The sequence below is a fragment of the Mustela nigripes genome, chromosome 1 (genome assembly GCF_022355385.1).
Source record: "Mustela nigripes isolate SB6536 chromosome 1, MUSNIG.SB6536, whole genome shotgun sequence".
In the NCBI taxonomy this organism is placed as follows: domain Eukaryota; kingdom Metazoa; phylum Chordata; class Mammalia; order Carnivora; family Mustelidae; genus Mustela; species Mustela nigripes.
The window spans coordinates 75,844,738-75,916,826 of record NC_081557.1 but is presented as its reverse complement, the minus strand read 5'-3'; the positions used below and the strand labels follow the sequence as shown (position 1 = coordinate 75,916,826).

General features: G+C 40.6%; 1 protein-coding gene across 1 annotated transcript; it reads right to left on the bottom strand.

The window, feature by feature from the left end:
* Positions 1-62,065: 62,065 nt before the first annotated feature.
* Positions 62,066-63,423, bottom strand: LOC132012192 (keratin, type I cytoskeletal 18-like). The gene has a single exon (XM_059391870.1). It carries the CDS (start codon positions 63,403-63,405, stop codon positions 62,101-62,103), a length of 1,305 nt encoding a protein of 434 aa, XP_059247853.1. The 5' UTR covers positions 63,406-63,423; the 3' UTR covers positions 62,066-62,100.
* Positions 63,424-72,089: the final 8,666 nt, after the last annotated feature.

The window sequence follows — 72,089 nt, the reverse complement described above, 5'->3', positions numbered from 1 at the left end:
GCTGTGTCCCAAAGATTTTGAACAGTTTTGTTTTCATTTTGATTTTTTTCCATGAATTTTTAAAATTTCCTGGTTGACCCATTCATTCTTTAGTAGGATGCTACTAAGACTCCATGCCTTTGGGTTCTTTCCAAATTTCCTCTTGTGATTGTGTTCTAGTTTCAGAGCATTGTGGTCTGAAAATATGTGGGGAATGATCCCAATATTTTGGGACCAGTTGAGACCTGACTTGTGACCCAGGATGTAATCTGTTCTGGAGAATGTTCCATGTGCACTAGAGAAAAATGTGTGTTATATTGCTTTGGGATGGAATGTTCTGAATATATCTGTGATGTCCATCTGGTCCAGTGTGTCATTTAAGGCCTTTATTTGCTTGTTGATCTTTTGCTTAGATGATCTGTCCATTTCAGTGAGGGGAGTTTTAAAGTCCCCAACTATTATTATCTATATGTCTATATGTCTCTTTGATTTTGTTATTAATTGGTTTATATAAATGGCTGCACCCCTGTTAGAAGCATAGATATTTAAAATTGTTAGATTTTCTTGTTAGACAGACACTTTAAGTATGACATAGTGTCCTTCCTCATCTCTTATTATAGTCTTTGGCTTAAAATCTGATTTATCTGATATATGGATTGCCACCGTAGCTTTCTTTTGATGTCCATTTGCATAGTCACTGCCCCCGCCACTTTAAATCTGGAAGTGTCTTTGGGTCTAAAATGAGTTTCTTATAGACATCACATCAATGGGTTTTGTTTTTTAATCCATTCTGATACCCTGTGTCTTTGGGTGGGGACATTTAGCCCATTTACTTTTAGGATAACTATTGAAAGATATGAATTTAGTGCCATTGTATTACCTGTAAGGTGACTGTTACTGTATATTGTCTCTGTACTTTTCTGATCTATGTTACTTTTAGTCTTTCTCTTTGCTTAGAGAACCCCTTTCAATATTTCCTGTAATGGTTGGTTTGGTGTTTGCAAATTATTTTAGTTTTTGTTTGTCCTGGAAGCTTTTAATCTCTCTTTTTATTTTCAATCACAGTCTTGCTGTCATATTCTTGGCTGAATATTTTTCTCATTTAGTGCTCTGAATATATCATGCCAGTCCTTTCTGGCCTGCCAGGTCTCTGTGGATAGTCTGCTGCCAATCTAACATTTCTACCTGTTACAGACCTCTTGTCCTGAGCAGCTTTCACAATTTTCTCTTTGTCACTGAGACTTGTAAGTTTTCCTATTAGGTGATGGCATGTTGATCTATTTTTATTGATTGTGAGGGGGTTTCTCTATGCCTCCTGAATTTTTATGCTTGTTCCCTTTGCCAAATTAGGGAAATTCTCTGCTATAATTTGTTCCAATATACCTTCTGCTCCTCTCTTTCTTCTTCTTCTTCTGGGATTCCAATTATTCTAATATTGTTTTCTCTTATGGTATTGCTTATCTCTTGAATTCTCCCCTCATGGTCCAGTATTTATTTGTCTCTCTTTTTCTCAACTTCTTTATTCTCCATCATTTGTTCTTCTATATCACTAATTCTCTCTTCTGCCTCATTTATCCTAGCAGTAAGAGCCTCCATTTTGGATTGCACCTCACCAGTAGATTTTTAAATTTCAACTTGGTTATATTTTAGTTCTTTTATTTCTCCAGAAAGGGATTCTTTAGTATCTTCCATGCTTTTTTTCAAGCCCAGTTAGCACCTTGATAATCATCATTCTGAACTCTAGTTCTGACATCTTATTAAAGTCCATATTGATTAGGTCCCTAGCCATCAGTACTGCCTCTTGTCTTTTTTTTTTTTTTTTTTGAGGTGAGTTTTTCTGCCTTGTTATTTTATCCAGTTAAGAATAGATGAGTGAGAGAACAAAATACCAAAAGGGTAGCAATGACCCAATAAAAATATATACTAACCAAATCGGCAGAGACCCAAAAACGGGGGGAGAAAAAATGAGGATATGAGGATACACACACACACATACGTGAATAGAACAGAGCCACATACTTGATTTTGGTTATTTTTGGTCTGTTAGAAGAAGCTCCTTCCCAGAATTTTAAAGAAAGAAAGAAAAAAAATATATATGTTGATATATGATATATATATATATATACACACTATATATATATACACGATATATATACATATATATGTATATATGATATGTGTGTGTGTGTATACACGAAAATAAGGGTAAATGTGTTGAAGGGATAGAATATGACTGTAAAGATAAAAATTTTAAAAGATTCTAAAAAAGGAATTGATAAGTTGGTTGAGGAAAAAAAAAGAGGAAAGAATGGATCAGGCTGGAAACTAGAACAAAGCTGCGTGCCAGATTTAGGGTATATTTTGATATATTAGAAGAAGCTATCCGAAAATTTTAAAGAAAAAAAACCCTATATGTATACAAAAGATAAGTTTAAGTACAATGAGGTAATAGAATATGGCTATAACAATGAACATTTAAAAAGATTTTAAAAATGGTATTGATAAGATAAAAATATAAGGTAAGATAAGATAAAATAGGATAAAAGAGGAAAGAAGAAAAATTTAAAAATAGAATAAGAAAAAAAATTAACTTTGAAAGACTAAGGAATCATGGTAAAAAAAAAAAAAATCCATGAATTCTATGTGCTGTATTCCCATAGCTCTGAAGTTTTGCAGTTCTTATTTATCAGTGAACTTGGTCTTGGCTGGATGTTCTTGTTGATCTTCTGGGAGTAGGGCCTGTTGCATTATTTCTCAAATGCCTTTGCCCCAGGCAGAATTGCACCACCCTTCCCAGGGACTAGGCTAAGTAATCTGCTCTTGTAGCTTTTGTTTCCTGAACACTTTCTACACAGCTTTGGAGAATGGGGATGAAGATGGTAGCCTCCCAATCTCCAGCCCCATAGGAGCTGAGAGCTCAGGGCCCCACTCTTCAGTGCAACCTCAGAGAAAAGCAGTCAATCACTCCTATCTCCCTGGTCTCTGGCCGCACTTTGTGCTCACCCAGGCTGTGACCCAGCATTTCTATATGGAGTCTCCAAACCCAGCACATTCCTGCAGCGTGCTTCTGTGCTGCTCCTTCCAGAGGATGAAGGAGGGGTTCTTCCCCCATCTGCCACTTGTGGGGTCCCTGCTGAAACAGCAGTGGCCTCACTGTGCCTCGGGTCATGTGCCTAGGGTAACCCTGATCTGAGAGCCCACTCCTTGGCTCTGACTCTGCATCCAGCTTCCTTGCTCCAATACTTGGGAGCTCTGTCTGCCATACTCAGACACTCCTGGTCTTTCTGTGACCTCACAGGTCCTGAGACCACACAGTCTCCAAGAGGGCTCCACCCCCTGCTTAGCCTCTGGAGTGATGTCTCTTAGTGGAGCCCACTTCTAAAAGTTCTGATTTTGTGCTCCACTGCTCCACTTCTTGCCGAGAGCTGGCGCCTTCCCCCATGGTCCATCTTCCCATATATCACCTCAGATTCACTTCTCCGTACATCCTACCTTCCAGAAAGTGGTCTCTTTTCTATTCCTAGAATTACTGCTCTTTTTCTCTTTGATCTCCTATTGAGTTTGTAGGTGTTCAGAATGGTTTGATAACCATCTAGCTGAACTCTTGGGACCCAGTGATATTTAGGTTTTCTACTCCTCCATCATCTTGTCAATTATAAGCATTTTAAAATGTATTAAATGTGTCCAGCATGCCTCTTGATCTCTGGATGTATTCTCCATTCTTTTTCCTTTGTGTATATTTCTTTGACTTCTTTTACAGTTCACTAATCTTGTATTTGGCTATATCCAATATGATTTTAAATCTATCAGTTAAATATTAATAATCAATACCTAATAACTGATTAATACTCAGATATTGCATTTTTACTTATGTATAGGTTCCAATTACACATGTCAAAATAACTGTCTTCATCTAAATTGTTGAACTTTTCCACTATTCATAACTTTATTATCCAGAGTTTTATTTTTTATTTTATTTTTTTTTTTTTATTTTTTATTTTTATTTATTTGTTAGAGAGAGAGATACAGAGCGCAAGCACAGGCAGACAGAGTGGCAGGCTAGAGGCAGAGGGAGAAGCAGGCTCCCTGCCAAGCAAGGAGCCCGATGTGGGACTCGATCCCAGGACGCTGGGATCATGACCTGAGCCGAAGGCAGCCGCTTAACCAACTGAGCCACCCAGGCGTCCCCCAGAGTTTTAAAAGGTTTTGCTGCTAACTCTAATACCTGAATCATTGGGCTGTTTTTTCTGTTTATTAGGAGGTTTTTTTTCCCTTCTTTACTTGCCTAGTGATTTTTTGTTTTATCCTGTGCTACATATTGTACATAAAGAACTTTAAAGACTGTAGGTGATGTTTTGACTTTTTAAGTTGTTGTTTTCATTTTCCTTCATTATGCAGAAGGGGAAAAGACTCTCTCTTCAATAATGGAATAAGTTGAATTTGGGCTAGATTGTGGTTTAAATAAGACCCAGTTTTCAAAAGGTTGGAACAGAGACCTATATTGGGAGGTGGCAAAAATATGTGGGGACTTTTTCTGAGTTCTTTTCCAGTCTGGAAGGCTTATGGAGGCTGAGAAGTAGATGGAACTAAAGGGTATTATGCTAAGTGAAATAAGTCAATCAAAGAAAGACAATTATCCTATGATCTCTCTGATATGAGGAGTTTGAGAGGCAGGAAGGGAGGTCATGGGGGGGTAGGGAGGGAAAAAAATGAAACAAGATGGGGCCGGAGAGGGAGACAAACCATATGAAACTCTTTATCTCAGGAAACAAACTTAGGATTGCTGGGGGGTAGGGAGGTAGGGATGGGGTGCCTGGGTTATGGACATTGGGGAGGGTATGTGCTATGATGAGTGCTGTGAATTGTGTAAGCCTGATGAATCACAGACTTGTACCTCTGAAACAAATAATACGTTTCTATGTTAATAAAACAAAAAATCAGTTGGGGGAGGGGAGCAAATGTTGGCATGCGGAAAAGTATCCAATGGGTCAAAAATAAAGCAAAAAGGGAGCAACTGAGAAGCAAAACCCAGAGGGGAAAATGGAAAACAAGGGACAAAGTGGCATATGTAGGCCTGACCATACATTCAATGTCAACAGACTAACCATTTGATTACAAAGCAGAGATTGTTAGACCAGATAAAAAGACAAAACTCATACTATGTAGAAAGCAGAAACTCTAAATATAAAACAAATAGGTAGAAAGAAAAGGGAAGGAAAATGTACACTTAGCTTCCCTCTGCTTTGCTCTTGTCCATCTAGGGTGTCCAATGCTGCCTCTCAGTGTTCCAAAGCCTCTGATGCCAGCCTAGAAACCAAAGACTCAAAACCCACAAGTGTCTTAAGAGGGAGAATGGCAGTGTTCTCAGGTAGGCCTTGTTCCTTCTGGCATGCCTTCATTTCCTGAGTTTAGCAAGACTTCTTCAGGAGACTTCACTCTGATTTTTAGAAGATTTAGGTCTATTTCTGAAGGACTACAGTCTCCATCACTGACCTCAGCAAATGTCCAGGTGTGAGTTCATGGTATTTCAAATATCCAACTTGTTGCATCAGCCTTGGGAGCAGTTGAAAGACTTGCTAGATATTCTTTCTTCCAGCAGGGCTGGGCCAGGCCCTGCCACTAAGCCATGCCCATTGGGGAAAAGACCTTGTGATCTTGAGCTCACCTAGCAGTGTTCTTTTCTCTCTGGAATTTTGGTGCCTTAAAAATATATTTGTAATTTATCTTGTTCTTTATTTCTAGTATTCCTGCTTATTTCACTCATTGCAGAAGAAGTGTTTTCCCATGATGACCTGCTACAAGTGATCCCATTGGAGTTCACCACAATATTGAGGGTTGAGGGAACTGGATAGGTATGGATGAAGATGTGAGCTGAAGACCTTCACCTACAAGCACAGGGTGAGGTGGAAATATTTCAGCTCAGCGCATGGAATCCTTCCAGAATCTTCCAGGGCATGGCAGGTTGGTAACAGATTCCCATTTGCTAAAGTTCATGTTCCAACCACAATGCCATGCTGCCTGCCTCTTGGATGAGTCCCCAGGAGAGAGTTATCCTACTGCAGAAGAGAAGTTATTTCTGGTTGGTGTGATGTACACAGCCAAGATGAGATTTTGAATTGGAATGTGTTTAATCTGTGGCTCTGCCATTCACTAAGATGTAGTTTGGGATAAAGGATGTAAGCTTTTGCATCAGTTTTCCCAACTGTGAAATGGAGAAAATAGAGTTAGGTATCTATCAGGGTTGTTGTAAGAATGAAATGCAGAGTGTGGAGAAGGTATCCTGTCAGCTGCAGCCCTGGTCCAATGGGAGCTCTGTCCAGCTTTATAAAAGCACAGATATTGCTGTTCCTTAATCTGGTAACCATAGGAGTCTAAGTCTGGGAAAATGAGAGTATCATTCTTTTATATTCTAAATTAGTAATTCATTTACTGGTTCCAACAGTTTTCTTCTTGGATCAAAATGGCATTCAGAGGTTAGGTCTTTCAGACTTAAAAATTGTAAGGAAGACTGACAGGGGCTGATGGACCAGAAGCAGTATTTTGGACTTGGATCATTGGGAAAGTCTGAGAAGTCAAATTCAATCTCAGACTGGTTTGAAAAGCAAGGCATCTATCATGTTTGGCCATTTTCCTGGAAGGCATATCCTGAGGGGTCCCTGAGGAGCAGCAGAGGGAGAGGTCCTGCGGCCGCACCATCAGGCAAACCTCAGCAACTCCAGACCATGGTTAGAATTGCTGAAATGAGCCCTTTCCCTACTGGATCAACAGCCCAGTTATTTTGTCACTGAAATAAAGTGTCCAATTTCTCCTGCAGTTTTTAGGAAGCTGTTTTCAGCTGAGTTTCCAGCTGGATTTATTTTTAAAGCCTGTTCGTCAGGTCATGGCTGAAACATGCTGAAAGGCATCCTGGGCAATTTTCCCTCTGGCCCATGCTTATCCACTCTCCTCATCCCAAGGTACTGGGCTGCATGGGAGGCAATGGAGAACTTGGGGAGGCTGAGCAGGTCTCAGCCAGTCAGGCCAGGCCTTGCCAGATGTTCTGTGCCAAGACTGAGGCTCAGAGTGTGACCTGGGAACTGCTGATAGAGATGGAGCCAACACATCACCATTTCCTGCTTCAGTCACTAAAGTTGGCTGTGGGGAGGGCATAGACATGGCAGCCGCACTCGCATGGAATGCTTCTCCCACACCATTTGTCTGTCCCGTCTCCTCATATACCCAAGTGTGGCTCTTCTGGGAAACAGTCTGTGCCCTGGGTCCAAGTGTCCACCTGTCCACTGGCACCCATGCTGCCCAGGCCTCCAAAATCAAGGGGTAACGGCACAGTGCTGAGCACCTTGCTCCAGTCAAAGGCATGAGCTCTAAATGATGGCACTGTGTCACACCAGTGCTTTGATACTTTTCATCACTCCTGCCTGGGGCTGTCCTTATTCTCAGACTTGAGATAAGAGAGAAGAGGTAGTAAGGCTGCAACTGCTTAAAGTAGACAGTGGATTTCCTGCACCTCTTTCTGGGCCAGACTTAGCAAATTAAGGGCCGGATAGTAAATATTTTAGACTTTGTTGGCCATATGGTCTTTCTCACCACTACTAAATGCAGCTGTTGTAGAAAAATCAGCCATAGGCAGTCTACAAAAGCATGGGTGTGGCTATGTTCCTATAACACTCTTTACAACATAGACACTGGGATGGATTTGGTCTGAGGTGTGGTGTGTGGAGCCCTGCTCTGGGCCTGCACCAGCCCCCTCACACTGTTTGGTGCAGAGGTTCCCAGGAGGTGCCCACCCCATGCTACCAGTCAAAAGCCTGCAGCTCAGCCTGGGCCACCCACACTATCCTAGGGAGAGACATATTGCAGGATGGATGCCACTGTCTGGGAGGGTAAAGAACCCGTTTTCTGATCCTGGCTTGTATCTACCTTCCTGGTACGGAAGATTCTCTGAGACCTTCAGGGTTTATGGCCCTGAAATAGAAGGGCCCATGGCCAGAATCATTTTCACCATCTCTTCTTTCTACTTTGCTCTGGCTCTCTTCCTATCAACCCTGCTCTGTTCACATCCAGAAATTGGCTTCTTTAAATTTTGTTTCTTGTTTAATTGTTTATGGGAAATTTAACTTGATATGACATGCACTTATTAAACATCTGTCTTGTGCAATGCATCAAGCTGTATTCATGGACAAAAAGCAAAGCAACAGCAGTGAAGCAACAGTGTAAGGACAGTAGTGAGAGGCTGGCTGAAGACAAGAGAGTGCACACAGAAGGGTGCAGTAGGTAGATCCAGGCTAACCCTAACCCTCTCTCACCAGGTCTTGAGTCACTCTATCCAAACAGAGTGAGGCACCTGCAGGTGGATCAATGGGCAGCCAGGGCTCTCATGGGAGCACCCATCTGTGTGATCCTTGACCCTATGGTATTGGCGAGGACCTTCTGATGGGGATTTCCCATTTCCAATTACATCCACACACCTTGTTCTCTTGAGCCTGGCCTTGTTGCGTAACTTACTAGTGATGTGGCCTTGAAAATTCTATTCAGTCTCTCTCTGTGCCTTGGTTTCCTCCTCTGTACTGGGGACAATAACTCCTGCTTCATAGGTTGTTTTGAAGATTAAGTGAAATGATGCTGTGGAGTGCTTACATAGCTCAGTAGGATCCTCAGGGTGTGGTTACTGCGCTTTCAGCCCAACCAGTTATCCTGCGAGACAGGCAAAGCAGGTTTCACTTTCATCAGAAGAGAGAAGAATGATTCAAGACTCAAGAATAAAATGACTTGTACAAGTCAATTAGTAGGTGAGATTCTCCCCAAATCTGTTCCGTCAGTAGATAAACCATGTTATATCCATCAAATAACATACTCTTTAGCTATTAAAAAGAAGTGAGTTAATACTCTGCAGGTACTGATCTGGAACAATCTTTATGAAATTGCAGAGAACAAGCATCTAGGGAACTCATGCCATGCTCCAACCATATCTCCAGTGCGCCCAGCTGGATGCAGGCCTCCTCTATTGGTGTGGCTTAGGGATGATTTCAGGGGTTGCTTTTGGCACAGAGGATAAGAAGGGCAATGGTGGGGTGGTCAGCTCCGCTGGGAAGGAGGGAAACAGTCTTGAGGACAACCAATTAAACCTAATTTAATCTGTGGAAATATTTGATTACACCAATGTAATTTATTATGCAAAGTTGCCCTTTCTGACAAATGGAAGCTGCTTCGGTAAGTAGGATTATAACAGAAGGGGTTTCAGCAGGCAAACAAACGCAGCTGGGAGCCTGCCCACGGCTCTCTTCTCCACATCATGTGCATCAGGCAGACTCAGGGAGTATGTCCTAGAGGGAGTCAGAACTGCATCCTGTGTGACCTCGAGTACACCCCTCCTCATTGCCTTGTCTGTTGGCACGGCTTAATAAGAACAGGGCCTATAAATTTGCCCAACATTTTAACATTCACAGCAATCCTTCACATCCAGTCTTTTCCCGATTCTCACAATAATAAATCCCCTTAGAGTAACCAATCTTTCCATCGAATTGGTATTTTTATATTTTTAAAGCCTTTTCATATTTACGCTCCTGCTGGTGCCTCACAATACATCTGTGAAGTTAGTGAGACAGGTATTCTTATCCTTGTTTGAAGATGAGGACAGGAGGCAGGGAAGGGTTAAGTGTCTGCCAAATCACCCAATGAAGTCACCCAGTTGTGGAGTTGACTCTGGAACCGAGATTTGAGCCCCCAGTCCAGTGATCCTCCTTTTGCCTCATGCAAGTTCACATCACTGTTCTTTAAAACCATGGACTCCTATCCCAGGAGATGAGAGGGGCAAGGCCAGATCTGGTTAGATCAGTGGAGGAAGGCTGCCCTTCTCCTCCTCAAAGGAGGAGGACTTCACAAGGCATATGAGGTCCAAGTATCACCAGAAGCCCCTGCCAAAGCTGGTCCTTAGTAGTATCTAGCGGAGGGAGGAACGCTGTCTTTTTCAGAAGTAATGGATTGCAATAGGAAGAATATGAGTCTTGCAAGCAGGAAAACTGGCCTGGATGTGGTGTCTAAAATACCCATCACTTTGGGGTGCTCAGTTGGTTAAGCAACCAACTCTTGATTTTGGCTCAGGTTATGATCTCAGGGTCATGGGACTGAGACTCCCATTAGGGACAAGTCTGCTTGTCCCTCTCCCTCTGCTTCTCCCCTCCGCTGCCTCAAAAAATAACATCTTTAAAAAATAAAATACCCACCACTTTTTAAAAAAGATTTATTTGTTTTAGAGAGAGAGAACACAAGCTGAAAGGGCAGTGGAAGAGGGAAAGAGAATATCAAGTAGACTTGTACTGAGTGGGGAGCCTGATGTGAGGTTCAATCCCAGGACCCTAAGATCATGACCCGAGCTGAAACCGAGAATCAAGACTCAAGAATCAAGACTGTGTCCCCCAGACACCCAATACCTGCCACTTTTGAATATGTATTGTGTTCGGTGTGATATATATTTGTTAATTCTTCCTCACAAAACACCATGAATAAGTGGAACAAAGCCCATATTCAGGTAGGAAAACCAAGTCCCTGAATGGCAAATGGTGCGCTCAAAGCTCCCAAGCTCACAATTGTAAAAGCTGGGGTGAGTCATATCTCCTCTCTGGGCCAGTTTCCTCATCTGTTCTGAGGCTGGATGTGCTACTTTGCTCTGGGAGGACACCTGGAGCTTTAGTTGTTGTGCTCTGGACCTCATATTCCCCAAGAGGAAGCTGACAAAAGTGACCACAAAGGGCAGGCAACCTTCCACTTTATGTTGGGGGGATGGCAGTGAGGAAAGCAGGGATGGGGACCAACAATGGGGCAGGTCCTGTGACACTTGGACCCCATGTGGATTATTAAGTCCTTTGAGGAGGAGAGGGGCAGTCTTCCTCTCCTGGGGTTAGCCAGATTAGGCCTTGTCCACTGAGCAGACAAAGGACCTTTCTGCATTGCCTATCTCCTACTGTCAAAAAGATGAAGTCTTCACAGATTGCTTTGCAAAACTCTTCCTATTGATGAGGAAACTAAGGCCCGGAAAGATTAATTAACTTGCTCAAGGTCACACAGTAGGTTAATAACAGACCAACAGAACCAATTCCAGACTGAGGTGTCTTGATATCTGTCAAAAGATGTCTCTATGACTCAACTTTCCAGGATCCTCTCTGGTCGTCATTTTTCTGGGCAATTAAATTGCTGGTAGAAGAAGTGAAGCTATAAAAATATTGGGACAATTTCATTTAAGCAGAGGTTTTTGGTGTGGAATTTTTAGAGAAGGTCATGGATAGTGCTGTCCAAGGCTAACAACTTTATGCCAGCTTGGGGTTGTCAGTGTTCTCGAAGCATCCCCAAGTGCCCTCTTCTTCCAGGATCCAGAAAGCACTTCCAAGCCTGCAAAGCCTGCAGCAGGGACCAGGCCCTCATTGCCTCTAGGATAAAGAATGTCCCCTGTTGGGACAGCTGCAAACACCAGGTAGAGAGAAAAGAAAGCAGACCCCTAGGAACGGAACTGTATGAAACTTGCCGTAAACAGGAAGGAGGGGGAGGCTTCTGACAAGTTTGGGAACTAGTACAACCCACGGACTTAATTGTTTTCCTTTATCTCCATGTGTTGATGCTTATTTTTTGGCTTGTTATCTGATGGTTATTTAATCTATATTTTATAATTACTTCCTTTCTGTCTTCACTCGGCTGGTCATGCTGTTTTCTTGTTGCATTGAAGTACTGACCTACATTTTGCAGGCACAAAAGTCAGTTATGTTGCCAGCATTCCAGTGGTGTTTAGTGACATGGCTCAGTAGTGGTCTGGATGCCTAGACCCCCCGACCTCCCGCCTTGGTAACTCTCCTGTCCCTGAATTTTGCCCATTTCTTGTCTGCTAGGACCCGAGAAGCTGAGGAGTCCAGAGAAGAGGGAAAAGAAGCCTTCTTTAGGAGGTTTGTTTCCTAGGGAATGGAAGGTCTCTGGGGGGCGGGGGGAATGAGAGGTAAGGGATAAGGTGGGCCGTGTGTCTGGCATGGGGTGGAGAGTGGTGGGGCAGGGAATTGTATTGGGATAGTTTCAGGGGCTAGATTTCATGGCATGTTGGTACACAACATACCATGATTGCTTGAACTGTACCTTGGACAAGTAGAAACCACACTCTCCAAGTGGTAATTAATTGTGTAAGAGCCTGACAAGTTCTAGGGTGCACTTATAGGCAAAATGGGAAAAGTAGTTAAAATCAGGGCTTTTTCAGAAAATTCAGGCCATGCTGTTGCTATTCTTAGGCAGTCTCTTGGGTTTCTATAGCCAGCACAAAAGGAAAGAAAATTCTGTGACTGAGTTCCAAGTCTGGATTCGCTATTTCCATGCTGTGTATCATTTGGCAAACCACTTGACCTCTCTGAACCTAAATTGTTATTTATCATGGGGATCATAATGTCTGAGAGGATTATTATGAAGATCCTATCAGCTAAAGTGTAGATAACCTTTTCTATCTGAAATTAGGAACCAGAAAAATTATCTAAGAAGATAATTGTTGATCTACTTTAAAATCTGCACTGTCAGTAAGTGCTATGTCTAACTCGAGATGCAGCAGATTCAGATCACGCTGTCCCTTTTGCTGCTACAGCTGTTGCTGAACCTAGGAATCAAAGAGCTCTGGATGGTGAGGGACACTTGTCTGTGACTGTGTTTCGTAGACTCAAAGTGCTAACAAATACTAGCTCATCCATTCAGTCATGTAAATGCATGTTTATCAAGCTCCTGCTGTACAAGGAGCATTGTGGAGGAAACTGGGAATGTATTGGCCAATGAGCTCCCAGCAGTCCTGCTGTGTGAAGCCCCCGGCTGGCCCAAGATGGAACAGGGTAGGCTTGCTGCCAGAGCTGAGAGGACAGGACCAGCCTTGGTGCATGCTCAGAAGAGCACACCTAGTCCAGATCTGGGGTCAGAGAGTGCTTCCCAAAGAGAGTGACATCCACACTGGAAAAATGCGGGGAGGCAGAAGCAGCCTGTGAAAGTCTCCAGGGCAGATTCCTTCATCTTCTGGTTTGTCCATCCTCTCACTCATTCATTCAACAACTATTTATTGAAAGCCTGCTGTGTGCCGGATGCTGGATCTACAGGGTGGTATAAGGCAGGAACTTGTCTCTGCCGTCACCAAGCCTCACCCTGGCTGGAGGAATGCAGGAGTTCAGGGAATACTAGGTATTACTACAGATAAGCTCCAAACCTGGTACCATAATGATACATAACTTCATTATTATTCACGTTAAGTTCAAAATGTGTTCTTTGAGTTCATATGCATGAGGATGACAGAGAAGGGAGGGGAGCATGGAGGATGGTGCTGGGCCATGTCTCCCATCACTTCTGCTCTGCACATGAGCTGAGCACATTTACCTACCAGCCAGGAGCCAGGGAGGCCAGTTCATCTGAAGGTCCTGGAGGAAGACAAAAGAGATTTCCTGAACATGTCTGCCTTAGGAGAGTGATAAAAATCTAGACAATTAACATGATTTTGGCCTACTAACAACTGCTATGAAGAAAGAGTGATTGACAGGAAGGGACCATCCCTGTGTGCCCAGGTGACTGTGGGTGTCTTTGTGACATATGGCTGTAGGTCTGTGTCCTTGCTCCTCATGTGTCTCTGTGTGTTGTGACACTGCTGTTACCTGCTCAGGTCAATTCAGGAGGCAAAGCTCTGCTCCTGCAGGCCATACACAGCTGCACTGGAGATGTGCCCTGAGGTGTGACTGCCTGAGAGTGTAGGACAGGCATTGAGGGGTCTGGGAAATGCGGACTCTTGATTGAGTCTGATGGGCATTTGGCTCAATCAGGAATTGGGTCTCTACTACCCACTCCTAAACCTGTGCCATGTGGAAGCTACGTATTTCTCATTGGCCCCTCCATCCTTCTCCTAGAAATTCCGGTTACAGCCAGGAATTTGGCTGCTGCTGCCTCCTGCAGGGAGCTGGTCTGGATGTGCCTAGAGTGAGGGGAGGAATCAGTGGGGTCAGTGTCCCTGCCCCTACCCCATGGCAGGCCACAAAACTCTGAGCCAAACTGGCAAAGCGTGCCCTTTGCAGTCAGTACTGTGCAGAGATAATTGTGAAGGTCTCACTGAAATCATCCATTCTAAACATGAAGGAGATGAGACAAGCCTTGACAGGCTAGGGGTGGCGATGGCACCACGTGGAATCCAGTCTGTTTTAACATTCAGAGAGCTGGAAGCGATTTCAGTCTGAGATAAATGAAACGAGAGAAGCATATTCCTGATGCTGACTCACACAGCACTGTATTTGGAGCCTTAATGATGATAAATCAATGATCTAGAAAATACAATCCCTTTCCTGTTAACCAGACAGGCATACACATTCTCCCCAGACTGCAGAAGGTAAGCACCCAAATTTTCAATTAGGATTTCATATCCCACGACTTTATAATTGTGAATAATTAAACTGGAACACAGCACACATACGCATCAGTGCCTCAAACCGAAATGCTGGGCCGTGCAGAGACTTGGTGCCAAGCCCTCCTGGCGGATGGAACCCTTCCTGAAGCAGAGACTGCATGGGGTCAGGAGGAGGGGAATGGGTGCAACCCAGCTGAAGGCCACCTGGAAAATGGGGAGGAACCTTGGTGCAGGCCCCTGCAGCAGATGCTCATGTCTCCGGGCTCATCCCTCAAGCTTATGGGCACCCTGTGGAGACCCTGTGGGAGGTGGTCTGAGTTACAGCAGGGAGTCTGGGGGATTTCTACTCCTTCCTCACAGAGAGCATCCCCCAGCCCTCCGTGTCCTTCATCCTGTGATGCTGTTTGCCATCTAGTCTCTGGGGAGGGACATGTGGACACTGTCATTTTTTGCAGTGGCAGCTTGCTGGCAGGGAGGGTGTCAGGAGCAGCTGACTTGGTTCCTAAAGATTTGAGCCCATCCCTGGCGCCTTCATGCTCATTCCAGTATCCTTCTTTCTGTTTAAGTGCCAGGCTTATGTCTCTGAAATGGGCATGAATGTTCCTATTTTCCTGTCTGCAGTCCTGTGCATATCACATGAATTCATGGAAGTGGAAATGCCTTGTAAATGCCCACTTTGTGTTTCTGAAAGAAGGCTGCTTAGGCTACTCATCTGGGGCTTGTACTACATGTAGATCCATGGCCTGAGACTCTTCATACCAAGATTCTCAGGAAAGTCTCCTTGTGCGTGGTGGGCAGAAAAATAGCCCTGAGGATGTCCATGTCCTAACCCCCAGAATCTGTAAATATGTGACCTTATATAGCAACAGGACTTTACAGAAGTGCTTTATATTAAGGATAACTAGAGTGTCATGGATTAGGACAGACTCAGTGTAATCACAAAACTTATAAAGTCAGAGAATTAGTGTCATATGGGACAAAGAAAAAGTGTCACATTTGGGTAATAGATGTGAAACCTAATGAAATACGTTGTGTAAACTTGAATCTAATAAAGTGACTCTGTGGGGGCGCTGAGGATGTTCACAGGAGAAGTGAGAGAATGTTCTAGATTGAGTGTAAATTGCAAGTCAATATGAGGTTGGGGGTAGGAAGCCGGTAAGGATAAAGGGGAATGGCACATGCAAAGACTGCTGTGCTGGGGAACACGAGACACACTGGTAAGTGTTTTCTCAAATTATCTCTCCATCACCCCACAACTGCCTAAAGATATCAGAATTTCATTTTTCATGTTTCTTTTGTGCATAGTTCTTGGGACTAGGACCTAATCATATTCAAAGGGAGTTTGAGGGAAAGTCAGATGGAGAGCTTTGGAGAAGGTTTTCTTTCTTGATAAAATAGTTGTAAGGAAGAAAAGTCTCTTTTCTTTGTTTCTAAACAAGGTCCTCTCATATATCAAGCTGGGAACTGATGAAACCTTTCTGCAAACATGAACATCTCCGAAGATGGAGAGTAGAAATATGAAAGGTGGGCTGCCCCTTGATGTCATTGTTTAGCTGCTCCACTAATCCAGGTGGGCACTGCCTGGCATGCAGACTTGTGGTTAGAGTCTGAGAGAAGGACTGTCCTTATAATTATGTCTCTGTTAACAGATTTTCCTATTACAGCTGAAAACACACTAACTGTGGTGAGGGAAGAAAGGTATGATAATGGGAGGCAGGCTGTTAAGGAACTAATGCTACACTGTCCACCCCAGATTTGTGTGTAGGTACTCCACATCTGGGGACATGTTTGGAGCAAAGTTCCTGACCCGGCCTTCAGCCATCTCAGACTGCATTAATACCCTCTTTTGGATGGCAGATTTCATTCACAGTCCAGTGCATAATGTCTGAATCTAAGATAAGAGCTGCCTCTGCCATGGACTGTTCACTTATGCCCTATAACACCAGGTCAGAGTGGGCAAAAGCCGGCCCTTCTCAAAAGCTCAGGTGCCATGGATACGTTCCTACCATCTGTTTAGAAGTTGAAAAAAGTTACCTAAGCAAGCAAACATACACACAGTCTCATGCACACATAGGAACACACACATTCATGTATACATATACACACTCCCTGTATATACACACATGTAGAGGTACACACATACATGAAAACTACAGATATGCATACTCACACACATATGCATGTACACACTTTAAGGGATTTCCTGTCAAATTCATAACTGTGTCTTTGGTTGCTTGAAATAATTAAGAACCAGAGAGAGAAACAATTTGAAATTTGGTCTCAATTATTTGAAATCTGTTTCTTACAAAGTCCAAAACCTGTAGAGCAATATTTTTTTAAAAGATTTTATTTATTTATTTGAGAAAGAGACAATGAGAGAGAGCATGAGCGAGGAGAAGGTCAGAGGGAGAAGCAGACTCCCCATAGAGCTGGGAGCCCAATGCAGGACTCGATTTGGGAACTCCAGGATCATGACTTGAGCCGAAGGCAGTCGTCCAACCAACTGAGCCACCCAGGCGTCCCTGTAGAGCAATATTTTAAGGATTTATTTATTTTATTCGAGAGAGAGAGAGCAAGGAGAGGAGCAGAAGGAGGGAATCTTCAAGCAAATTCCTTGCTGAGCATGGAGCCTGACATGGGGCTTGATTTCATAACCCATGAGATCATGACTTAAGCTGAAACCAAGAGTCAGACATTTAAATAACTGAGCCACCCACGTTCTTGCATATTATATATATCCTTTTAATTAAAGAATAGTTGACATATATTAGCTTTAGGTGTAAAATACAGTGATTTGACAATTACATACATTATGAAATATTTACTATGATAAATTCAATTGTCAACTGTCATCATACAAAGTTATTGCAATATTACAGATCACATTTCCTAGGCTGTACCTATTTATTTTATAACTGGAAGTTTGTGCCTCTTAATCCCCTTTCATCTATTTTGCCCACCCACCTCCCCCAAAGCAGCCATCAATTTATTCTCTATATTTATGAGTTTCTTTATTTGTTTTGTTTTTTAGATTATACATATAAGTGAAATCTTGTGGTATTTATCTTTCTCCATCTGACTTAGTTCACTTAGTATTATATTCAATTCTTTGTTGTTGCAAATGGCAAGATTACATTCTTTTTTTATGGCTGAGTAATATTCCATTATGTATCCATACCACCTCTTCTTTAGCAGTTCATCTATGGATGGACACTTGGGTTGCTTCCATATCTTGGCTGTTGTAAATAATGTAGCAATAAATATAAGGGTGCATATATCCTTCTGAAATAGCTTTTTTTTCCTCATTCATAGTAAAACTTTATTGAACAGAAAATCCAGCAAAGGTTTTCACCTCTGCAAAGTTCCCCTTGGTTTAAAGTAAAGCACTGCATTTTTGAAATAGCTTTTTTTTTGTTTTGTTTTCTTTGAGTCAATATAAAGTAATAGAATTATTGGATTATGTGATGTTTCTATTTTTAATTTTTTGAGGAAGCTCCATACTGTTTTTCACAATGTTGCAGCAAATTATACTTCCACCAATAGATCATGAGTGCTCCTTCTTAACTATATCCTCACCAATGCTTGTTATTTCTTGTCTTTTTGATACTAGATAATCTGACAGGGTGTGAGGTAATATGTCTTTGCCATTTTTATTTGCATTTCCCTGACGATGAGTGATACTGGGCATCTTGTCATGTGTTTGTTGGCCATCTGTATGTCTTTTTTGGAAAAATGTCAATTTAGCTCCTCAGCTCATTTTTTAATTGAATGATGATGACGATGATGACTTGGTGTTGAGTAGTGTTAATTCTTTATATATTTTGGCTACTAACCCCGTATCAGATATATCATTGGCAGATATCTTCTCCCATTCAATCGATTGCCTTATTATTTTGTTGTTGGTTTCCTTTGCTGGACATAAGCTTTTTAGTTTGGTATAGTACCAATTGTTTATTTTTGCTTTTGTTTCTCTCACCTGGGGAGACATATCTAGAAAAATATTACTAAGACTGCTGTCCAAGAGTTTATAGCCTATAGTTTCTTTTAGGCATTTTAGGCATTTTTTATGGTTTCAAGTCTGTAATCTATTTTGAGATTACTTTTGTGCAGAGCACTTGTAACCCAGGTCACAGTGCAGAGACAATCCACACCATATTTCCTGTCCCCTAGCCTTCTTTGTGGCATGTTAATGCAGCATCATTACAAGGTGACACCACATGAGGCTGAATGGCATGCAGGCCCTGAGGTGGACTCAGTGTGGGGGAGAAGGCACAGGGCTGAAAGTGAAAGGATTCTCACCTTCACTGACATGTCCTTCACCTTGGCCCATGGTCTGGATGAATGATAAGGTAAGACTGTATCTGGGCCTGAGGTCTCTTCTTTCCCCATTTCCCGCTTTCTTCCTTTTTTCCTTACTCCTTCCCTCCCTTCTGTCTTCCCTCCCTTCCTCTTCCTTCCTTCCTTCCTTTCTTTCTTTCTTCTTCTTCTTTTTTAAGATTTTATTTGTCAAAGAGGGAGTGAGAGAGACAGAGGGCGCAAAAGTAGGGGGAGTGGCGGGCTCCTTGCAGAGCAAGGATCCTGTTGTGGAATTCTATCCCAGGACCTTGGGATCATGACCTGAGTTGAAAGCAGAGGTTTAACCAACTGAGCCACTTTGCTTTCCTGCTTTGTTTCTTAAAAGATCCTTATAAATCAGGTGACATTGACAACTTCCCATAAACAAGGACTCTGTATCTTACTGACTTTAATGGTTAAATAATGCAATTCTTCCCTCTAAGCCTCTAGAATTCCTATTCTATTGCCATCCATTTTTCTTTCTTTCTTGGATGTTTTTCTCTACCTTCCTTCTTTGCTAAATAGAATGTTTCTTTATGTAACCCATGCCTCACACCTGGTGAGGATGTATTTCTGTCCAGTGGCGGCATTTGGTTAGCTCTCCAGCAACACTGGCCAGGTCACAGCCCTTGCTGGGAGACAGACCTGGGGTCATAGCTCTTGCTGGTGGTCAGGCCTGGGAAACCAAGGGACATTACCTGTTTCTCTGCTTTTCTGGAGTTCTAGTCATTCTTTAGCTCTGTCATCTTACAAAGCCAACTTTGTGGTTCTTAGGACATACTTTAGATTTCACCATAGATCTTGCACAGGGGGAATCTTGTATCACAGGGTTTTTGTGTTGATTGAATACGATAATGTAAGAGAATGTGATGTAACATGTAGAATACAATGCAGACGTCTGGTTTTATACCTGTATAGGAAGAACAGAAAGAATGGAGCTCCCTTGGCAGTTGGGAGAAGAAAGTAAGCCAGCCCAAGTAAGGGAGGGTCACAATATCTTATTATCTGTTTGGAAGATGCTCTCCATTTCTAGTGATCAGCACCCTTCCATCCCTCCTATGGCATCCTGGTACATAAAACAATGCCTCTTCCCCCCCCCCCCCCGCCCTCCCAAGGCACAATAGGGCCCCAAAAGCAGAGGATGGAGGAAGCTGCTTTGTGCCAGGAACTGCTGCAATTATGTCACAAGCTCTAGTGTATTTCATCTTCCTGGCAGCCATGGGTCATCATCTCTGCTTTGTAGATGAGGTCCCTGAGGCAGGGGAGTGATGCTTCCCATCTAAGGTTGCACAGCTAGCAACTAGAGAGTCTGGGATATGAGGTAGTCTGACTCCATACAGCATGTTTAATAGGACACTGCCTCTGTGCTAGGCTGCCCTGCTATGGGATATCTCATCTTGGATGTCACACTGGCACCTCAAACCCTAGGGATATATAGAAATCAACACTTTCTGTCTGCAAAATGGTTTAGGGGCCAGGAGAAGCTGGCTCAATGAATATTAAGAGAGCTGAAGAGAACAAGACAAATGGGTCTAAAACTTGGGCCTCCTGATTTCTAATCTCTCAAAGTACACCTTCAAATCCTGCACCTGTGGCTTTATACCTTGCCAGAGGTGTCAGCTCTCAGCCTCCAATTCCTAACTCTGTGGAGACAAAGGAGTCAGTTGCATAAGCAAAAAGCTCATGGGTAGAGGGAAGAAGATGGGTAATGGTTGGTAGGAGAAGAAAGTGGTTCAAATGGAGAAGATGGGTTTGGATGGGAAGAGAGGAAGGATGGCAACAGTGATGGGGATGAGAGGAAGGAAAGAAGGTTAGGATGGAAAGGGAGGAGGCATAGTGATGGGGAAGTGGAAGGGGATAAGGGTAGGATGAAGGGAGGAGGAATAGTGATGGGGTAGAGGGAGGGGAGGAGGGGCTGGCTGGGAAAGGAGGAGGGACAGAAATGGGGAAAAGAAGAAAGAGAGGAGGAGGGTCTGAATGGGAAAGGAGGAGGGACAGTGAGGGAAGAGGAAGGGGAATAGGAGGGTGGGATGGGAAGGGAGGAAAAGTGGGGACAATGGTGGGGAGACGAGGAGGGGAAGGTGGAGGGTCTGGATGGAAAGAGAAGAGATGCAGTGATGGGGTAGAGGAAGGAAAGGCAAAAGGCATGGATGGGATGGGACCAGGAGGAAGAGAGGGGTGGAGTGCAATATGGGATGGTCCTAGGGCAGGCAGCACCTGCAGACACCCAGAGAAAGCAGGAGACAGGACAGGGAAAAGTGCTACATCGGTAAGTGGACATGAGAGCCACCTGGAGAGTAACACTGATGTTGAAGTAGCAGTTGGCTCCCTGTCCACAGATGCACTATAACTTCATAGGAAATTCTGAAGAAGGGCTCTGAAATTCTGGGGCTTAAGGATAATGGTTTGATTGACAGGAGGATTGAGGAAGACAAGGTTTGGGGTTTGTCCGGTCTGGGAGTCAGGAGAGCTGTGTCTCTGTGGGCCAGCTCTAAACCTCTCTGGTGGGCTGCCTGGGAATAGAGGGTGCACCAGGCTAAGGAGCAGATGACCTGTGTTCTGGGTCTGGCTTTGCTTAATCTGTGTCCCAGGGCACTGACCAACATCTCTCTGTGTTTCAGATTTCTGTTTTGATGAACGAAGGTCTTGGGTGAATGTGATATGGTTAATTCATGTGCCAACTTGGTTGAGCCATGGTGCCAAGATACTTGGTCAAACATTATTCTGGATGTTTCTGTGAGAGTGCCTTTGCATGAGATTAACATTTAAATCAGTGGATTTTGAGTGGAGGATATTGTACTCCATAATGTGGATGGGCTTCATCCAATCAGTTGGAGGCATGGGTAAGTACAAAAGCCCGACGTCCCCAAGTAAGAGGAATTCTACAGCGGACAGCTTTCAGACTCAAACTGCAAATTCCACTCTTTCCTGCTGGCTCACCCCACGTATTTTGGAACTGCCACCTTCCATAATCACATGAGCCAATTCCTTAAAAACAAATCTCTGTAATATTGGTTCTGTTTCTCTAGAGAACACTGATGATATGGCAAGCAACCCTAGAGCCCTTTCCCTCTTTGCAGGTGTGTGTTCCTAATGATGAGGAAGCTCAGACTCATCAGAGGGCACCATCTCTCTGGTTCAGGGGGCCCTAACAGAGGCAGATGACAGAGCCCTTGGCAGACCTCCCTGTCCATTGTGAGGAGTGATGCTCTGTGAGTGCCATTCTGATGGGGTCTCCCCGTTCTTCCCATTCTTCCATTCCCTGCCTGACATCAGCTTGGCCTCTACAGAAGTCTGTGAAGACTCAGTCAACAAGTGTGAAGGTCTCTGACTACATTCTCCCTTTTGGCTCTCTCCCAGGGAGCAATCACTCAAGTCGCTATCCTCTCCCTCACCGAGGGAGTACCAAACTTATAGTAAGAAACACATAAGTCTTGGTCCTTTTGGGTTGTTATTAAAAAAATACTACAGACTGGGAAGCTTGTAAACTACAGGAATCTATTCCTCGCACTTCTGGAGGCTGGAATTCTGAGATTAGGGTGCTAGCATGACTGGGTTCTGGTGAGACCATCTTCTGAGCTGTAGACTGTACACTTCTCACCATGTCCTCATAGGAAAGAGAGGGATGGAGAGCATTCTGAGGCCTCTATTTTCTTTTCCTTTAAAGATTTATTTACTTATTGGAGGGAAGGGAAAGAGAAGATCCCAAGTCATTCTCCACTGAGTGCAGAGCCCAACTTGGTGCTCAACGCAGGGCTGGATTTCAGGATCCTGACCTGAACCGAAATCAAGAGTCAGAGACTTAAATGACTGAGCCACCCAGGTGCCCCTCAAGGCCTCTTTTACAGCAGCATTTATCCCATTGATGAAGGCTCCACTCTTCTGACCTAATCACCTTCCACCTCCTATTACCACCACAATGGGAATTAAGATTTAATGTATGACTGTTGGTGGAACTATAAGTTGGTGCAGCCACTTTGGAAAACAGTGTGGAGATTCCTCAAAAAGTAAAAATAGAGCTACTCTATACCCCAGCAATTGCACTACAAAATAAAGATGTAGTGAAAAGAAGGGCCATATGTACCCTAATGTTCATGCAGCAATGTCCATAATAGCCAAGCTGTGGGAAGAGCCGAGATGCCCTTCAACAGATGAATAGATAAAGAATCTATGGTCCATATATACAATGGAATATTATTCAGTCATCAGAAAGGGTGAATACCCAACTTCTGCATCAACATGGATGGGACTGGAGGAGATTATGCTGACTGAAATAAGTCAAGCAGAGAAAGTCAATTATCATATGGTTTCATTTACTTGTGGAGCTTAAGGGATAATATGGAGGACATTAGGAGAAGCAAAGGGGATACAAAGCATAAGAGACCGTGGACTCTGAGAAACAAACTGAGGATTTTAGAGGAGGCGGGGTTGGGGGTTAGGTGAGCCTGGTGGTGGATATTAAGGAGCACATGTATTGCATGGAGCACTGGGTGTGGTGCATAAACAACAAATTTTGGAACACTGATAAAATAAAATAAAATAAAATAAAATAATTGAATCTTGGAACACTACATCAAAAACTATGAGATATTGTATGGTGACTAATATAACACAATAAAAATTTAAAAACCCCTCCTATAGATAAAAAAAAAGGATTTAATGTATGGATTTGGGGAGCACAAACATTTATACCATAGCAACATACTTCAGAGAATTCACTAATGTGGTGTTTTTCACACTCAGCTTATCAGAGCTGTGGTGATTTCAAAGAGGAGCCTCAAACCAATCAGAAAATGTGTGTGCATGAGGATGTGTACCTGTGTGTGTGTGTGTGTGTGTGTGTGTTTCTGCTTCAAATGAAGCAGCTCTGTTTTAATCAGTCTTACCTGGTAGGGCAGAGTTTTATCTTTTGTGAAGATGATATCTGGGATTCTTATCACCCTTGGAGAAGTAAGTACAGAGAAAAAAACAAACAAACAAACAAACCTGTGAGTATTAACCACAGTTCTTGTCCTTCAGAGACTCGGTGCATGGTAGAGAAAGAGACCGATGGTCCATGGAATGCTTCCCATGTGGCAGGCACTATGCCAGGTGCTTGGAACACAGCACTGAGGAAGGCAGATGTGACCAAGCACATGCAAAGCCGGCATGCTGGCATTCTCACTGGAGGAGCAGACAAGAAACAGGAAAGGGCTACAGGCACACCTCAGAGATAACATGTTTGGTTCCAGAGAATTGCAATAAATCAAGTATCACAATAAAGTAAGTCAAGTGAAATTTTTTTGTTTCCCAATGCATGTAAAAGTGATGTGTATACTATGCTATATTCTGTTAAGTGTGCACTAGCATTATGTTTAAGAAAAAAATGCACAGGGGTGCCTGGGTGTCTCAGTTGGTTAGGCGACTGCCTTTGGCTCAAGTCATAATCCTGGAGTCCCAGGAGCAAGTCCCACATCGGGCTCACTGCTTGGCAGGGGGTCTGCTTCTCCCGCTGCCCTCTCTCCTCTTGTGATCTCTCTCTCAAATTATAAAATCTTTAAAAAAAAAAGAAAGAAAGAAACAATGCATATACCTTAATTAAAACATAGTTTATCACTAAAAAATGTTAACCATCATCTGAGCTTCAAGTGAGTCATAATCACTGATCACACATCCTGTAACAAATATAATACTAATGAGAAAGTTTGAGATATTATGAGAATTACCAGAATGTGACAGAGACACAAAGTGAGCAAATGCTGTTGGAACAATGGCACGGATCAACATGCTCAATGCAGGGTTGCCACAAACCTTCAATTTGTAAAAAATGCAGGATCTGCAAAGCTCAGTAGAGCAAAGTGCAATAAACGAGGTTATGCCTTAATTGAATAGCCTGTGAATTACAAGCTGGGAAAATGCTGTGTTGGAAATAAAAAGGGTAACTGTACAGAGTGACAGAGAGAAAGGGGCCCATTAGATAGGGGAGTCCTGGAAGGTCTCTCTGAAGGGGGTGCTTGAATTAAGACTTGAGGTATGACAAGAAGGTAGCTGGGGGATCATGTGTGTATCTGTGTGTGTGCGTGTGCGTGCACATGCGTGCATGCAGGCCTGCACACACAAGCTTGGGAAGGGAAAGAGCAAGGAGCACAGTTGTGCAAAGGCCCAGAAACAGAAAAAATTTGATCTGTTTGAGGGAGGAGGCTGATGTGAATGGGGTTGTGAGTCATAGAATAGAGTGCTGAAATATGAGGTCCTGTAGGGCTGGATAATTTAGGATGGAGCAGGCTATAGGAGAAGGTGAGTTCTTTTCCTGCACTACAAACAGGGTCACCCCTGGTAGCAAAGGACTGGGCTGGAACAGGGAGAAGGAATTTCTGCCATTTGAGCTGGAGTTTGAAGACCAAGGAGAGTTTGCTGGATGAAGAGGTACACAAAGGAGTCCCTGAAGCTTGGGAAAGTGGGCACAGGTTCTGGAGAGGGAAGCACTTGACAGTGGAGGCATCAGGAAGGGGTACAGTTTGGGTTGAGAATTTTGGACTTTATACTGGAAGGAATGGAGAACACTCGAAGGTTTTTACTTGGCCAGAGCTCCCCTTAAATCAGGAGGTGCATTGTGCAGGCTCTCATCCCATGAGGAACGGATGTGGGCAGTCTTGGCTGTGACCAAGGACAGAATGGGTTGGGGTATAGACATGTGTGAGCTCCTCAAACACGCAGGTGCTCTGTGCATCAAGAGGGGGTGGGAAGAGGCTCTCTTGGAGTCCTGCCAGATGTGTACCTCAGGGAGAAACAGCTTAGGAATCAAGAAATAGGTGTTCTGTTAGGTTACAGGGAACCAGTGCTGGTCCTGGCCCAGGAATGACACAGCTGTGGTCCCTGTATACATCTGAGCACATACACATGGGGCTGGAGAAATGTGCATCTACACATGTCCAGATGGATCAAAGATTGTGCCCACATTGAGCATGTGTCTGAATGCACACCCATGGTGACATTGCTGTTCAAGTGTCAAAGACAGGGTGTCTACATGGAGTACTAAGTACACTGTTGCCTTGGTGTTCTTATATGTACTTCTCTCCACATAATGATTATAACATGACTTAGCAATTATTTAGCATGTGCCAGGCTGCATTCTATGTAGTTTTCAGGCCTTATCTCCTTTATTCCTCCCAGCAACACTGGGAGGCAAGTTCCATTGTAATTTTACAGAGGCAGAAAACGAGTCACAGTGAGGTGACATAGTCTGCCAGTGCTTGTTGTCACAGGGCCCGTTAGTGCTCCAGTTCATGCTTTTGATGAGAATGCTCATCATCTTCGTGCACACACGTCAATGGACATCATCATGCATGTGTGCTACTTCAACAAGGGAAGAGAAAAAAAGCAAGAGCTGTATTTAATTCTTTTAAAAATATTTTATTTATTTATTTGCTAAAGACAGCACATAAGCAAGGGGAACAGCAGAGGAAGAGAAAGAGGCTCAGCAGGGAGCCTGATGCGGGTCTTGATCCCAGGACCCTGGGCTCATGACCTGAGCTGAAGGCAAATGTTTAACCAACTGAGCCACCCAAGTGCCCTTATATTTAATTTTTAAAAATATTTCTCAAATAACGGTCTTCTCTGATTTTAGATCTGGAGCCCGTGGGTTTGTAGCAGCCTAGAAGTCTGTACCCAAAACACACTTAGTCTTGGTGCCTCACTTCAACTATAGGCAGAGAATCCTCATTTAATAAATATACCCTTTGCCTGGTACCTTTTGGATCTGCATAAATACACCCACCTTTGCAAATAAAACAACCGGCCCCTAGTGTCTCCTGGCCCATCAGAGCTGGATGCTTCATCAGGAGAGTTATTTCTCTGATTGAGAGACTCTTTAAAATTTATCTCAGCACTTCTAATAATCCCATTTCGCCTGACCAGAGAAAAATCTGACTTGGGAATTGAACTGTGGATCTGTTAATTGAGGGTTGAAGCTGGAAGCTTTAACATGTACCCCCGAGGAGAGGAAGAACTTCCTATTTCTCTTCATGTTTTCTAAACACATTTTCTTCTCTTCATTCCATATTTCTCTTGGCAAGTGAAAGGATTTATTTTTCAACCACTGCAAAGGGCAGTAACGGACCTCCACAAGTTAGGATGGTGGAGAAAAATCTTCACCAGTCGGAATGAGCCAAAAAGTGGTATTTATGTGAAAGATAAAATATACTTTGCAAGAGAAGTGAGAATAAATGGGTTGCTCTATTTTTCCAGAAAACCAAGCAGAACCAAGCAAATCCAACATAATGTTCAGGTATGTACACAGGTATCTATTGCCCCACTGGTCCAGAATTTGGGTTTTGGAATCTATAATGGCAACTTGGTGTCCTTGGTGCCAGGCAGGTAGAACTGATGATAAAGTCATTGTTTTGAAAACAGAGGTAGGATGCAAAAATTTCACCTTGCAGAACACATTTTTCTGCAGAGAGCTGAAAGTATTTTAAAATAATTTAGTATTTCCCAAATTCATTTTGTTCATACTTTGCTATATCTCAGGACTGCAAAAGCATTTTGATTTAAAATAAAAGAGACTCTAGAGTCTAAGTCTGGTGACATCTGCCTCAGGGGCATGAATATTTAGCCCCACCAAGCCTGACCCTGCTGCCGCCATGTGGTCATTACCTGGAGTCACAGCACACTTCCCTTGAGGGATTTTGCCTCTGGAGCCATTCAGGAGCCCATCACCCACTGGTTACGGGTGGTGCTTTAAATGAAAAGACTTTACACCAAGTTCTACGCAAATCCTCGTAGGCATAAGGAAGCCTGTGAGCCATCTCAGGAGGTACAGTGTTCTAGATTTCCTATGTCATTTCAAAAAGAGGATGGTTGTGTGTTTTGTTAAGTCTAACTGCATTCCCTTCTGTGACTATTTGAACCCACTTTTCTTCACACAGATCCCTGGGAACAAAACGCTATTTTGTTCTGTCCCAGTACATGGTCACGCTGCTCTCCGACAAGTTTCTCACCCATCACTTCTACAGTTCAGTTGTTGGCCTTGTTAATCAACTTCACCAGGCCATAATTTGCATTCAACAAGAGTTATCAATTCTAGGTGTATATTTTGATGAATTTTGACAAATGTGCAAAGTAGTATATCTATCACCACAATTAAGTATGGAAGATTTTTCTTATGCCCCAAATTAGTCCATCCCTTCCTCTGACCCTGGGTATTGGCAGCCATTGATTATTTCTGTCGCTGAATTTTTTTTCTTTTGTAGAGCTCATCCACATTGAATCACACAGTATAAAGTATTCTGTGTCCATGTTCTTTCATTTAGCATAAGGCTTCTGAGATTTATTCTTATTGTTATATACATCAATTGGTCTTTCTTTTAAATTGCTGATTAATTTTTCATTATATAGATATGTGACATGTTTTGTTCATTGTGTTTTTCCACAGTTTTAGGCTATTATAAATAAAGCTGCTATGAACATTCCGGTAGAAGTAAATACATAGGATTGTGATTGTTGGGTCATATGGTAAGTGTATATTTAACATTTTAGCAAACTAGTGATTAGTTTTTCACAGTGCCTGTACATTTCATTCCCACTAGTAATGTACAGAAGTTCTAGCTGTTTCACATTCCTGACAAAATTTGGTATTGTCAGTCTTTTACATTTTGGTTATTCTAGAGGAAGTGAAGGGGTACTTCATTATGGTTTTAATTTACATTTCCTCAATGTGTAATGACGTTGAGCATTTTTGTCATTTACATATTTTCATTAATAAATACCAAATATTTATTATGTTATCTACATTCTGATTATTGAGTTCTGAGAATGTTTTATACTTCTGAAATCAAGTATGTGTTTTGTATATATTTTCTCCAGTCTGTATGTTGCTGTTTCTTTTCTTAATGCCTTTGGAGAAGCAAAAGTTTTAAATATATGAAGTCCACTTTATCAAAATTTCTGTTTATACTCCACATTCTTGTGTCATGTTTGAGAAATCTTTGCCTAAGCAAAGATCACAAAAAAATGTTCCCCTCTATTTTCCACTAGAAGTTTTGTAAGTGTGGATCTTACATTTCAGTCTATGACACATTTTTAATTACTTTTTGTGTACAGTGTGAAGTTAAATAAAGGTTAATTTGCCTATTTTTGCATGTAGATATCCAATTCTATAGCAGAATTTGTGGAAATGTCTACCCATTGATACCTTAGGGTCTTTGTAAAATTAATCAATAATATATGTCTATTCTGTACTCTATTCTATTTCATTGATCAGTACCATACTGTCTTGATCATTGTAGGTTAAAAAGGACTCTTGAAATCAGGTAATAAAAGGTTTCCATTTTTGTTTTATCATTGAAGATTATTTTGGCTTCTTTAGGTTTTTGCATTTCCTATAAACATTTTTTGACTGACTTCTTTCACTTAGGGTAATATTTCCAGGGTTCATCTATTTTGTAGCATCTGCCAGTACTTCATGCATTTATATTGCTAAATAATATTTCAGATCATGCTTATGTCACTTTTTGTTTACCATTCATCAGTTGATGGACGTTGGCATTGTTTCTATTTTTTGGCTATTATAGCTATTGCTACTATAAATATTTGAATACACATTTTTGTGTGGAAGTATGCTTTCTTTCCTCTTGGATACATACACACACACACACACACACACACACCTTTGAGTGGAAGTTTTATATCACATGGTAACTGCATGTTTTAACAATTTGAGAAACTGTCAAACTTTATTCCATAACATTGCATCATTTTATATTCTCACCAGCAATGTATGATGATATCAAATTTTCCAATTCTTGTCAACACTTAAATTGTTTGTCTTTTTAACTATAGACATTTTAGCATGTGAAGTGGTATCTCACTGTGGTTTTGATTTGCATTTCTCTAATGACTAATGATCATGATCATCTTTTCATGTATTATTGGCCTTTTTTTTGTTTGTTTGTTTGAGAAATGTCTATTCGGATGTTTTGCTCATTTTAAAGTTCATTTTGTCTTTTTGTTACTGAGTTGTGGAAATTCTATTATAATCTAGATACAAGTCCCTTATCAGATTTATGAATTGCAAATATAACCTCCTATTCTATGGATTGTTTTTTCACTTTCTTAATAGTGTCCCATGAAATGTGGAGAAAGGGGAACCCTCTTACACTGTGGTGGGAATGCAAGTTGGTGCAGCCAATTTGGAGAACAGTGTAGAGATTCCTTAAGAAATTAAAAACAGAGCTTCCCTACGGCCTGCAATTGCACTACTGTGTATTTACCCCAAAGATACAGATGTAGAGAAAAGAAGGGCCATCTGTACCCCAATGTTCATAGCAGCAATGGCCACAGTCGCCAAACTGTGGAAAAAAGCAAGATGCCCTTCAATGGACGAATGGATAAAGAAGATGTGGTCCAAGTACACTATGGAGTATTATGCCTCCATCAGAAAGGACGAATACCCAACTTTTATATCAACATGGATGGGACTGGAAGAGATTATGCTGAGTGAAATAAGTCAAGCAGAGTGAGTCAATTACCATATGGTTTCACTTATTTGTGGAGCATAACAAATAACACGGAGGACATGGGGAAATGGAGAGGAGAAGGGAGTTGAGGGAAATTGGAGGGGGAGATGAACCATGAGAGACTATGGACTCTGAAAGACAATCTGAGGGTTATGAAGGGGTGGGGGATGGGAGGTTGGGGGAGCCTGGTGGTGGGTATAATGGAGGGCACACATTGCATGGAGCTTTGGGTGTGGTGCATAAACAATGAATTCTGTTTCACTGAAAAGAAATTAAATAAAAACAGTGTCCCATGAAGGACAAAATTTTGATAAAGTTCAATTTATTTATTTTATTTTGATTAAAATATAATTAACATACAATGATATATTAATACCAGGTGTACAATTCAACAACTCTACATATTTCTTAATGTGTATCAAGATAAGTATATTCTTAATCCTCTTTATCTATTTTACCCTTCTCCAACCCACTTCCCCTCTTTACTTAAGAGTTTAAGTACCAATTTTTTCTCTGTACTTCAGTCTACCTTTTGTTTCTTCTTTCTTTGTTTTGTTTCTTAAATTCCACATATGAGTGAAATCATATGATATTTGTCTTCCTTCATCTGGCCTATTTTACTTAGCATTATAGTCTCTAGGTCCATCCATGTCATTGCAAATGGCAAGATTTCATTTTTTTAATGGCTGAGTACCATTCCATTGTATATGTTTACCTCATCTTCTTTATCCATTTATCTGTGAATGGACACTTGGGTAACTTCCATATTTTGGTTATTGTAAACAATATTGCAATAAACATAGGGGTGCATATATCTTTTCAAATTAGTGTTCTGGTTTTGTTTTGGTAAATACCCATAGTGGAATTACTGGATCATATGGTAATCCCGGTTTTAATTTTTTGAGGAATCTCCATATCATTTTCCACAGAGGCTGTTCCAATTTGCATTCCCACCAGAGTGAGCAAGGGTTCCTTTTTCTCCACACTCTCACCAACACTTGTTATTTTTTGTGTGTGTTTTTTTTTTTTTTTTTGATTTTAGCTATTCTGGCAGGTGTAAGGTGATACCTCATTGTGGTTTTGATTTGTTTTTCATTGATGATGGTGAAGTTGAACATCTTTTTGTGTGTATGTTAGGCATCTATGTCTTCTTTGGAAAAAGGTCAGTTCCTGTCCTCTGCCTAATTTTAATCAGATTATTTATTTTTATATTTTGATTAAAAGTTGTATATGTTCATTTTAAATTTTGGATATTAACCCATTATCAGATATATTATCTGAAAATATCTTCTCCCCTTCAGAAAGTTGTATTTTTGTTTTATTTTTGGTTTTTCTGATGTGCAAAAACTTTTTATTTTGATATAGTCTTAGTAGTTTAATTTTGTTTTTGTTTTCCTTACCTGAAGAGGTATATCTTAGAAACATGTTTCTACAACAATGTCAAAAAAATTACTCCTTATTTTTTGTTCTAGAAGTTTTATGGTTTCAGGTCTGGAGAAATAACAACCAACACCACACAACTGTAAAGGATTATTATGGAATATTACGAAAAATTATGTGCAACAAATTGGACAACCTAGAAGAAATGGATAAACTCCTAGAAACATGTAACCTTCCAAAACTGAATCAGCAAGCAAAAGAAAATTGAATAGACTGATTACATGTGATGAAATTGAATCAGTAATTTAAAAAAACTCTGAACAAATGGAAGTCCAGGGCCAGAGAGCTTCACAGATGAATTCTACCAAACATCTAACACAGAGTTATTACCCTGTTCTCCTCAAACTATTCAAAAGAAGAAGGAGGAGGAGGAGGAAGAGAAGGAGGAAGAGGAGGAGGAGGAGGAAATTCATTCTATGAGACCAGCATTACTCTGATACCAAAACCAGATAAAGACACTACAAAAAATAAAATTGTCTTTAATAATATCTCTGATGAACACAGATGCAAAAAAACTCAACGAAATATTAGGAAACTGAATTCAAGAATACATTAAAAAATTATTCATCACAACTGAGTGGGATTTATACCAGGGACTGCAGGGTGGTTCAGTAGTCACAGCTCAATGAACATGATACACCATTGATACACCATTTTAGCAAGAGAAAGGATGAGAACCATTTAATCATCTCAATAGATGCAGAAAAAACATTTGGCAAAGTACAACATTCATTTATCATAAAGACTCTCAATGAAGAGGGTAAGGAAGGGACACATCTCAATATAAAAAAGGCCACAAACTGAGGTTGTGGAAAGGGATATGGGTAGGGGGATAAGGTAACTGGGTGGTGGGAATTAAAGAGGTCATATGATGGGCACTGGGTGTTATATTCAACTAATGAATCATTGAATATTATATCGAAAACTAATAGTGTACTATACCTTGGCTAACTGAATTTTAAAAAGGCAAAAAGTGAAAAACCCACAACTAACAACATACTTGATAGTGAAAAACTGAGAGTTTTCCTCCTAAGATCAGGAACAAGGCAAAGATGTCCACTCTCACCACTTTTATTCAACATAGTACTGGAAGTCTCAGCAATAGCAACCGAACAAGAAAAAGAAATTGGAAGGAAGAAGTAAAATTTTCACTATTTTCAGATGACATGATACTTTACATAGAAAACCCTAAAGATGCCACCAAAAAACTACTAGAAGAAATATATAAATTCACTAAAGTTGTGGGATAAAATTTAATATACATAAATCTGTTGCATTTATATATGCTAATAGTGAAGTAGCAAAAAAGACATCAAGAAAACTATCCCATTTACAATTGTACCCAAAATAATAAAATATCTAGGAATAAACTTAACCAAAGACATTAAAGACTGTATTGTGAAAACTATAAAACTGAAGAATGACATAAACAAATGGAAATACATTACATATGCATGGATTGAAAGAACCAGTATTCTTAAAATGTCCATACTGCCCAAAACAATCTACAGATTTGAGGCAATGCCCATCTAAATACCAATATTTTTCACATTACTAGAACAAATAATCCTGGTTTGTATGGAAACTTAAGTGACCCTGAGTAGCCAAAGCAATCTTGAAAAGAAGAACAAATTTTTGGAAGTATCACAATTCCAGATTTAAGATATATTACAAAGCTGTAGTAAACAAAACAGTGTTCTGTTCTAGACACACAGATCAATGAAACAGAAAAGAAAATCCAGAAATAAACCTACAATTATAGTCAGTTAACCTACCACAAAGGAGGCAATATACAGTGGGGAAAAGACAGTCTCTTCAACAAATGGTTCTGGGAAAACTGGGCAGCTACACACAAAAGAATAAAACTAGACCACTTTTTTTTTTTTTTTTAAGACTTACTTACTTAACTAATGAGAGAGAGAGGAGGGAAAGAAAGGGAGAGAGAGAGAGAGGGGGGCTTCCCAGCAGACTCCCTGCTTAAATGCTAGATCATGACTTGAGCCAAAATCAAGAGTCAGATGTTTAACCAACTGAGTCACTCAGGTAGTCAGTCCTGGACCCCTTTCTTACACCATACAAAAAATAAAATGTTTTGCTGCTATTTTGTTGAGGATTCTGCATGTTTCTTTATAAAAGATAATTGCCTGTGGTTTTCTTTTTTCTCTTCCATTGGTCATATATACCTGCTTCTTTGCATGGTTTAGTAATTTGTGACTGGGTGCTTTTTGTATTGCATGTTACATTGTAAGTACCTGGATTTATTGCATTCTTTTAAAGATAAGTAGACTTTATTTTACAGGCAGTCAAATCACTTTTGCGTCGGTTTAGTTCCTTGGAGGCCTAACGTTAAGTCTCCTTTGGATGGGTCCATAGTAACCTACTCTAGGGAAAGTTCAGCCTTACTGCTGAAGTTTGTCTCCTCCAACATCTCCACTGCATGTCAATGTCCCACTGAATGTTGGATGTTTACTGAAGACTCTTTATTATGGCTGGTTGTAATTTGCTGTGGACTGTATGTTATACATTTAAGCCTTAACCTACAATATGATGGAATTTGGAGGTGGGACCTTTGGGAAATAATTAAGTCTTGAGGGTAGAATGTCCTCATAATTTGTTTAGAGACCTTATATGAATAGACCTGAGAGGTTGCTTCCTCTGTCTCTTCTCTGCTATGTGGGGATACAGTAAGCTGATAGCTGTCTGCAAACCAAGAAGTATACACTTACAAGATAAAGATCCACTGCTGCTTTGATCTTGGATTTCCAGGCTTCCAGAACTGTGAGAAATAAATATTTATTGTTAAGCTACCTAGTCTGTGGTAATTTATTATAGCAGTCCAAGCTGACTAAGACATAATTGAACTTTTCTCCCTCTCTTACAGGAGTACCAGGAATTTTCAATTGAAACTTCATGATCATTTTCAGTCAGTTATGGAGATTCATTCTAAATATTCACATCTTAGTACTCAACAGAGTTTCAAGGATACTCTATGCAGATTTCTGGAGCTCTTTTATCCATGTAACTCTGGATGAATGTACCTCTCTGGCTCTAATCTCTGTATTCTCAGCTCAGTAGGGCCAGCAGGTTCTGTTAGGATTTCCCTTCCCACACTGAATCTTGAAATTCTTTCTGGACAGAACTGTAGCACAATCATAGGGCTCATCACCTGCATCTCTATCTTCTCAGGCATCACCAGCTCTGCAACAATTGTTATTAAATGTCTCAAAACAGTTGTTTCATATATTTGGTCCACTTGTTTATGGCAGAAGGTTAAATATATTTCTTGTTGCTTCATCATTGTCAAAACCAAAATTTCATCATGTTTTTTAAAATGTAGTCCTTGTCAAAAATAATGAAAAGGCTACCTTGAAAGGTAAAAAGAAAGTTTCTGAACACTCCAGGAAAGGAAACCTCCATATTTAAGGTCTTGTAGGGTTGTTACTAAGAATGGGGGATGATTTGATAGTCAAATGATTAATTCTAGTACTGAAATTGTCTCTGGTTTTTCCTTGCGAAAATGGCAATAGATTAAGTTACCCAAGGGATTAATGCAGCAGCAGACAGTGAATAAAACAGAAGCTTAAATATGATTTCAAAGCATATTGAAGATGAGCTTCCTTATTCCCTTATTGGTAGTATGCTCCATTAATATTAATTGCATGTGTGGCTGAAAAAGCAAATGATTGAATTAATACATGTGTTATGAGCTTGAACTCTATAATAAAGAGATCTTTGTACTTTAGAAAGTTACAGATCTTACAATGGTTGGTGGTTTAGGACTAGAATTTCACAATTAATAGTATTCTAAATAATTTATTTTATCCATCATTATCATCTTAAATAGAAAGGTTAAGTGACTTGCCCTGGGACACATACAAATTAGTGAAAAATCAGGACTTACCTTCAAGTTTCCCAACACCCATTTGAGTGCTCTTTCCAGTACATCAGCTTTTAAAGGTTTAGATCACAGCCAACACTTAAGAGTCTCAGGAGAGAGCATAGGCTGGGGATCAATATGTCACAGACTCAGGGTCTGATCTATCCTGTTTAAAGTGCTGTTACTGTTCCATGAAAAATATTTTTCTTCTTGCCACTCCTCATCTCCCAATGAAATCAAATTCTCCTTGTAAAGAGAGGTCCTTTGCAACAGTTCCTTCTATTTCTCATATGAAGCTTTTCCCCGCTTTTTGTATTTTGTAGAAATACTAAAGTATTTCTACTTTTGTAATATAGATTTACAACCATTTGTAGCCTTTAAACAGGAAAAATGAGGGTCATTGTTGCCAAATCTCCCTCTTTTCCTGTTCCTTTGGACTCTACATGCAAGGGCAGAAGTGCGCTGGCATGTGGTACAGGATATCTCAGTCGGTGGGGTGTAGGAAATTGTACTTTAAATAAGTCTTTATGGGAGACAGAATTTTTCTTACCCAGGAGGTTGGGCAACCAAAATCTGTTGTCCAAGCTAACATTTTTTCTCTTAGAGACATCTTGACTCCTCTTTTCATTTCAGCCTGCATCACCAAATAAGAAACATTTACCTAGAGGGCTAATTCTGAAACTAAAAGTAAAACTCTGAAAGAGCTTCCTAAAATGTAAATATTCTTAGTAATTATCTCAGGATTTTGCCTTACTTTTAACTAACACATTAGTCATTGCTCTGCTGTTACTTAACACTTTGGGGTTAGAGGGAATAGGAACAAGAAATGGGAATAAGGATGGAGTGAATGTGACCAAATGGGCCTATCATGCGGGAGGCTGGCAAGATGAAAAGAAATGTGGTATTTCAGAGAAGATGCCCAGACACAGCTTGCTTCTTATCATTTATCCTTCTGCTTAGAGCCTGCTCTGGCCTACAAACATTTACCTAGGCAACCTAACTGTGCCTTTCAACATTGTTGGGTTCAACTCCTATGTCTCTTATGTCCTAGACAATCAATTTCTTATTCACTTTTAAAAAATTTTCCTGGAAGAATTCAGATTCCCCAGGACACCCTGTTCTACAATTTAATAAGCTTTCCTCTCTGAAATCTTGCATTTATTTATGCTTGTTTGTTTAACAACTCCAAATCCCCCTAAAGCTAACTTTGTTTATTTCTTCTGCAAATGGCTATTGGCACAGCTGAGAATATGTTTAACCTCTCTGTACTCACAAAGGATTTTGAAGTCAGCATGCCAGTGTTTGTATTCCTCTTTTCTCTTTGTTTACCACATCTATCTGTTTGCTGCACTACCACAGCAGGGTACGATAAAATATGGAGTTGATATACTACACTCAATAGCAAGCAATGTTACAGGAGACACAGGGCAGCAGACTGCCATTGTATAATCTAACGTAATATAATTGCTGTTTTCCTCATGTGAGGGTGGGCAGGTGGGCTGCACAGAGTTTCCAGCAGCAGGGCTGCAGTTTGCTTGTCAAAGGTCTGGACATGCCATACTTATTCTTCAGTAGTCAGCTCATTGTCCTGTGTACTAACACTTGCCTGAATGTGCTGCTGGGTCCATCTGCCCTCCAGATCCAGGCCTGCAAAATTCTGTGTGCCCTGTTCTTGCTGTGCTCTAGGCTCCACCAATAGAGAAAATGTATAACAAAGGAGAAGGGGTGAGGAGAATGAGGCAAGGATGTCAATTCCCTCTCTCTCTTCCTGTAGTGTCATCATGGGGGTGCTGGCTGTTTGCTCTCCTCATGAAGGCATAGTTCTTGGTAGGGGGCTCTTTCCACATGGCTTCTCTCTCTAGGTTCCAGTCTTGCTTCATTTTCCTCCTCAAGTGTAGAACAGGTAGGTTCGGGGTGGGGAGCCCTACTCTTGTTTAGTCTTGGGAAACTTGATTTATTTTAGTGTTTTCTCTATACTCTGTCCTCTTTGGTATCGATAGTCTTCAAATGACCACTTTGAGTGTGCCTGAATCTATTTTCTGTCTGATACAATTGGTGTCTTACAAAAGTTTGACTTTTGTTAGTGAATGACTAGCCTAGCAAAAGATCACCATGACTCAGTGGGCATGCTAGGGTATTGCTGGGATAGAGAAAAGAGGGAATTTGTAGTACAAGTCCCAAAACAGGGAAACACTTTGTATGGTTCCCTTTCTTTCCCTTCTTCCAACAATCCCAAATGAAATTTGGAGAAATCATAGTTAAGGGCGGGTCCTCCAAGGTCTGCCTGAAAATATGGGGGAGAGAGGGACACTTCTTTTTTGCTTGGTGCAGGTGGAAGTTTTGTCAGATATTAGGAAATTTATTCCTTCTTCAGGTTCCAACTAAAGAAATCGTGGCAGTGAAGAAGAGCATGGCTCTCCAGTCAGACCCCTGGCTCTAATTCCAGCTCCTCTACTTATGCTCCAAGTCCTTGGAACAAGCTATTTAACTCCTCCCTGTCTCAGTTTCATCCTCTATAAAATAGGCATGATTCTACTAACTGCTTCAGAAGACTGAGGATTAAATGAGGTAATAATGTAAGGTGCTTAGAACAATCTTAGTGCAGAGTCAGTGTTCAATAAATGCTAATAACTCTTCCTTCTCTTCCTACTCTTCTTCCCTTACTTCTTCTTCCTCCTTCTTTTACCCAGCTGTCTCCAGGAGACATTGGCCAATCTAGGACACTAGGGTTTGGTGGGGGCTCTACATTGGTTGGGTGTGGTTTCTAAGGTTACAAGTTTCCATCCTGAATTTCTCTCCATCTTTTATGTCACTGCAGAGAGAGGAGTTTTATCATTCCCAGGCTCCATTTTACTGAAAGCTCCCTCCTCAAAAGGGCAAAATTGAATGCAATGATGGAAAAGAAATGCAAGTTCTCCACATAACTTAGCCACAGAAGAAACTATCTTAGTGTTTAAGAACACATCTGTTTTTGTAATGGGCCACCTGCTTTCTTTATGGGTTTACAGGAAACCTTGCTTAGAGGTGATAATATTTATGGGAAAGTTCTTGTACTTCATTCAGCAGTCAAATAGGGAAAACAAAACAAAACACTTTTTTTTTTTACATCTAAAAAAATTTATTTTACTTTTTCAGTGTTCCAAGATTCATTGTTTATGTACCACACCTGCTGCTCCATGCAATACGTGCCTTCCTTAATACCCACCATCAGGCTCACCCATCCCCCCAACCTCCTCCCCTCCCAAACCCTCAGTTTGTTTCTCAAAGTCCACAGTCCCTCATGGTTCGTCTCCCCCTCTGATTTCCCCCAATTCACTTTTCCTTTCCTTCTCCTAATGTCCTCCATATTATTCCTTATGTTCCACAAGTAAGTGAAATCATATGATGATTGACTTTCTCTGCTTGAGTTATGTCACTCAGCATAATCTCCTCCAGTCCCATCCATGCTGATGCAGAAGTTGGGTATTCATCCTTTCTGAAGGAGGCATAATATCCCATTGTATATATGGACCATATCTTCTTTATCCTTTTATCTTTTGAAGGGCATGTTGGCTCTTTCCACAATTTGGCAATTGTGCCCATTGCTGCTATGAACATTGGGGTACATATGGCCCTTCTTTTCACTGAATCTTTATCTTTGGGGTAAATGCCCAGTAGTGCAATTGTGGGGTCATAGAGTAGCTCTGTTTTTAATTTTTTGAGGAATCTCCACACTGTTTTCCAAAGAGGCTGCATCAACTTGCATTCCCACCAAGAGTGTAAGAAATTTCCCCTTTCTCCACATCCTCTCCAACATTTGTTATTTCCTGTCCTGTTAATTTTGGCATCATTAGCCATCAAGGAAATTCAAGTCAAAACCACACTGAGGTACCACCTTACAAAAAAATACCTTTTGATCCTCATGTGCCTTGAACTTCCAAAGCATGTTCCATCCACTCTGCACTTGTTTTCTCTGCCCAAGAATTCATATGTCATTTGGGTCCCTGTTTGGAGGGTACTTTCCCAAGGAGTCTATACTCAGGTGCCTTTCCAAGGGCTTCAGCACTGGCCTACTTGCTACTCTTTCTGCTCACCTCACCTGGCTCTTCTTCCTACTGAATTTTGAATTGTGTGTTTGTTTATTGTTTTCCATCTCCACTAGAATATAAACTCCTTGGGAACAGAAAAAGCTTTTCCTGCTTGTTCACCAGGTGTCTGGAGATGTAGGAGAATGTCCATTATCTCTCTGTATTGCCTCTGCTCTGTGTTATGGGAGGCGGAACCATTCAAAGGCAACCATGGAGACTCCAAACCTCAGGCCTCAGTCACCTCCAAGGCAGGCTCTAGAAGACCAGAGGGTCTTGGTCATTCTTGGTCTTGGCAGTGCTCCTTTGGGCCTACTGGTCTATTTCTCCCTCAACCAACACTGCTAGCCCATGGAGATTGTACCATCCCTTATTGATTTCCCTAAACTTGCCTACATATATCTTTTTTATTAATCCTCATATTACACCTCAAACTGCCCATTTGTTTTAAGCCTGAAACTGACTGATCCTGACAACTGTTCTTGACATAAATCAAAGGCTCAAAATATTGATTGAATATTTCCAAATGGTTGGAAGCTAGGGAGAGAAAATATACTTGTTCCACAATTCCAGCAAGAATGCTTTCTTAAATGGAAAGAGATTACCATAGTGTCAACTAACATATAGATAGGAGATGTATTCTCAAATTATTTCAGCATGTAGAAAAAACTGGTTTCAAAGGAATTATGTTTCTTGTATTTCTAATCAACCAGAACAGAGAATATATTTATAGATGAGGCTTTTCAAATGTCTGAAATAGCTCCTTTTTAGTGTTTTTGCTGCTACTTGTACATTTTTTCTCATTTTATCTTCTTTAATCCCTAAAAGTTCCAATACACATGTTTTCATCCAAGTCCTCAAGGAGTTGAATTAATTAACTTAACCCTTACACCATCTGGGATGCCACAGAAAGAAGCATCCTTCCACACCCCCAGTTTCTCTGATGTTGCCTTTTTCTTGATTAACAGCTAACCAAGTTGTGCTAGAAAATATGTTAGTTCTGATTCGGGAATGAGTTTTGGATTTACAAAGCATAGTCTCCAGAATCTCTAATAATTAACTTTCTGGCGCCCTCGGCCCACAAGAACGACAATGAGCCTGGTATGGTGTTAATGCTTCATTCCCTTTATTTCGTCAACTTCCTTAGCTTATATGCAGCAGGATGACCAATAAGGGGCCAAGCAATGGGGAGAGCCAATGAGAGTCTTGTTACTATGCTGATTAAATTTGAAACAGCCAATGACTATGTCCTCCTTTAGGCGGGCTTCACCAGAAAGTTCGTTGTTTACTTGCAGCATATTTTGCTGGCAGTGAGCCAAGCGCCATCTTGTAATGGCGGGGACTTTCCCGGCCGGAGGAGGTCCCCGACATCTCCCCCTTTTTTGTTTTATGGCAGAGATCGTGCCTGTCTTAGGTCGTCAGTAGCAGAAAACATCCTTACCCATCATCAGACACAAGATATTGATGATCTCCGTCCTGTCTTAGGTTGGTATGTTTCTCTACTGATCTTACCCATCTTTGACTACCAATCTAGCATGCTTAGCCATATCTGGGGAGATGTCCCAGCCTCTATTGACATAAGGGCTTGTACTATAGCTCGGCTCTGCTCTCACTGCCGTGTTCTCCATTGGCGAACTTTTCTGAATAGAAGCAGAATGACAATAAGGAGGACAGGAAGACCAATTGTGCCAGCCCATTGTTTGAACTGGAACATTTTGCTGAATGTTTGAAATAGTTCTGGAAGGGAAGCTGGTTGCACACCCTCCTGTGGGAAAACACAAACAGAACCTCTGCTCCAGATTAATACAGGATCTGGGCCTTTCCATTGTCCCATAAGGATATCCTTCCAAAGAACTAAGGGCTTGGGGAAAGAATCCATACGGGCTGAATGCCTTTTAGCTGCTGCTTGACCGTTTTATCCTAGCAGTTTTCGTTTTTAACGGTGTGCCATTGGCCTTTAGAAGGTCCTTTAGGGAACCCTCTAACCTCGACTTTGACAGTCCAGATCCCATAATTAGAATCCCAACCTAATGCCTGTTCCGCGTATACTCGCCGCTAAATCCCGGCTCTAAGGCCGCCCCACTTCTTATTGCGGATTTGTACAAGTTTCCCACCACCTTTGTCGTGGTTTTACCCCGCTTACCTGCGGACTTCTTCCTTGCAAGGTTTTTCTATTTTTCTTAATATTTCCTGGGTTTCAGCACCATTTGGCGCCCTCGGCCCACAAGAACGACAATGAGCCTGGTATGGTGTTAATGCTTCATTCCCTTTATTTCGTCAACTTCCTTAGCTTATATGCAGCAGGGTGACCAATAAGGGGCCAAGCAATGGGGAGAGCCAATGAGAGTCTTGTTACTATGCTGATTAAATTTGAAACAGCCAATGACTATGTCCTCCTTTAGGTGGGCTTCACCAGAAAGTTCGTTGTTTACTTGCAGCGTATTTTGCTGGCAGTGAGCCAAGCGCCATCTTGTAATGGCAGGGACTTTCCCGACCGGAGGCTGTCCCCGACAACTTTCCAAGTTAGCTTCCCCAGGCCCTGTGCAGGTGAGGTAGGCTGGAAATTTTAATGGGGAAGTGTCCACAGCAGATATAAAGCATCTTCCTTTCCATTTCACTAGCTATGTGCCAAATTACAAAGCTCTGAGGAAATTAAAATAGATCCTCCTGAAAGAATTCAGTGCAAATGTGACAGTAGTTCTAGCTTGGGTTTTGAATTTCCCTTAAACCATTCACAAAAACACACAGGGGAGGAAAACCAGAAATGTAAGACAATATATACAACAAAACTAATTGACAAGTCATCCCTTGGACCCACAAAATGTGTTCAGGTACAGAAAGCCTCAACTGTTCCAAGTCCTCTGTGGTGTCCATATTGTTTGGGATGAAACAGGAAAGTAAGAGGGTGTCTGATGGACCTAATAGCAGAACTCATAGCAGCCAATAGGTGAACACTGGTAAAAACAGTGGGTAGTTTGAGAAGAGCTGCTGGAACTAGGATGCCTTTGGCCTGCTTTAATTCACAAATGAATGCAGGGTATGTTCTGTAACATTTTAAGGACTTGAGCAATCTGGGCCTCACCAACTATGAAACTAATCAGCTCAAGAGGCCTTCTGGGATAGAGATTCACACGAGGATACAACCTACTGGGAAGAGAAGCCAGACCAAACAGAGGCAAAGAAATGGGAGGTTCAGATAAAAGTTGGGAAAGGGATGGGTTTTCGTGACCACAGAAAATACAAAGCCAATGTTCTGCCCATTTTACTAAAGCAGCAGCAGCAGAAAAAACAAAAACAAAAACTGTACACATGAAGCTAAAAATGTTCTCCTGATCTCCCTTATAAAAGTCTATAAAAACCAGTTTAATATAAAAATGAAGAATAGAAAGAGATGATGGTTGAATCCTAAATAATGTTCTTAAGAGAAATGTAAGGAACAGGGTAACATCCCTACAGTCAAAGAAAGAATATCATAAATACAGTCTCGTAAAATAGAGGAAACTATAATCTCATATTTTAAAACAAGTTCCAAATGCTTAAGGGAATAATGTAAGATATGAATAATCAGTATAAAAAAAGAATTAGAAAAATCTCAGAAAGGAGGCAATGTAAGCAAAGAAAAAAGTAGATAAATTTAAAGATGAAGAATGAACTGAAAGAAAGGGAGAGGCTGAAAAGGAGAAATTAATCATAACCTTAAATTTACTCAACAAGCACAGATAATTTCCAAGATTTTAGATTGGAGTGTGGAAAGTAAAATAATAAAGATTCTATCATGTAACATAGAATATCTTTATGAACAGAGGTGGAAAGGTATGAAACACAGAGCAAAAGCCTAATAAATTGGGTCACATTAAAATGTCACAATCAGGTAACACTGCATACCGACTGGAAACATGCTGCTTTCAAGTGTTGGAGAACACATGGAACAACTGGAATTTTCATTTCTGAGGGATATGGAATACGGATTGGTCAAACCAGTGGGAACATTGGCTGTGAACAGCTGCTGAAGTGTAATGTATGTATATATTATGGTGATCCAGAAATTACCCATCAGAAACACACAATACATCAAAACTCAGCCACATAAAAGACTGGATGTGGCAGCATTATCATTAGTAGTATCAAATATTACAACCCAAATAGAGAAACTACCCAGATATCCATGAACAGTAAAAAAATATTATAGTGTATTCATATGATGGACTACTACACACAAACAAGTATACAAGAAACTGATGCTACACCTAACAATAGGGCTGCATATTACAAACAAAATGCTGAGGAAAAAAAAAAAAAAGCCAGACACAAAGGTGTATATACTGCTCTAAATCAGTTTCTGATTTAGAGAAATCAGTCACCTCTAAATCAGTCAAAATGAATTTATTTTAGAAGTCAGGACAGTGTTACTGTTGGAGAGCTTGAAAGTACTTACTAGAACAGGATTGGGGATTCTATGTATTGTTCTTGGAGTTGGTTGTTTATATGGGTGTGTTCTCTCTATGAAACTCATCTGAGCATACATATGTTGTTATACTTTTATGTAGGTATGTTACTTATCAATTTTAAAATTTATGAAAAAAATCATGAATATTGAAATATATCTTGATATCTCTGTAAAACTTACATAAAAAAAGTCAGCAGTAGAAACGCACGACTGCACTTATGTATTTAAAGTTAGATTCTTACTCACTCTGATTATCTACTCCTCAGTAACAAATAGGTACTGCTATTAAAAAAACAAAAACAAAAACAAACAACTCTATTAGGATTCTATTATCAGTCCTCATTAGGATTTAAGCATATATTAGTCAGGTATCCATTAAAAAAGTATTTTAGATGAAAATTTCAAGGTGTTAATTGATCCCTCAGGGACAAATGAAGTTTCTTTCCTTTTGTAGTTTCTTTGAAGCTTTGATTGGCTTCAACAAAGAGGCAACCATTGATGTAAGTTGAGTCCCAATATAACTGTTTGAATGTATAAAAGATCTTAGTGAATATACTCAAAATGAGATTGACCTGCATTTCATGGAATTTATAAAGTTTCTTTTTTTCTGAGATTTATAAATTTCCTTTACTCTGTGGAATATTTTCTCAAGGCTGTATGGTAGATTCTAATTTAGAGATGACCATCAGATCATCCTGTATTAGAAGCTGTAAGTGACTTTGCAAGCTGACACTCTACCACAGACTAAGTACATTTATATGATGGAATAGTATATACATCCTTAGGTTGGAGATTTCAGCTCAGTGTGGACACCATATTTAGACAGTATTACAAGTGATGTGTGTTCCAGAGCTAGGTAAGAGTCACAGTTAATTTCCCAAGGCCCTGTGGATATAATGACTAAAATGGAGTTAATTTTATATTTCCATCTCAGAAGAAAAATAAATAAGCTACAAATATTCAATAATCACAAACACTTGCAATTATCTTTTATAAGGCCAAGTCTTCACCAGGTGCTTGGGATACCAAAATGAACAGATCTTGCCCTCAAAATGAATTCATAATCCTGCAGGGAAGACAGACAAGCAAACTTGCAAGTGGAGTTTCACAGAGTGAAGGCTGCCACTGTGCTTATGTACCATTTAGTTCCTGACTGTTTGACATCTCTCATCATATCAGCAGCACAAAATTCTCCACCTTCTATTAGGATGAGGATGGAGGAATGGAGCCTGAATTTAATACATCCCTGGCAACTTGGACATTGGCCAGCCTGAATCACATACCATATGCTCCCCTCTCAGAGATGACACAAGTGGGCACTCTACAAAAACAACCCAACAAACTTATAGTGTCTACTGTGCAGGCTCTATGTTAGATAAGGGCGTGTGTGTGTGTGTGTGTGTGTGTGTGTGCGTGTGTGTGTGCTTACCACAAAACTGTGTATTCTAAAACTTTTTACATGAATTCTGATCCTGTTTTCACAATTTTGTTTCCTTTAGGTCCAATTTATTTTCCTCTTTCCAATATTCATGTATTTTATTTCTTTTTCTTTTCTAAGACACTGATACAATATTGAGCCACCCCAGGCGCTGCTAACACTGATACAATATTGAATAGCAGCAATCAAAATAGGCATGCTTTTCTTCTTTTAAAAATTCTCTGTAAAGATGATATTTGTTTGGGGGTTAAATCTATAAAAATGGCAATTTTATACGATTCAACATTATAGATACAATTTATAAGATTAATAATATTTCTTTCTATTCCTAATTTGTTAATCTATTTTCTTTTTTAAAATTTTTATTGTGTTATGTTAGTCACCATACAATACATCATTAGTTTTTGATGTAGCGTTCCAAGATTCATTGTTTATGCACCACACCCAGTGCTCCACAATATGTGCCCTCCTTAATACCCACCACCAGGCTCACCCATTCCCTCCCCTCTTCTCCCAAACCTTCGGTTTGTTTTTCAGAGTCCACAGTCTCTTGTGGTTGGTCTCCCCATCCAATTTTCCTCAATTCACTTTTCATTTCCTTCTCCTAATGTCCTCCATGTTATTCCTTATGTTCCACAAGTAAGTGAAACCGTATGATGATTGACTTTCTCTGCTTGAGTTATTTCACTCAGCATAATCTCCTCCAGTCCCATCCATGTTGATGCAGAAGTTGGGTATTCATGCTTTCTGATGGAGGCATAATATCCCATTGTATATACGGACCATATCTTCTTTATCCATTTATATGTTGAAGGGCATCTCAGCTCTTTCCACAGTTTGGCAATTGTGGCCATTGCTGTTATGAACATTGGGGTACATAGACCTTTCTTTTCACTGAATCTTTATCTTTGGGGTAAATACCCAGTAGTGCAATTGCAGGGTCATAGGGTAGCTCTATTTTTAATTTTTTGAGGAATCTCTACACTGTTTTCCAAAGAGGCTGCACCAACTTGCATTCCCACCAAGAGTGTAAGAAGGTTCCCCTTTATCCACATCCTCTTTAACACTTGTTGTTTCCTGTCCTGTTGATTTTGGCCATTCTAACTGGTGTTAAGGTGATATCTAAATTTAGTTTTGATTTTAATTTCTCTGATAGCTATTGATGATGAAAATGTTTTTGTGTGTCTGTTACCCATTTGCATGTCTTCTTTGGAGAAGTGTCTGTTCATGTCTTCTGTGCATTTTTTATATGATTATCTGTTTTTATGGGTATTGAGTTTGAGGAGTTCTTTATAGATCTTGGGTATTAGCCCTTTGTCTGTAGTGTCATTTGGGAATATCTTTTCCCATTCTGTGGGTTGCCTCTTAGTTTTGTGGGTTGTATCCTTTGTTGTACAGGAGCATTTGATCTTGATGAAGTCCCAAAAGTTCATTTTTGCTTGTTTCCTTTGCCTTTGAAGATATGTCTTGAAAAAAGTTTCTGTGGCCTATGCTGAAGAAGTTACTTCCTATATTCTCCTCTAAGATTTTGATAGATTCTTAATTTATCAAAAGAACATTGAGTTATTTTATCCATTTCAAGTTTATCTTTGTGTGTGGTATGAGAGAATGGTCTAGTTTCTTTCTTCTATACATAGCTGTCCAATTTTCCCAATACAATTTATTGAAGAGACTGTCTTTTTCCCACTGGATTTTTTTTTTTTACTGCTTTATTAAAGATTAGTTGCGCATAGAGTAATGGGTCCACATATGGGCTCTCTACTCTGTTCCACTGGTCTATCTGTCAGTTTTGTGCCAGTACCATGCTGTTTTGGTGATCACAGCTTTGTAGTAAAGCTTGAAATCAGGCAATGTGATGCTCCCGTCTTTGTTTTTCTTTTTGAACATTTCCTTAGCAATTCAGGGTCTTTTCTGGTTCCATACAAATTTTAGGATTGTTTGTTGCAGCACTTCAAAGAATGCCAGTGAAATTTTGGTTAGGATGGCATTGATTATATAAATTGCTCTGGACAGTATAGATATTTTAACAATATTTATTTTTCTGATCTATAAGCATGGAATGTTTTCCCATCTTTTTATGTCTTCTTCAATTTCTTTCACAAGTGTTTTGTAATTCCTTGACTACAGATCCTTTACCTCTTTGGTTAGGTTTATTCCCGGGTATCTTATTGTTCTTGGTGCTATAGTAAATGGAATCAATTCTCTAATTTCTCTTTCTATATTTTCATTGTTAGTGTATAGTAAAGCAACTGATTTCTGTGCATTGATTTTGTATCATGCCACATTACTGAATTGCTTTATGAGTTCTAGTAGTTTGAGGGTACAGTCTTTTGAGTTTTCCATAGAAGGTATCATGTCTTCTGTGAAGAGAGAGAGTTTGACTTCTTCATTGCCAATCTGGATACCTTTTATTTCTTTTTGTTGTCTGATTGCTGTTGCTATTATTTCTAGTACAATGTTGAACAACGGTGGTGAGAGTGATCATCCTATTCACTGTGGGTTTTACAAAGATAGATTTTATGAAGTTGAGAAATGTTCCGCCTATCCCTATACTTTGAAGAGTTTTAATCAGGAACAGATGCTGTATCTTATCAAATGCTTTTTCTGCATCAATTGAGAGGACCATGTAGTTCTTCCCTCTTCTCTTATTGATTTGTTCTATCGCATTGATTGATTTGTGAATGTTGAACCACACTTGCATCCCAGGGATAAATCCCCTTTGGTCGTGGTGGATAATCTTTTTAATGTAGCCTCTTTTAATGGATCTTCTTAGTTAGGATCTTGCTGAGAATCTTGGCATCCATATTCATCAGGATATTGGTCTGAAATTCTCCTTTTTGTTGGGGTCTTTGTCTGGTTTGGGGATCAGGGTAAAACTGGGTTCACAAAAAGGTCTGAAAGTTTTCCTTCTTTTTCTATTTTTTTTAAATAGCTTCAGAAGAATAGGTACTGTTTCTTTGAATGTTTGGTAGAATTCTCCAGGGAATCCGTCAGATCCTGGGCTCTTGTTTTTTGGGAGGTTTTGATCACTGCTTCAATCTCGTTACTAGTTATTGGTCTATTCAGGTTGTAATTTTCTTCCTGATTCAGTCTTGGAAGTTTATAGGTTTTCAGGAATGCCTCTATTTCATCTAGGTTGCTTAACTTATTGGCATATAACTGTTGATAATAATTTCTGATGTTTGTTTCTATTTCTTTGGTGTTAGTCGTGATATCTCCCCTTTCATTCATAATTTTATTAATTTGGGACTTCTGTATTTTATTTTGGATTAGTTTGGCCAGTGTTTGATCTTACTGATGCTTTCAAAATAACAGCTTCTAGTTTCTTTGATGTATTCTACTGTATCTCTAGTTTCTAACTCATCGATCTCTGCTCTAATCTTAATTATTTTCCTTCTTGTGTGTGGGGTTGGATTAATTTGTTGTTGAATCTCCAGTTGTTTAAAGTGTAAAGAGACTTGGTGTATTTGGGATTTTTCATTTTTTGAGGGAGGCTTGGATGGCTATGTATTTTCCCCTTAGGACCACCTTTGCCATATCCCATAGGTTTTGGACCAGAATATCTTCATTCTCATTGGTTTCCATGGGTTGTTTACGTTCTTCTTTAATTTCCTGGTTGCTCCAAACATTCTTAAGCAAGGTGGTCTTTAGCTTCCAAGTGTTTGAATTCCTTCCAAACTTTTCCTTGTGGTTAAGTTCCAGTTTCAAAGCATTGTGGTCTGAGAATATGCAGGGAATAATTTCATTCTTTTACTATCTGTTGAGCCCTGATTTGTGACCTTGTATTTGGTCTATTCTGAGGAAAGTTCTATGTGCCCTCGAGAAGAATGAGTACCCTGTTTTTTTAGGGTGGAATGTTCTTTATATATCTATGAGGTCTCTCTGGTCCAATGTGTCCTTCAAAGTTCTTTCTTTGTTGATTTTCTGCTTGGATGATCTGTCTATTACTGAGAATGGCATGTTAAGATCTCCTCTTATTAATGTATTCATATCAATATGACTCTTTATCTTGATTAACTGTTGTCTTGTGTAGTTGGCTGCTCCCCTATTGGGGACTAAGTATTTACAATTGTTAGGTCTTCTTGGTGGATATATCCTTTAAGAATGATGTAGTGTCCTTCTTTATCTCTGACTACAGTCTTTAGTTGAAAATCTAATTTATATGATATGAGAATTGCTACCCCCTCCTTCTTTTGAGGCCCATTGTCATGAAAGATGCTTCTCTGCTCCTTCACTTTCAGTCTGGATGTATCCTTAGGTTCAAAATGGGTCTCTTGTAGACAACATATGGATGAGTCCTGTCATTTTATCCAATCTCCAACCTTATGCCATTTTATGGGAGCATTTAGGCCATTCACATTGAGAATGATTATTGAAAGATACATTTTTATTGACATTATGTTGCCTGTGAAGTCCTTGTTTCTATAGATTATCTCCATAAATTTCTGTTCTATGACACTCTTGTGTTATTTCTTGTAGGGCCTGTTTGGTGGTCCCATACTCTTAAACCTTGCTGGTCTTGGAAGATCTTTATCTCTCCATCCATTTTGAATGTCAGTGTTCCTGGATAAAGTATTCTTGGCTGCATGTTCTTCTCATTTGGTGCCCTGAATATGTCTTGCCAGCCCCTTCTGGCTTGCTAAGTTTCTGTGGACAGGTCTGACATTATTCTAATGGGCCTTCCTCTGTACATAAGGAATCTCTTCACCCTATCTGCTCTCAAGTGCTTCTGTGTAAAATTATGATTCTTTAGTTTCCCAATCAGGTGTCTTGAGGTCTTTCTAGATTCTATGATCTTGGTGGATGACCTTTCTGTCTCTAGGACATGAATGCTGGTTCCATTCCCCAGATTGGGAAAATTTTCATGAAGAATTTGTTCAACTATATCTTCTGGTCTTCTCTCTTTCTCCTCCCGCTTAGGGATCCCAATAATTATGATGTTGGGTCATTTCATGGCATCATTTATTTCCCTAATTCTGTTTTCATGGCTTCTAAGCTGTTTGTTTCAGGCCTCCTCCTGATCCTTTTTCTCTATCATTTTGTCCTCTAGATCACTAATTCTATCTTCTGCCTCAGTTACCCTAGCTGTTAGAGAGTTTTGATTAGATTGGATCTCATTGATAGCATTTTTTTCTTCCTGGGCAGCTTTCACTTATGCCATAATCAATTACATATTATCATTAATGGTTTTCTCCAACCTAGCCATTGCCTGGATAATTGTAACTCTGAATTCCCTTTCTGACATACTGTTTATGTCCTTATCCAATAGCTCTGATAGAGAGGGTACAGTCTTTGAATTTTTCCTCTTTTTGGCATTCCTTCTCCTAATCATTTTGGTGAGAGGTGGTTGAGGGGATGTGTAGCTGAATATATCAACCATGATCCAGTGAATGTGCTCCCTGGAGTGCTTCTGATCAGTTGGAAGTCACCACAAAAAAGGAAGAAAAAAAAGAGGGGGAGAGAGAGAGAAAGAGAGAGAGAGACAGGAAAAAAAGAAAAAAAGAAAAAAAAGAATATCCAGCCAAAATGGGCCCCAAAGATGAAATTTATAAAGTATGCAAACAAGAACGTATAAACAAAAAGACGGACAAAATTATATGACAAGATAAAAAGAAAGAACTCAGCCAAAATGAACCCCCTGGATAAGATTTATATAATACCAGAACAAAACGAAATACACAGAAACATTGACAGAGGAAAAAGATGGGAGGGTAGTTATAAATCCTCAATGTGGGCGAGGAAAGTTATTTTGATTCTTCCTGGGTGTATCTTGATATCTTTGTTAAAGAACTCAACTTTCCAGAGATAAAGGGAGATTAAAACTGGTTTATATGTAGAGGTAGTGTTGATTCAGGAAAGAGGATTACCTTGAAGCTTATATATATATTAAAAAAATAGAAAAGTAAAAGAAAAACACAGGTATATGTATGAAGAAAGTTCAAGTTAAAAGGTTATTACAGAAGGGCGCCTGGGTGGCTCAGTGGGTTAAGCCGCTGCCTTCGGCTCAGGTCATGATCTCAGGGTCCTGGGATCGAGTCCCACATCAGGCTCTCTGCTCAGCAGGGGGCCTGCTTCCCTTCCTCTCTCTGTGATCTCTTCCCTTCCTCTCTCCTACTGTGATCTCTCTCTGTCAAATAAATAAATAAAATCTTTAAAAAAAAAGGTTATTACAGAATTAGTTGTATTGAACCTCTCATTTTACTGTTTTATTGGGACCTTGTGGTGGTTTTCCTCCCATTCTTTTGGCTGGCTTTCCGGGGGAGGGGTCTGCCACATTGTTTTTGTTTGTTTGTTTGTTTTTGCTTACTTAAAAAAATTAAATTAATTAATTTATTTTCAGAAAAACAGTGTTCATTATTTCTTCACCACACCCAATGCTCCATGCAATCCATGCCCTCTATAATACCCACCACTTGGTCCCCCAACCTCCCCCCCGCCACTTCAGACCCCTCAGATTGTTTTTCAGAGTCCATAGTCTCTCATGATTCACCTCCCCTTCCAATTTACCCCAACTCCCTTCTCCTTTCTAACACCCCTTGTCCTCCATGATAATTGTTATGCTCCACAAATAAGTTGGAGTTGACTCTCTCTGCTTGACTTATTTCACTCAGCATAATCTCTTCCAGTTCCGTCCAGGTTGCTACAAAAGTTGGGTATTCATCCTTTCTGATGGAGGCATAATACTCCATAGTGTATATGGACCACATCTTCCTTATCCATTCATCCGTTGAAGGGCATCTTGGTTCTTTCCACAGTTTGGCGACCGTGGCCATTGCTGCTATAAACATTGGGGTACAGATGGCCCTTCTTTTCATGACATCTGTATCTTTGGGGTAAATACCCAGGAGTGCAATTGCAGGGTCATAGGGAAGTTCTATATTTAATTTCTTGAGGAATCTCCACACTGTTCTCCAAAGTGGCTGCACCAACTTGCATTCCCACCAACAGTGTAAGAGGGTTCCCCTTTCTCCACATCCTCTCCAACACATGTTGTTTCCTGTTTTGTTAATTTTGGCCATTCTAACTGGTGTAAGGTGATATCTCAATGTGGGGGCATCACATTACCTGATTTCAAGCTTTATTACAAAGCTGTGATCACCAAGACAGCATGGTACTGGCATAAAAACAGACACATAGACCAGTGGAACAGAGTAGAGAGCCCAGATATGGACCCTCAACTCTATGGTCAATTAATCTTTGACAAAACAGGAAAAAATATACAGTGGAAAAAAGACAGTCTCTTCAATAAATGGTGCTGGGAAAACTGGACAGCTATAAGTAGAAGAATGAAACTTGACCATTCTCTTACACCGTACACAAAGATAAACTCAAAATGGATAAAAGACCTCAACGTGAGACAGGAAACCATCAGAATCCTAGAGGAGAACAGTACAGACAAAAGGTTGATATCCAGGATCTATAATGAACTCCTCAAACTCAACACACACGAAACAGGCAAACATTTCAAAAAATGGGCAGAAGATATGAACAGACACTTCTCCAATCAAGATATACAAATGGCTATCAGACACATGAAATATGTTCATCATCACTAGCCCTCAGGGAGATTCAAATTAAAGCCACATTGTTTTTCAGTCAGTCTTGCTTGGATTGAGTCCTCCTGCTCCCTATCAAGGGGCTGGGCTCTGTGGAAACCGGTTTTTCAGGCTTTCATTCTTTGGAGGTTTTTGTTCTTTGGAGGCTTTTTGTGGCTTTTCAAAGGCTTAGTGGAAAATAAGCTGCACCCAGACCTCCATCTCAGAATGAAACCTCAGTCTTCTCACCTCTGGGTAGTCCAGAACACACAGACTCCCCTTCTGCAAACTCTGCTGAGCTGTGCAACCTCCCACAGGCAGTGCACATCCCCAGCCATGATCTCAGGGTTTGCCCAAAGGGCCTGCTTGTTTCTGCACCCCTGTGCAACCAAATTGCAAGAGATATTGGTCCAGGGAGCTGGCTTCCAGTGGCTGCCTTTGCTGGGACTGCTGTCTGGGGTCCAGACTGCCCGAGAGATCCCAACCAGAGATAGCCCAGGCTGGGAGTCTTCAGACTCTTGGTTGGTCCTAGAGACCAATGGCCAGGGCCTGCAAAGAGTGCTCTCAGGAGAGAGTGGGGAGCTTGGTTCAGGTCCCTGTCACACAGTATGAATGCAGAGTGCAAAAGTCTGTGGTTCTAGAGAGCACCAGCTGGCATCCATACCAGACTCACGTGTGCTGGTGGGAAATACACCTAGCCCAGTGCTGGTGCAAGCAGTGAAAAGCTGGGGGCTCAGGGACCATGGCCTGGAGGCTTCGTTGCACTCTCTCTGACATGGGTGGTCACCAGTGGTGGCAGTCCTGTGTCCATGGTCTTATGCCCATGCCCGTGACTGTCTGATTCCACCAGTTGTCCCTTAAGATTGTTTGCTCTTTTTGAGTGCTTTTAACCAGATGCCAAGTTAATGGTGGTCCCCAGTCATAGGGAACTCTCATATTAGGGTATTACTTTCCAGTGGGTTTCACTTCTGGTGACTCTCTCTCCTTTCTGTTTATCCTCTAATAGCAGTCCGATCATTCCCAGTATGCTTTACCTCTTCACTGGAGTCTTCTGCCCCAATAGAGATCCAGAAGTGTATCATCCTATATCTCAGGCTGATTTCATGGGTGTTCAGAGTGTTCTGGTAGATAATTAGCTCACTTCAGGGGACCAGTTGAAACAGGGTCTCCTACTTTTCTGCCATCTTGCCCCTTTTTAAATTAAAAAAAAAAAAATCTATTTATTTATTCGAGAAAGAGAGAACAAGGGGAGGGTCAGAGGGAGTGGGAGAGAGAATCTCAGGCAGACTCCCTGCAAAGCACAGAGCCTAATGTGGGGCTTGATCTCAGAACCCTGAGATCATGACCTGAGCTGAAGCCAAGAGCTGACCACCCAACTGACTGAGCTGTTTAGGCATCCCATACCATTTTTCATCCTCACCAGCAATGTATGAAAGTTTCTGTTGTTCCACATCCTCTCCAAAATTTAGTATTGTCAGTGTTTTGGATTTTGGCCATTCTAATAGGCATGTTGTCTATATATTGTTGTTTCAAAATACAATTCCTTATTGACATATGCTGTTTAACATCTTTTAATATTTTAATTTGGCATCTATACATCTTTTTTTTTAAATATTTTTATTCATTAGAGAGAGAGAGAGAGAGTCCTAGTGGGATGAGGGGCAGAGAGGGAAGCAGACTCTCTGCTGAGCAGAGTCCCCAATGTGGGGCTCAATCCTGGTACTCTGGGATCATGACCTAAGCTGAAGGAAGATGCTTAACCAACTGAGCCACCCAGGTGCTCCCATCTGTATATTTTCTTTAGTGAAACTTAGTGAGATCTTTCACTCATTTTTTTAACAGAATGTCCATTATTTCATCATTCAATTTTAGGAGTTCCTTGCATATTTTGGACACCAGTACTTTATCAGATATGTATTTTTCAAATATAGTCTCCTAGTCTGTAACCTATCTTCTCACTCTCTTGGTAGTGTCTCTCACAGAGCAGAGTTTTTAGTTTTAATGCTGTCCAACTTACTAACTTTTCCTCTTATGGATTTTGGTTTTGGTATTGTATCTAGTAAGTCACCACAAAAACCAGGGTCACCTAGATTTTCTCCTATGTTATCTTATAGAAATTTTATAGGTCCGCATCTTACATTTATATCTTTGCTCCATTTTGAGTGTTTTTCTTTTTTTTTTTTTTTTTTTGTATGTCTGTGTCTAGATTCATTGCTGTGTATGTGGACATCCAATTGTTTTATCACCATTTGCTTAAAGGGCTATCCTGTCTTCACTGAATTGCTTTTATTGTTGTGTTAAAGATTAGTCAGGTATATTTTAACTCTCAAGCTAGTTCACTCTGAGCCTCTGCAATTCATCTATTATAGTTAAATGTTCCTACCAGGGCTGGCTACAGTACGGGCTTCTGCTCCTTGGCTTCAGCTGCTGGTAAGCTGTGATTCTCTGCATCTGTCTCTCTCTCCAGTTATTAGATCAGCTTTTCACCTGAGACCTCAGCTCTCTAATACATCTAAGAGGAGGTGTTTTGTGTTTGTTTGGCTTTTTTTCTTGTTGTGAGGACAGGAACATGGCTTCATTTGGCCTGGCAATGGAATTTTGAATCTGCCTCTTTCCTCAAACCCATCCCTGTTCCTAATTTCCCTTAGCCTAGGAAAAGTGATGATTTTTTTTTTCACTTACAGGAGGAAAAAATAATGTTATAAAGTGGGGGCATAACCATATTTCAACTCATCTTGTTGTTTGAAAATGGTCTTTGGCACTTTGGAAACCCAAGTGGGTCTCTGGTGGGGAGAGTGTGGAAGGTTGCCAGCAGGTTTTGCTCTTCTTCTTTGAGATGTTTCTCATATTTGTGTACAACTTTATTAACTTATTAAGCAAATCTATATTGTTGTCTTCATCTGCAAGAACACAAGAAAAAAACATTTTCTTGTTCTTGACTTCTACCTGCATACACACTCAATCTTTCCATTTAAGAAAGTTTCAGGAACCTGTCCTTCATCCCTCATCTGCCCTGTCATAGTGCTCATTTAGAGGGTCTCAATAAATCCTTGGTGAGGTGATAAATGGATAAATGCTCACATCTCCTTTCTTTAGAGTAACAAAAGCAACCTTCCACACTGTAGGCTTCTGATCAGGATGGGCAGCCCACACGATTTTTAGGGCCCAGTTCCAAATGAAAATGGGGGACCCTGTTCACACATGATTATGAATTTCAAGCTAGTGACAGTAGAGCATTAAAACAAACACAGGGTCCCATGTGATTATATGGCATGCATACCCATTCAACTGGACTGCCTCTGAATCATGTCTTCCTCAGGCTAAGCTCCTGGTCTCCTCCACTTATGGCACAGTCCCTCATGTGACATGGTCATCATCCATACCTCCTCAAGTTTCTGTTATCCTGCACACTGGTAATGCAAACAAACCACTTGCAAATTTGTCCTTGCTGTGTGGTACTCTGAGCAATGAATCCCATTCCTGAATGTTTGTCCTGGAATTGAATCAATGGTTGCCCTGCCCACCTGCCCTAGATGTGACTGCTGAACTTTCTAGCAACACAGACTTAGACTCATTTCTGGAACCTACATTATGTTGTTAACCATTGTCAGCCTAGTCTCAAGTACAACCCTTACATTCATACTTTACATTGAGTTAACCAGCTCATGCTTCTATAGTTGTTGAGGTCTTGGAGCTAAGTGCAGAACATTGCCACAAAAAAAATCATTTTTGTTAATTTTTATACATTCATGACCTTCTCAATTCTGTGATTTCCATTGGCCAACTTGAAGACTCCCCTAACAGTTAAAATTCACCTCATTTAGATCATTTTTTTATTATTTTATGTTAGTCACCATATAATACATCATTAGTTTTTGATGTAGTGTTCCAAGACTCATTGTTTAGGTATACCAGCCAGTGCTCCATGCAATACATGTGCCCTCCTTTATACCCATCACTAGGCTCACCCGTCCCCCTCTATCCCTCCCTTCTAAAACCCTTTGTTTCCCAGAGTCCACAGTGTCTCAGAGTTCATCTCCCCATCCATTCCACTCCCCCTTTATTTTTCCCTTCCTTCTCCTAATGTCTTCCATGTTATTCCTTATGCTCCACAGGTAAGGGAAATCATATGATAATTGACTTTCTCTACTTAACTTGTTTTATTCAGCATAATCTCCTCCAGTCCCATCCATGTTGATGCAAAAGTTGGGTATTCATCCTTTCTGATGGCTGGGTAATACTCCATTGTATATATGGACCACATCTTCTTTATACATTTGTCTGTTGAAGGGCATCTCAGCTCTTTCCACAGTTTGGCTATTCTAACATTGCTGCTATGAACATTGGGGTGCATAAGGCTCTTCTTTTCACTACATCTGTATCTTTAATAAAAACATTAACTATGAAGAAATATATTCCTTTTCTAACTGACCCCAAATCTGTCTGCCCAATGGTGCAGCAAAGTCAATCATGGAGACATCAGGTATACAGTGAGGAAAGGGTTCATTTGAGAGATGGCTAAACAAGGAGACAGGAGAGCAAGTTTCCCCTCTTCTGCTTCCATGAAATGGGAAAGAACATGTTTTTTTTTATAATCATAGGGGTTGAGATTACATACATATTGATGAAAAGGCCAAAGAAACATGATAATTAATAAGGAGAGATGGAGTATGTACATCAAGTAAATATATAATAACATATATCCGATGTTCACTTTGGGGCGGGCACAAATGAGGCAAAATTCAGCCCCTGATGTTAGGAGGTTATCTTAGGATAAGGGAAAGGAGCTATAGGCATGCTCTGAGAACAGTACAAACCAGATGAGTTCTTGGGCTGTGTGACAATGCCTTGCATAAGGAATTCAGGGCCTTGCTTGTTCACCGGCTGGTTCATATCATTGACTTCTGGCTTCTGTGGAGACAGCTAGTGTTTTTGTTAGTGGGGTCTGAAAAGACATGATAGGTGACTAGGGAGAAACATTTCTATGAAAAACAAGCTTTAATTTTTCTGCTAGTTTCAATCTTCACTTTGGGTATAATTTCCTTTTGTTTTTAATCTTTAAGAGATCTTGGGGAAATAGAAACCAAAGTCCATCCTTTTTCCAAATATCTGTTAAGGTTCAGTTAGCCAGAATAGAAATGTAGGTGAGGCTCCTGCTATCAAAGGACCTGTGAATTAGTCAGAGTTATGGTACATATGAACACCCCCATCCTGGGCCTTGGATGGGAAAGGATGAGTAGGTGTTATAACTATTGCACACTGGATTATCAGAAGAGGGAAGATGGTTTTTGTTTGTTTGTTTGTTTGTTTTTTAAATCTGCTGATTGGGAAACCAACCAGAGCACATGGGTGCTGAGATGAGCTTTAAAGAACTGGCTATACTTGAAGACCCAAAGAAGAGGGTTAGGTGAGTTTTCTAGGCCAAGAGATGAGTGAGGACACAGAAGTCACAGGGTACATGTAGGAGAGAGTGAGGGCCAATGTGGCAGAGACAGATGTTATGTGAGAAGGTTGCTGAATTTAATATGGGGCAGTACTTAGCATACAAGGACTGAAATGTCTACAGGGCAATGTCTATAACAGTCATCACCTGGCAAGCCTGGGGCCTGGATGTCCTGTAGGAATTCAGCACGTCCAAAGGGAGCTGGGGGAGGTAAGAGGGCAGCCTGAGGGCCAGAGGGACCCACACAAGTGTCAAGGACAAACATCCCCATTTTGCCATGCTGCCAAGGGCCCTCTAGGGACAAGATACTTGTCTCATTTGCTGACTGGTTTGTACTTCCTGGCCCCCTATCTAGGTGCCTCTATGTCCTTCTCTAAATTCAGTAGCTGAGTTAGTGGCTCTCTAAGACCCAAGTAGAAGAAGTGTGTGCTAGAGATAGGTGGTAGCGCTGGGAAGGAACATCAGACTAGCTTCTTAGGATTTCATCTGCAAGGTTGCCCTTCTCCTTCTCCTGGATGCCTCTTCTTCCCACCCTCCCTTTCATGGATGCTTATAGCAGGCTCCCAAACTTCTGATTGGGTCCCTCAGACATCTTCCTCAGTTCAGAAGAGCTCCGGGATAGGGGCTCAACTCCTGAGGGTTTGCTGGCTTCCCTGATGGCTGGATGGGCTGAATGCCTCTCTTTTCATAAAACTTTGCTCTCAAAAACACTTTGCAGACACATTATTAGTCTACCTGTGTCTGACAGAGATCTAGCTCCAGTCGTCTTTCCCTTCTGGGTAGTGAGGCATCCCTCATGGCTGCTGTGGCTTCCTCCCCACAGCCATGCTCAATCTCTGTCCCTGGCAGCTGTGGCAGAAAAGGAGGGGGCTCAGACCCAGATCTTAGAGGCATGGGGCAGCAACATTGACATGCTTCCAGCAAACACGAATTTGTGAGCTGTGTACAGAGCCCCTGAATGCCATCTGTCTCAGACTATGTCTTTAGGCAGATACGGTATTTGAGAAAGCAAAACCAGTCACCCATGGTGTGTTTCACTTGCTGCCTGGAGGTCTGCTACACATGGAGCCATGTTTAACACCCTAGGAGACAGGCAGACCTACAGGAAAAGCAGCAGCCCAGGGTTTCATTTATTGAGAATCTAATGAGTCCAGACACTCTGCAGGCATTTTCCCAGTGTTCCTTTGGGAAAACTTCCATAGGCCCTCAGGTCCAGCTCAGGGTCCCTTCTTTGTGTTTTTCTATCACCACAGTCTATAAGAATTTCCTATCCTTTTACTGTGCTGAAATATCTATGAAGGAAAGAAGTGGATTTGTGCCTTTCTTAGAACAGGTTGTTAATAAATTTTGTATATATTGTATATATTATTGTATATATTGTATTGTATATATTGAATCTTTCCAACAACTCCAAATCATGGATATGATTAGCCCTATTTGAGATTTTTGTTGTTGAATATTCTGGGCAGGGACCAATGCATGTCTGACTCAACAGCTCAGGTATTTTCATTTGCCTGTGGAACCCTGTCATGAAAGGAGGGCACAAAGCATTCTGGTCATTGTACTTCCAGGAAGGGATACTGTGTTGAATTGCCTGGCTGCCTTCAAGACTGACTTCAACCTGCAGAAATACTGGTTGACACTTCATTGACCCTCTCCAACAATAACCCTCTCCTGAAGGAAGGTGGCCCACCTAAGATGATCCCCTTCACTGGGGACAGCTGCATCCAGAGATTTGTGAATTCAGCATTACAAAAAGCCATAAGATACTCTTAATCATAGGAAACAAACTGAGGGTTGCTGGAGGGGAGCAGGGTGGAAGGATGGGTTCACTGGGTGATTGGCATTAAGGAGAGCATGTGATGTAATGAGCACTGGCTATTATGTAAGATTGATGAATCATATACCTGCACCTCTGAAACCAATAATACATTAAACATTAATAAAACAAAACAAAACAAAACCAAAAACCCCAAAAAGCAAAGCAAAGCAAAACAAAACAAAGCAAAAAACCCACAAAGGCCTTTCTGGCTTTTGTGGGGACAACTCCAAAGGATGTCTCAACTCCAGAACTCCTGGTAAGATAGGCTGTTGAACTCTCTCTTGCAGTTGAATCACTGTTTAACTTCTGTTTATGGCCAAAATGATTTCTCTAATCTCTTATGGGTGTTATTCCAAGAGCACCTTTCAATAAACTTTCTGTATGCAAATCTTAGAGTCTTGGAGTCTGTTTCCCTGGGAACTCAACCCACATCAGTTGGTACAGGATGTGATCTTAGGATGCAGACTCTAAAATGAGGATTTTGGAGATGCATCATCCACTGAGGCTGGCAGCAAGGGCCCATTTCGTAGTGAAATGTTAAAACTCTCACTGGTGATGATCTGGGCTGGGATAATAGTGGAAGAAAATACATTTGTGAGGACATTTATACACACTAGAAGTAGCAGTATCAGGTAATAGAGACATTTGGGGGAAATCATAATTATTATGGATGATGGAATTTGATGGTCTTTGTTGGATCATTCAGTGCATTGGAGGAAGACAATAAAAGGTAGGAGGTAATTAATCACTGGTAGAAGGACACATGTGGAAGCAAGAGTGTCTCCTTTGCACTGTATACAGACACACCTTTCCTCTGCAGACATCAGACCTTTCCTCTGAAAATCAGACCCAAACTTTCTATGAGTAACAGAGCTCCAAAGAAGTTGGAATGGAATTCTCAACTTCTTTGCCATGTTCAGGTTGTCTTGGCCTGGTAAGACTTCACCCTGATTAGAAAAGCATGGGGCCCTGAAACTGAGAGTAGAAATACTTAGGTCGGTGCTCTTGAAATATTGAACTTTAGGATTCTTTGGGTCTTCTGGATCTTCAGAATTCACGTAGTCCTCCTGCCAGAAGGCTGGTACTTGAGGGCATTATAAAGGCTGCTGCCTTGGAAGGCAACAACTGTAACACACCCTCCAGATCGTCATACCAATAATTAGGGTCCCATCATGATGTGGAAGTGTTGGGTTGGCTAAAGAAAGAAAAGGACAATATGCTGATGTAGCTGAACCAAATGTGTATGGCAGATTCTGGAAGTCATGAGACTGAATCAGTGAACTGGATCAGGGGAGATTACATACAGTTAGTAAGGAAGAACATATTGATACAAGAGTAAACTCCTCTGGTACAGAATTTCATATCAGGCCATAGGCCCCATGGTGCTCTTATGTTGCTATATTGGCTAGAAGTTTGGGCAGAATGATAGTCCACATTAAGAGAAATAGAAGTGCCAGAACTTCTAAGCATGTGGCAGAAGAAGGGAAGCCTCAGAAAAGTGGGAATAAAAGTGGATAAATCAAAGAGGACAAAACCAAAGAGTTGATTGTGTTTGAAGAACACTCTGAGGACATTTAATTAATTAAAATAATAAGAAATGCACTGGTGAGAAGGGGTACTGAATAACACTAAGCATTGTTTAAAGATCTAGAGGTCTAGGATGTGCCTGAGCATCATCTCCAAAATTAAGAACAACTTATTACAACAGTACTTCCCAGAACCAAGAAGAAACATAACAAACATAACAACTTTTAGGTTTCTTCAGGCTCTTTTTTTTTTTTGACCTTCGAACTTTTTATTGGCCTCCTGCTCCCCAAAGTGTACCCTGCTTCTGCTCCCTCAACGCCTCAGAACTTTGGTGTCATTGGTCTCAGACATGACCTTGCCATCCACAATCTTGCGGGTAGAGGTTTTCTGGATGGTTTGCATGGAGCTGCTGCTATCCAGGGCGTCACTGAGATTGAAGTCCTCCCCATCTTCCAGCAGGCGACGGTAGGTAGCAATCTCAGCCTCCAGCTTGACCTTGACATTCAACAGGGCTTCATACTCCTGGGCCTGGCGCTGCCCCTCTGCCTGGGTCTGGGACAGTTCAGACTCCAGGTGCAGCAGGACCCCATTGAGCTGCTCCATCTGCATGGCGCAGCGGGTTTCGACCTCCCTGAGGCTGTTCTCTAAGCTGGCCTTCAGGTTTCTCATCGAATCCAGGTTGATCTCCAAGGACTGGGCAGTACGTCTCAGCTCCGTGAGGGTCATCTCAGCCTCTCCTATCTCTGAGGTCTGTGTGGTGATCACTGTGGTGCTTTCCTCAATCTGCTGGGACCAGTATTTGTCCAGGTCCTCTCGGTTCTTCCGAGCCAGCTCATCATACTGGGCCCGGATGTCTGCCATGATCTTGCTGAGGTCCTGAGACTTGGGGGCATCCAACTCCACGGTCAACCCAGAGTTGGCAATTTGGTTCTGTAGACCCTTTACTTCCTCCTCATGGTTCTTCTTCATAAAGAGCAACTCCTCCTTGAGAGCCTCAATCTCTGTCTCCAGCTGCAGCCTAGTGACATTGGTGTCATCGATGACCTTGCGGAGCCCGTGGATGTCACTCTTCACAGACTGGCGCATGGCCAGTTCCGTCTCATACTTGACTCTGAAGTCATCAGCAGCAAGACGGGCATTGTCAATCTGCAGAACGATGCGGGCATTGTCCACAGAACTTGCAAAAATCTGAGACCTCAGCTCCTCGATGGTCTTGAAGTAATGCCCCCAGTCTCTGACCTGGGGTCCCTTCTTCTCCAGGTGTTCCCGGATTCTCACCTCCAGTCTCTGATTATCTGCCTTCAGGCTCCTCACCCTCTCCAGGTAGGAGGCCAGGCGGTCATTCAGGTCTTGCATGGTCTCCTTCTCGCCCTGCATGCCCCCTATGCCGGCCAGACCCCTGGCCATCCCGGCGGCCAACCCCGTGGCCAGGCCCCCGGACCCCCAACCGCCCAGGAAGCTGGTGGAGCGGGATACAGAGATCCGGGAGCCTGAGCCTCCGGCGCCTGCATAGACGCTGGCCGCGCTGCTGACAGGCCGGACCTGGTGGCTGGGCGACTGCATGGAGCCCAGGGATCGATAGTTGGAAGAGAAGGTGGAGTGGGTGGTGAAGCTCATGCTGTTTGGAGAGTAAGATGAGAGGCCAGAACTCGGGCTCGGGCCAGGAACTTTTCAGGCTCTTGAGGCAACAAATCTACACCTGGAAATCCTGTTCCTACTCCATATGGAGTGTGGTCTAAAGAAAGGCTATATGTGGTTTCTGGCAAGCCCCAATAGGAACATCATATTGGAGACACCTAGGGTTTGGGATCAAGAACACAATATCTGAAGCAAAAAATTATATGCACTTTGGAAAAAGAGCTTTTATCTTGGCTTGCTACTGTACTCTAGTAGAGATGAAATTTAAATGTGGGATAATGGATGAGCATGTGGCCAGGACCATCCAACATGAGTTGGATTTTATTAGATCTACCAACTCATAAGGTCAGGAAGGACCAACAGCAATGCACTGTAATATGGATTACAATATGGTAAAATCAAGGTACCTCCAGGTTCAGGTGAAAGCAGGGCTAGAGAGCAAAAGGGAGCTACATAAGTAGGTGAACCCCCATATCATCCTCCAAAGTTGTACCTGTATCTCACCTTCAGATCACACGTGTGGACAGTCCTGTATGACCAGATGGCGGAGTCTAAAAGGATCAAAAATTTTCACAGATGCTTAGGTGGGTGCAAGATAAAAAAGGACCATAATACTCTATAAGATCCCAGATGGGGTCCTTGAAAAACAGTGATGATGGAAAAGCTTAACACTAGGAAAAGTTTTAATAATGCACTTGGTCATCTACCTTGTGTGGAAAGGAGAGAGGCCAGGAAATATATATGGTTTCATGGTCAGGGGTAAATAGTTTGACTAGTTGCTCAGGACCCTGAAGGAGGATAAACTGTAAGACCAGAACAAGGAGGTGTGGAGAAGAATCATGTGGATGGACTTACAGTGGACAGTATTGAGTAAACATTAGCATCCACCAAGGAGCATTTGCTACAGAAGAGGATAAAACAAGAGGATAAAAGCAGAGAGAGCGATTTCTCCATTTGACATCAGATAGCTCCTACTATTGGCCAGCCTATTCATCTGTTAGTGCCTGAGTGGAGTAGCAGAGATGGGAGAGGTGGAGGTTATGCAGGACTCAGAATATAGGACTTTGCCTTACTCAAGCAGATTTATCTGTTGCTACTGCTATACTTGGAAGCAGGAGAGACCAGCCGAATCCCCAATACTGCACCATTACTTGAAGAGACCCGCCACTCAGTGATAAGCTGATTGTATTGAACCCTTTCCAACTTGGAAAAGGCAAAATGCATTTTCAGAGGAAGCAGTCCATTCTGAGTAAGGGTTTGTCTTTTTTGCTTATAGTATCTCAGCCAGTGACCCTGTTTGAGGGCTTTCTTAGTGTTCATTCTACTAACACTGGTTCCTGCATTATATCACACTGAGCCAAGAGACCTACTTTGAACTTCTTGTGTCAGAGGCAAGAAACAGAGACACCATTCTGGCAGGAGGAATGGTTCCTCATTACTTCTCATCTTTTGCTCTATAGCTTCCCATAGGACCAACTGAGGCCACTGTTGTAACTGCATCAAGGTTCAAGTTTTCCTTGTGCCCAATCTTGTTTCCCTTACCCCTCACAGACACTGTTGTTAATAAATCTCCCAAATAGGGAAGTCTTGTTTCAGAATCATTTTCCTGGGAAATCCAACCTGTGACACATGCTTTATCAGTACCAGCCAACTCAGTTCCACAGACAGTTTCAGCTGGATGAGAGCTCCATAGGGAAGCGGCAGGGATAAAAGAACCGCTGTCAGCCACACTAGGTAGAATACTTGGACAGACTGGCACAACAGGATTTTGAGTGGTGTGTTTTCAGGAACTAAATGAACCTTACTCCTTTTCCCAGATTTGATTGAAGAGAAGGGAATGGCTGGCCAGATTGCCTTGTGGGGATGAAGTGTGAGTGCCCCAAAACAACTCTAGTTTAAAATAGGGCACAGATAGCGTGGAGCACTGGGTGTGGTGCAAAAACAATGAATACTGTTATGCTGAAAAGAAATAAATAATTAAAAAAATAAACCCCTAAATCCTTAAAAAATAAAAAAAATAAATAAAATAGTAGCTAACTGATGTATCAGAGATTTATAGCAGAGGAAAGAGGGCTGGCTGATCAAAAACAACAAAAGCAAATAGGTAGGGTTTCTGCTACCTTCTAGGCCTGGAGGGAAGCTCTGTCTATTGACACATCAGATGGCAGGTTCCATTCTTATATTCAGTTTGTAGGGATTTGAAAATTGCACTTTCCCTTTGAAATCTCATTGACTGGTGTATTTTTTCTCTTCCTTAGGGTTGTGTGCACTCTGAGGATAGGAACATGACTTCTTTTCAATTTTTCTGATAAATCCCTCCTCCCAGGATAGGGTGACATTCTTGACTTCTGTCCTCAGTTTCCCCACATCAGGCTGGCTTACTGCTGAATGTCCGGTATCCATCACCATTCTTGGCACAAAGATGTGTGAATAACTGGGTGCAAGTGTAGAAAACACACCCTTTCTGCTGGACAGATGTTCAGCTTTTCACTGTAGAGTCAATAAGACAGGCTTCTTACTCAGGGTTGCAACTGCTGTGTAGCTACATGGAGAATTGGTCAGAAGGAGGTGACGATTTACCTCCACTGTAAGAATACCAGCTGATAGGGCTGCATGTGTGTATGAGCCCAGCTGTCCCTTAGCTCTGTCTAAGGGCTCTTTTCCTTTATCATACTCTATATACCTTATGTTTTATGTATTGAGCGAGGAGATACATCTCATCAGGTGAATTAATTTGCCACAAAGGATGATAATGCCATTGTATTTAATGCCTGTGTCTGTATTTTGAAGTGTAATACGCATATGGGTGTGGTTTCCCAAAGAGGATCCCAGGGTTCTTGTCTGTGGCTGTGTACTCCTTCTAGGGAGTCCCTGACTGAAACTTTCTTCTAAAGGAGCTGAAGTCAAGATCTGGGCAAACTCGGATGGTTGATTCCCATACTTCTAGGAAAACATGTTGGAGTGGGGACACAAACATGCAGAACATAAGTTAGAGTGGGGACTAGGTGGGGAAGGCATGCAATATAATGATGGTTTCCTTCTGATACTCATTATGATCTTGTTAAGACCCCTCAGACAGGGGAAGAAAGCATTCTGTCACAATGCTCTGCACCAATGACAAAGCTGAATAGAGTATGACCACCCTGGGGGCCCAAAGGGCTAGCCCAGAGCTGACTACAAGTGAAACAATGACCATACAGGTGGAGGTTGTGCCCCCTGTAGACTCCAACCAGAGGACAGCCATGTATCAGAGGGTACAACTGTGGAAAGTAAAAGCAGGAATTCCTTTAAGGTCCTATGGTCCTAGGGAGATAGTTAGGCTGAAGTGTCCATTTGTCCTTAACCAAAATCAAGAGATCCCCTGAGAACCAGTGGTTATCTGAGTAGTCTGGGAGCTTCAGTAACTGCAGAATGCCTTCTGCCTCCCCAACCCCCGCCAAGAATCTTGATAGTCCAAGGTCTAGGGAAGCTGTCATAACAGAGTTGGAGCTCAAACTGGAGATAAAGTTGCAGAATCATGTTCATGACCTTCATTAAAGTACTTCTAATTCAGACAGTTTGCCTTCCAGCCCATGCCTTTTGCCTGAGTGTGTGTACTTATGTATACTTAATATATACTTACTGTATTTAAATATAGGAGGCCAAGCTGCTTCCCACATCTCCACATTTTTTATGTCTACATGCAGGCCAGAAGGACCTCCTGAACTTCAGGTCCCAAGAAGTCAGAAAAAGGATGTATTCTTTATTTCAATGGATTTGTTCCATGAGTAAAGGAAAAGTTAGTCAAGTCCCTAGAAAAAGCTAAAGTTAGTGTCAGCCTCTGAGCAAAGGCCATGCCCGATTCAATCCAGACTGTTCTGTCTGATAAGTGAGAAAACTGAGGTCCAAAGCATATGCCAGGCCTGAGTCTGATCCCAGAGATAAGATGGGGCTTGAATATGCAGAGAAGTCAACATGAGGAACTCCAGTCCAGCTGATGCTACTAGCTGGACATTGCTGTGATTATAGGCTGCACTCATTCCTCAAGCAGAGCAAAGTGATCTTAGAAAGTTCAGCTGGGACACAGACATACCAGAAAAGAATAAATGATAATAGTAATAATTATGCACATGCATTATGAGTTTGGTCATAAAAGTTATGGAAAATATACATTTAATTGAAATTATGTATTCTATACAATTTGATTTTTTGCTCCAATAAAAGCTATTATTTGAACAAAATAATAGCATACTTATATTTCTTTCTGTTTTATAAAGTTTCATAACTATTTATTGAATATTTACATGTCGCAGGCTATTTTACTATGTATTTTAAAATATATAAGTGTGGGACCTTTATTTACTTATTTCTAAAGGTTTTGTTTTAATCATCCAGTGCTTATTATGACAAGTGCACTTCTTAATCCCCATCACCTATTTTAACCATCCTCCTACCCACCTCCCTCTGGTAACCATGTTCACTGTCCATTGTTAAAACTGTTTCTTGGTCTCTCTTCCCCTCACTCTGCTCTTTGTTTTGCTTCTCAGCATTATACTCTCTAGCTTCATTCATGTCACTGAAAATCACAAGATTTCATTCTTTTTTATGGCTGAGTCATACTCCAATTTATCTATATCTATATACCTATGCCTATATCATCTATCTATCATCTATCATTTATCACCTCTTCTTTATCCATCAATCTTTATTCATCAATCAATAGACACACTTGGACTGATTTCATATCTTGACTATTGTAAATAATGCTGCTATAAATATAAGGGTGCTTGTATACCTTAAATTAATGTTTTTTCATTCTTTGGGTAAATAGTAGTGGAATTACTGGATCATATGGTAATTCTATTTTTTTTTTAATTTTTTGAGGAAACTATATATTGTTTCTAGAGTAGCTGCAACAGTTTGCATTCCCACCAACAGTGCAAAAGGATTCCCCTTTCTTTGCATCTTCACCAACATCTGTCATTCTTTGTTGTTGATTTTAGCCATTCTGACAAGTGTGAGGTGATATCTCATTGTAGTCTTGATTTGCATTTCCCTGATGATCAGTGATGTTGAACATCTTTTCATGTGTCTATTGGCCATCTGCATGTTTTTTGAAAAAATATCTATTCATGCCTTCTGCTAATTTTTTACTTGATTATTCAATTTTTGGGTGTTGAGTTTTGTAAGTTCTTTATAGATTTTGGATACTAACCCTTTCTTATCAGGTGTGTCATTTGCAAATATCTTCTTCCATTCCATAGGTTGCTTTTAGTTTTGTTGATTGTTTCCTTTGTGGTGTAGAAGCTTTTTATTTTGATGATTTCTAATAGTTTATTTTTGCTTCTGTTTCTCTTGCCTCAGGACACATATCTAGAAAATAAGTGTCTGGACCATCTTTAGCCACAGCTGATGTTAAAGAGGTTAGTTACTTCCTGTGTTCTCCTATAGGATTTTATGGTTTCAGGTCTCACATTTAAGTCTTTAATCTATTTTGAATTTATTTTTATGTATGCAGTAAGAAAGTAGTCCAGTTTCATCCTTTTTGCATGTTGCCGTCCAGTTTTCCCAACACCATTTTTGAAAAGATTGTTTTTTCCCACTGGGTATTCATTCTTGTATTGTTGAGAATTAATTGACCATATAGTTGTGGGTTCATTTCTGGGTTTTCTATTCTGTCCCATTGATCTATGTGTCTATTTTTCCCAAACAGCATGACTAAATATCCAAACAATAAAATATATTTGTAATATAACTTGAAGTCTGGAACTGGGATGCCTTCAAATTTACTTTTCTTTTTCAAGGTTGCTTAGGCTATTCAGGCTCTATTGTGGTTCCATACACATTTTAGGATTATTTGTGAAAAATATTCAGTATTTTGATAGAGATTGCATTACATGTGCAGGTTGCTTTGAGTAGTATAGACATTTTAACAATATTTGTTCTTCCAATCTATAAGCATGGAACATCTTTGCATTTCTTTGTATTTTCTTCACTATTTTATAATTTTCAGAGTAGACGTCTTTCACCTCTTTGGTTAAGTTTATTCCTAGTTATCTTGTTTTTTGGTGCAATTGTAAATGGGATTATTCCTTAATTTCTATTTCTGCCACCTCATTATTGATGTATAGAAATGCAAAATATTTCTGTATGTTGATTTTGTATCCTGCACTCTACTGAATTCATGTATCAGTTCTAGCATTTAATTTAATTTAATTTAATTTTATTTTATTTTTGTGGAGTCTTTTGGGTTTTCTATATATATAGTATTATGTTGTCTGCTAATGGTGAAAACTGACTTCTTACTTGCTTATTTTTATGTCTTTTATTTCTTTTTGTTGTTTGATTACTGTGGCTAGGACTTCCAATACTATGTTAAATAACAGTGGTGAGAGGGGACATCCCTGTCTTGTTCTTGCCCATAGAGGAAAAGCTCTCAATTTTTCCCCATTGAGGATGATGATAGTTGTGGATTTTTCATAGATAACTTTTGTTATGTTGAGGTATGTTCCCTCTTAAACTTACTTTGTTGAGGGATTTTTATCATGAATTGATATTGTACTTTGTCAAATGCTTTTTTTTTGCATCTTTTCCTGCATCATATGGTTCTTACCCTTTCCTGTGTGAATGTGGTGAATCATATTGATTGAGCTGTGAATATTGAACTACCCTTGAAACCTTAAGTTAAATCCCACTTGGTTGTAGTGAATGAATATTTTTAATGTATTGTTGTGTTCAGTTTGCTAGTATTTTATTGAGGATTTTTGCATCCATGTTCATCAGAGATAGTCTGTAGTTCTCTTTTTTAGTGAAGTATCTATCTGGTTTTGGAATCAGGGTAATTCTGGCCTCACAGAATGAATTTGAAAGCTTTTATTCATCTTCTATTTTTTTTTAATAGTTTGAGAAGAATAGGTATTTAATTCTTCTTTCAATGTTTTGTGGAATTTGCCTGTAAAACCCTCTGGCCCAGAACTTTTGTCTTTGGGAGATTTTTGATTGTTGATTCAATTTATTTGCTAGTTATCAATCTATTCAAGTTTTCTGTTTCTTCCTACTTAAGTTTTGGTAGATTATATGTTTCTAAGAATTTGTCCATTTCTTCTAGGTCATCCAATTTTTTGGCATATAATTTTACATAATATTATGATTGTTGGTGTTTCTGGAACTTTGGTTGTTTTCTCTTCTCTCATTTGTGTTTTGATTTATTTGGATTCTTTCTTTTTTATTTATGTATTTTTTGATAAATCTATCTAGAGGTTTATTAATGTTATTAATTTCTTTCAAAGAACCAACTCTTGCTTTCATTGTTCTATTGGTATATATATATATATATATATATATATATATATATATTTTTTTTTTTTTTAGTTTCTATATCATTTATATCTGCTGTAATCTTTATTATTTCCTTCATTCTGCTGGTTAAACTTAGGCTTTGTTTATTGTTCTTTTTCTACATCCTTTAAGTATAAAGTTAGGTTGTTTATTTGAGATTTTTCTTGCTTCTTGTGGTAGGCCTGTATTGCTATATACTTGTCTTTTAGGACAACTTTAATATATCCCAAAGGCTTTGAACCATGATGTTCTCATTTTCATTTGTTTCTATGTACTTTTTAATTTCCTCTCTTATTTTCTGGTTAACCATTTCATTGTATAGCAGCATATTGCTTAACTTCCATATATTCATGGTCTTTCCAGATTTTTTCTTGTGGTCAATTTCTAGTTTCATCACATTATGGTCAGAAAAGATGCATGCTATGATTTCAATTTTTTTGTATTTGTTGAGGTCGATTGTGACCTGATATGTAATGTATTCTGGAGAATGTTCCTTGTGCACTTGAAAAGGTATATATTCTGTTGCTTTAGGATGGAACATTCTGAATACATCTATTAAGACCCTCTGGCCCAGTGTTTCATTCAAAGCCATTGTTTTTTTATTGGTTTCCTGCTTAGATCATCTGTCCATTGACATAAATGGGTGTTAAAATGCCTTACTATTATTGTATTATTATCAATGAGTTCCTTTATGTTTGTTATTTATTGCTTTAAATATTTGGGGGCACCCATGTTGGGTGTATACATATTTACAATTGTTAGATCTTCTTGTTGGATTGTTCACTTTATGGTTACCTTCTTCATCTCTCATTACAGTTTTTGAACTTCCCAAAGCCTACAGGACATCCTTCTTTTCTGTAATGAAATGAAGTGAAATGAAATGGTAAGAAATAGTAAGAGTGAATACGGTCAAAGACAAAATTCATTTTGACCTGAAGGATTGCTTTTATGGGGTGTTAGTCCAGATAAATACCCAGATAAATTGGTATTTATCCTGATGACATCAAGATAAATATCCCATCAACAAAACCATACACGTGTGGGTTCTTAGGATTTTACTCACCAGCAACAGCATGCTTTATACTTGTAGGAATTAGTTTTTAACTCTCAGAAAACATTTATCCACTTTGAACCTGCATGCTTGTTTTTGTCATTTAAGTTGCCTACATCTTAAATTTATCACATAGGCTTTCCATATCCATGGTGTCCATTTTAAAACACTCTAAAGCATACTGGATGCCATCAAATGTTAAATATTTCTTTCTCAGGAGAAATAATTTTATAGCACTGAATAAAACTTGTGATGTCAAAGTTGGGTTTAAAGCAAGTTATGGTTTTATAAAAGT

What these genes read in the sequence shown, in the direction of transcription:
- LOC132012192 (XM_059391870.1), bottom strand. Translation starts at nt 63,405, where the DNA reads ATGAGCTTCACCACCCACTCCACCTTCTCTTCCAACTATCGATCCCTG.